Source organism: Lygodium microphyllum, chromosome 5 (assembly GCF_053477565.2).
Source record: "Lygodium microphyllum isolate KBCC chromosome 5, Lygodium_microphyllum_v1.1.10, whole genome shotgun sequence".
Taxonomy (NCBI): domain Eukaryota; kingdom Viridiplantae; phylum Streptophyta; class Polypodiopsida; order Schizaeales; family Lygodiaceae; genus Lygodium; species Lygodium microphyllum.
The window spans coordinates 94736362-94808450 of record NC_141139.1 but is presented as its reverse complement, the minus strand read 5'-3'; the positions used below and the strand labels follow the sequence as shown (position 1 = coordinate 94808450).

At 40.0% G+C, this 72089-nt stretch overlaps 1 protein-coding gene across 2 annotated transcripts; it reads left to right on the top strand.

The window, feature by feature from the left end:
- The first annotated feature begins 33511 nt into the window (after nucleotides 1-33511).
- LOC148036154 (uncharacterized) lies at nucleotides 33512-54180 on the top strand. 2 transcript variants are annotated; one of them, XM_087678163.1, is made up of 5 exons: nucleotides 33512-33710; nucleotides 33821-33900; nucleotides 34015-34427; nucleotides 34513-34710; nucleotides 53685-54180. In XM_087678163.1, exons 3-5 carry the CDS (start codon nucleotides 34045-34047, stop codon nucleotides 53971-53973), a joined length of 870 nt encoding a protein of 289 aa, XP_087534289.1. In that variant the 5' UTR covers nucleotides 33512-33710; nucleotides 33821-33900; nucleotides 34015-34044; the 3' UTR covers nucleotides 53974-54180. The 2 variants fall into 2 exon arrangements, with proteins under 2 accessions (XP_087534289.1, XP_087534288.1); XM_087678162.1 differs by having other exon boundaries at nucleotides 33512-33724.
- The last annotated feature ends 17909 nt before the right edge of the window (nucleotides 54181-72089 follow it).

Here is a 72089-nt window from a genome sequence, read left to right as displayed (position 1 = left end):
CATTGAAACTACTAAAGCTTTCTCTTCTCTTCTTTTATTCTATCACTCCATTGTTGAGAGAGAGAGAGTGTGTGTGTATGTATGTGAGGTGTGTTAAGGGACTAAGGAAAGGTGAACCTGCATATATTCTTCTTACTTTTCTTCTTCTTCTTCCCATTCATAGGAAGAGGGTTGAGTTTGGAGTTGTGTATGAGGTTATGAGATTGTGTATAAGGTTGTGAGATTGTGAGAGAGTGAGGTATTTGGTGAGATGATGCTTTTCTCCATCTTTTTTCTCTCATTTTTCTTCACCTTCTTCTCTCATCATTGGTGTGTTCGGTGGTGGTGGATGCAAATGAGAGACATCATCAAATCATGTTTTTAAGGTCGTGGAACCAGTTTTGAGCCTTCAAGATCAAGAGACAAGGTAAACAATTATTGCCAAAGTGAGTTGCAACTTTTGAAAAAATAGAAGTCCATTTAATGTTCTAAGTTGTTCTGCATTTAGCCCAACACTCCATAACAAGCTCTTGGCATAGCTTGAAAGGTCTATATAGAGGTCTCTACAAAAGGAAGAGTCTATTTTGCTCTTGAAGAATTCTTGTTTACATGTCTCCTTTGTTGGATTGCCGGTGCTTGCCTCTTCGCATGTTGCAACCTCTCCTCATCCTCCACTTCCTATAACACTGACCCCCCTATGTGTATACTCTCCACATCTATGCTATGCTAAGGACAATGTTTTTATCATACACTTGAGTCATCTAAGGTGTTACATGCACAACACACCACCAATGAGGCTATTGTGGATTAGGGTATAAGATCCCCTATTTGGAATCAATTAAGAACTCATTGCAAAATAAAAGGTATTTTTGGTCTTTATTTTATTGAATTAAAATTTAAAAAAGACCATGCACTTGCTCATAATGACTTGGCAAGATAAATGTATCTCACAAATTGTTCCACCTTTTCTCCGAATCTACCTCCAAGAACCTAGATGGCTCTCATTGAACCATTGCCCCTATAATATTAGTTTAAACCATTGCACATCAAATATGATCTAGAAAAGCTGATAATATTTTGAAATCACACTTTGCAAGTTATTCGACTCTGTGGCTTGAAAATATTGGCCACACGATCACATCACATTGTAGACTTTGTATAGTACATTCAAACTTTTGGGTTACTTGTCACTTACAGTTGCTAGATTTAACAATAACAACAACATTCTTGAAAATGTGTATGGGGTCCAAAAGATAATTGATTTGTAAATGAGTCCAATATGGCAACTCATACAAAATTGAGAACCGTCACATTCCACTTGGAAGCGGCTCTTTGCGAACCATCTTTCACTCATACTTTGGGTATTTATCCATGTAAAAGGTCATCCAATGAATCCTTCTCTCAAATTACAACTCTCCGGCAAGAATGTTGCATGCCCCTTATAAATTATCTTCTTCGTCATCCGTGATCTTTGGACTTTGGTCCATACAAGGGACATACATTGTAACTTGAGGTGACTAGGCTTGCCACAATATCTGTATCTAGTCAATACAAATATAAAAGTGTGATATTAAAGAAAGCAATGAGAATGGAGACTCATTTACTTAAGCCCTCCTTTAACCCCAAAAAGTCATGCATAGTCCACATATAAGAATGGCCCTTACATTAGTAGATTGCCTCCCAAGATGCTTACTCATGTATCCCACAATAATCCCCTCCTTCCACAATATCTTAAGCTCCTCAACCAATGGACATATATAGACAACAATGTTCTTGACTTTATAGTATCAAACCATGAGCAAGCTAAGGATCTGATGTCTTAATTTCTAGGTAGAAATCCATGGCAAAATATTGTACTTAACAAGGAAGGAACGGCCTCACATTATAAGAGGTTGTGAGTAGAGTTTGAATGGATTTATGTCATCCATAGCAAAACCAAGTGGAAGGTTCCTTGCCTCTCATGCAAAGCTAAGAAAGGTGGAATCAATGTGACTCCATGTCTACAAGTCTATTGGTATTTATTGGATACCATCGGTTGATCTATTTTTCATATGCCACTTTTGCCAAGTTCGATATGCCTAACATGTGAAATATGCGACAAACATGCAGTATGAGTTGAAAGTATATGAGAACCTTCTAAGGGACTGTTTAACCCTACCGTTCTTATATCTATAAGCACCACACTTCAAGCATATTTTCATGGACTCATATTCTCATGGAAAGAGCACATAGTCATTGACATATGCATATATGATTTTTATAATCCATGCTTAACTTTTGCAACACTTGCATGCATCAATACAAGACTCGAGCATCATGTTTTCGAATGGTAATATGTGATATTCTAGTTGTCTAAAAAATCCCAAAAACATTGAAAAAAGTAGAAAAAAATTACACAATTAAAAAGAGTGTAATATATACCTAAAAAACTCAATCACATTTACATTGCACCATTCATACTTTGTCTACATACTCAGGAGTGCAAGAAGCGGCTTTAAGCAGGATACCTAGCACCCATCATATAATGGTATGGACATCTCCTCTCTCAATTGATCACATGACTCGGTATCCATGGGTAGTAATGCTTCAATCATCACTTCTATCTTAGGCTCTAGTATTTACAAAAGGCCCAAAAGGTCCCTAATATTTTCCCTAATAGAGGATTCACTACAAGAAGCACCTTCTAGACGGTTTACCAGCTTAGGTACTCCTTATATTGTACACTTACAAATGCTTCTTATTGGGTACAAAGTATCTATTTCTTATTATGTATTGACATGTCCGTGTGAGAGTGCACTGCGGAAGAGGGAATACGAACACAGAGGGAGAGAGAGAGAGAGAAAGCAGAAAATAAGGAAGAGAAATCTACACTGACTGAAATGAATGCTGAATACAAACGGGAAGGCGGAAGGAGACTGATCAGTCCCTGCATGCAACCCACAACATCAGTGAGGGCACCAGATCAGGCTGATGATGATGGCAACACCACCACGGGGGAGAAGGAGTGTCGAAATCTGCAAGAAGACAAGTGATCAAGTGGGGAGGGGGCTGCCTATAAATAGGCAAAAGGACAAACCCTAACCCTAACCCTAAAATGGGTGCAAACCCTAAAAATGCCCTAAAATGGGCGCCCCACATCAATGACCAAAAAAGTGGCCGGCCAGCCCACTAAAAGAGGCCAAAAAGAAATGCACATCCTAAGACGGCCAGTCGAGAGTGACTAGCCTCCCCCATCATAACACATGACAGACATGTCAAAGCTCCTAATGTCCTCATCTGACTCAGACTGAGGCTCACAAGCAGGAGATGACAAGGCATGACAAACATGACTGCTAACACCCCCTCTCAGATCCTGGATGTGGCTGAAGGCCAAGGGAGAAACGGATCCTAGGGTGGCAAGAGGAATGCCAAGGTCGATGAAGTCCGTCGATGTAGACTGCCGCTGAAGGAGCTCCTCACGATCCTAGGAATCCCCCTTTAAAACACTAGGGGCCATAGAATCCACAGCCGCATCATCGAGATCGTCTCCCTCTGAAAGGGATGGGGGGTACGAGGGAACCATCGGAGGAGAAGGTGGGGGATGGGAAGGAACCTGTGGAATAGAAGGTGCACAAGCGGGAACGGGTGTAGTAATAGACTGCCACGGAGGACCCTGCATCAAAGAAGGGGAATGGAGCCTGTAAAGCCCGCTCTCCTGCCAATCTATAGATAAGACAGCTCTTGTAAAAGAAACCTCAATAACAATGGCATGCTCGATGAAGATCACTTGTGTGCCAAGCCTCGTAAGGCCATAAATTGAGAGGAGGGGAAGGCCCAAATCCCGAACATGTAGGGCCTGTGAAAAGGAGCTCGAAGGTCGGTCGGTACACAAAGGCAATGTGCCAACACCACTAATAGGCACAAATAAAATGTCACCAACAATGACTAAACCCTCTGATGGACGAAGATCCTGTAACAAATCACCTTGGGGAGTCATATGACTCGAAGCACCACTGTCCACTAACCAAGGCTGCGCAAAAGACACTGCAGCCACGGAAGAAGGATCCTCCTCCAAAGCATGGATATGAAGGAACATTGACTCACGGGTAACAGCTGCTGGTGTAGAGGTAGAAGAAGGCTCCGATGTAGATCCATGCTTCGCTCCCGGATGAAGGTGAGGGTACTTCTTCCAGCATTTCTCCTTAGGATGTGTCCCTTTCCCACAGTGTGGGCACCTCGGTCTCTCTGAATTTGAGTTAGAGCCTGAAGAACAGTCCTTCTTCTTAGCCTTTGACTTCTTCTTCTTCTTATGTCCTCCCGAACCCACAACAAAGGATCTAGTGGAGTCTGATCCACTAGCAATTACCTCTCTGAGTCACTCGTCATGCTCCAAGACAAGCGGGGATAGCTCCTCCCATAGAAGCTTCTCACGGGTCCTCGATGTAAGAAGGCTGGTGTAGAAGACATCAAACCGAGGCGATGGCAGCTAAGTCAAGAGAATCAAAGCCATGTCTTCAGAAGATATCCTTCGACTTTGATACCATGTGAGAGTGCGTTGCAGAAGAGGGAATACGAACACGGAGGGAGAGAGAGAGAGAAAGCAGAACATAAGGAAGAGAAATCTACATTGACTAAAATGAATGCTGAATACAAATGAGAAGGCGGAAGGAGACTGATCAAGTCCCTGCACGTAGCCCACAGCGTCAATGAGGGCACCAGATCAGGCTGATGATGATGGCATCACCACCACGAGGGAGAAGGAGTGTCAGAATCTGCAAGAAGACAAGTGATCAAGTGGGGAGGGGGGCTTCCTATAAATAGGCAAAAGGACAAACCCTAACCCTAACCCTAAAATGGACACAAACCCTAAAAATGCCCTAAAATGGGCGCCCCACATCAGTGACCAAAAAAGTACTTGGGCAGCCACCAGTGGGTGGCTGCCCACTAAAAGAGGCCAAAAAGAAATGCACATTCTAAGACGGCTAGTTGAGAGTGACTAGCCTCCCCCATCATAACACATGACAGACATGTCAGAGCTCCTAATGTCCTCGTCTGACTCAGACTGAGGCTCACAAACAGGAGATGACAAGGCATGACAAACATGACTGTCTAACAATCCGTACCATGGATATATTTTTTCATAGACAAATAATATTATTGAAAAGTTTGATTATAAAGCATGATTAGTGTACACTTTGCGCATTGCTAACTCAAAGTCCAAGATTTCTTGATCAATGATTTTTTGCCAAAACTTACTAGAGCATCACCCATGGTCTATAAACAAATGAAATTTTCGGTGAATTGCAAACTTGCATTGAGTGCAATGACATGGGACATGCTGATTGAGGTATGCCTCTCGATCTCTAGCATCACACCATCATCATTGGTTACTTTTGCTATAGTATAGGTAATACATTACATAAATGATCAGTTCACCTATCCTAAACCAAGTAGAAATCAATAAATCCAATATATTTTTAGCAAAAAATCCCAAAAGTTAATGATAAATAAGTAGGTATTTCTATTCATAGGCAAGCAAGTATTTCTATTTTTGATATTTCTATTTTTTGGGTTGTAAGAGTATCGAAATCTCTAATTTAAGTCCAACCATCGATCCCATTGGTTCCATTGGTTAATGTTGTCAATCTCGTTGATCAATCCTATTATTCTATTTCTTCTCTTATTCTCTTTCTTCTCTCTATTGATAAAAAATCAATAAATTTCTCCAACTCTCTTCTCTAATAGAAATTACATGGCACTACAAACAGAATTTGAGTAAGGAGTAGAGAACACACATCAAATATGAGAAGAATTGAGACTGCTTTAATTTCAAATGAATTGATATAAAGATGGTTCTATCCACCCATGCGCTTCCACTGTGAAGCTTAGATGATGGCAATTCCATTTACCATTGGGTTGAGGGCATTGCCCATAGACTCTCATCAACGGGGCTACTGGCCCCCTTGACCCCCAACTAGGGGTTGCTTCTATAGCCCGTGAACCCCAAAATAGGGGTCCTAATAACTCCCATACCTCACAACTCAATGCATTGTGCCTCGAGTTGCTACCAACATAACTACTAGACTATCTAATCTAAAGACTAGATCTACAAAGGCCACCCTTTTGCCATCCGATCACATAGACCTCATCTGACATACAAGTCAGGATCCACCAAATCTCCATGCTCACATATGGCTTCTCCTCATAATGGGACCCTTACAACTTAGAGCACTATGTGTTGGGGGTAAAGGCGCCTCCGCCGTGCCGCCCCGTGTATTACTACACTGACAGTACCCGCCACTGCACACTACAGGTGGCGGGCACCCGTCACGTCACTTTATTCTTTATTCTTTTAGTGACAGTTTGAATAAAGGAAGGCCCGGTCACACATTGTGACCGTTGGAGTTCCCATTTCTTGTCTCTCTCTTTCTTGCTCTTGCTCTCCCGCCATAGCTCGCGTGCAAGCTTCGATCCTTCTCACCTTTCAACTGGTATCAGATCTTGGCATTCTCTTGCTCGAGCTCGACTCGGTCCTTCCCGACCTTCGCATTGACTCGCTTCACGCATTGGGTCTCCATCCCGGCAGCCATAGCCGACCTCTTGAGCTCCCGACTCTCCCCGGCTTCCCGAGCTCCATCCTGGCCTTCTTAAGCTTCATCAGGGCCTTGCCCTTGAGGTATTGCTTCAGCATTTGCAGGCATTTGAGTGTATTCTCAGATTGAAACAGGGTAGGAACAAAGGGCAGCCACTCTTCTTGAGCTCCATAGCTCATATCTTCCCTCCCCTTTGCATTGGGCCTTCATGGCTTGGTATGTGCCTACCTTGGGCCATCATTGAGCCCCCCATTACCCCCTTTTCAGCCCATGTGGAGCAGCAGCAAGTTCAGCACCAACAGGGCAGATTGCATCATTTTTTCCAGGCTGTGAGCACTCATCTACTTCAGCTCCACACTTGGCCATTGCTTCTTGCTCTCTACCTTGATCAAGAGGGCTATAGACTTCATGTTTGATGTCATTAAAGCTTTGGGCATTGGTCTTGATCTTTCGGGGCTGATTTCTTCAGATTTGGGACTGTCATAAACTGTCATAACAGGCTGAAAACAGGGCAGCACCATTGGCACTAGCATTTGTTGCTTATACTCCATTCCGGTTGTGCTATTTGATGCCCGTATGCGGTCTACATGATACCTAGTGCCTTGGGAATGTATGCACATGATTATGCCATGATTTTGGCTTGAAATATTGGCTGATTTGGGACTATTATTTACTGTTATACAGTGCTGGAAACAGGGCAGCCACACTTGGCATTGGCATTTAATGCTTATACTCTACTCCGGTTACCTTGTTTGATGCCCGTATGCGGTCTACTTCCTACCCGGATGTATTGGGGATGTATGCATTTGGTTTGACCATGATTTTGGCTTGAATTTGGGGCTGAAATCTACTGTTTAGAACAGTAAATACATGCTGGAATAACAGTGGGCTGAAGGTACTTTACATGCTTTGGCACTTACCTACCGATACCGGATGTATGCTTTGAGCTTTGGCATGATATCTCTGACATTTGGGGACGACTTGGAGCATATGTATGAGATTATGGGATGCTTTTGAGCTTCGCATTAGCTCCGTCTTCACTGGCATTTGGACCGACTCGGCATGCTCGTGGACCGCCTATGCCTCATGTCTCTGCTTGACAGTTAGGCTTTTGCATTACATGCTTTGGTTCGTGACATATGCTATTTGGTTCGTGTATGCCATACCGACATTTGGAGCTTGGATTTGGATGTATTTGAGCATTCCCGGCTTACTTGATCACTCATCTTGGTTGCTATTTGGATGTCATTGAGTTGACCGAGAGCTTATTTGGGCTTATGTATTGCTTCATGGTTAATACGACCGGTGCTTCATGTATGTCATGCTCTCTCGGATGCGCTTGATGCATTGACAGGGTCACTTATCACTGGTGCTTTCTCTTGGGTTGTTTGAGCTTCTGAGCTCGCTTTGTACGCCTTTTGTGCCAGTGGGAGCATTTTACATGCTTTCTTGACCTTTGACAGTTGCATGCTATTGGAGCACTTACATGTATTTGAAGCAGTTTATGCCTTGAGCAGCTACATACACATTGAGACTTTGGGATCATACTCCGATCTTTATGGATATGCATTGATGTACTCTTGGTTCACAGGATGCTTATGAGCTGAGTCTCATATTTGGATCTTTCTCTTTGAGCAGATACCTATTTGTGTCAGGTTTTGGCAGTTACAGGAACACTTTGCCTAGAGTGTCTAGGGGTGTGCCTTTCACTGGCAGATGTTATTTTGACATGCTTGGTGTTGAGCTCATGTTCTTTTCACTGTCATTGGCCTTGCTTATGTCCGTTTCATGCCGGCTTTGGACCTAGCATTGTTTGCTTGACATTGGATCCTATTTTGGAACAGTTTGCTCTCTAGACTGCATACCTGCAATTTATTACAGCAAGCAGTTATTGGTGGACTGAGGTGTACTTTTCATGCTGAAATATCCTGATTTGGTGTACCGCACCTAGTACTAAGTGGGCAACCACTTTTAACACACTTTGCTCGCCCTTTGGACCCCGTTTTGGTCATTTTTGGGCAGTTTCTGCAGTAAAACAGCAAGCAGTTTTGGACTGTTTGGGCATTTCCAGCCTGCATAGTGGCGTCATCTTCGCATGATAGTGCCATCTTTAACATTACAAAGTTGGATGGTACCAACTACTCTTACTGGAAGAGTCAAATATGGCAGGTTTTGGTGCAGAAATCTCAGATTAAGCCACTTCGGTTGAGTGGGGAGCAGCCTGAAACTATGGACAATGACGACTGGCTTGAACTTGATGAGCTATGCAAGTCCACGATTGTATTGTCTCTCACTGAACAGATACATTATAATGTATTTGAGGAAGCACAGAGTGCATGGGATCTATGGAATAAGATCAAGAATCTTTATGATAAGAAAAGTCCGGCGAGTCAGATGTACTGGTTGAAGCAGCTTATGGATCTGCGCATGAAGGATAATGCGACTATGTCTGCTCACTTGAGCCAGTTTCATGCTATACTGAAGAACCTGACTTCGCAGGATATCACCTTTGGAGAGGAAGTAACTCCTCTTTTCTTGCTTGGAACTCTGAATGAGTCATGGGATGTATTCCGCACTGCTCTTTGTGCCTCTAGTGCTACTCTAAAATTGGCAGATGTTGAGAGTGCTCTTCTTCAGGAAGAGGTGAATCGCAAAAACTTGGATGCCTCTCGTGGTAGTCATGCTTTGACAGTTAGAGGCAGGAATGACAGGTATGACCGTGGTAATGGCCGAGGCCGTGACTCGCAGAAGGGTCGGTCTAAATCTCGTGGTGGCAAGTCGCGTAGTAAGTCGCGTGGACGCAATGCAAATGTCACTTGTCATCATTGTGGGAAAAAGGGCCATATTAGACCACAGTGTCATGAGTTGCGCAATGAGAAGCGCAAGGATAAGGGGAAAGATAAAGTGCAGGAGAAGTCCTCTGATCGCAGCATAGTACCTGCGAAGTCCAACGTCAAGATTGAGGAAATTAATGTCACGCAGACTGAAGAGTCCGATGGTGGTGATGAGTTTATACTTGCAGCTAGTTCTTTTGATGCTTCACACTTGACTGAGACACCTAGTATGTATGCACAGTGCTGGTTATTGGATTCAGGTGCGTCCTTCCATGTGACGCCTTACCGTGAGTGGTTTCACTCTTACCGTACTGTATCTGGATCAGTCAAACTTGGAGATGACAGGTCTCTTGATATTGTGGGCTGTGGAGATATTCAGTTGCCGTTTTCCACTGGCAGTTCCTTTTTGCTCAGGGATGTACGTCATGTACCTGCGCTTACGCGTAGTCTTATGTCTGCAGGACAGTTGGATGATGCAGGATTTCATGTTTGTTTTGGGGATTCTGCCTGGAAGATTACCAAAGGCAGACTTGTGCTTGCTAGAGGCGCCAAGGCTGGCAGCCTCTATCCTCTTGTTGTATCTGGGTCTTCTGTAGACCATGTTTTGGCAGTGGGCTCTATCCCACATGTATCACTTTGGCATGCCCGTTTGGGGCATATGTCTTTGAAAGGAATGAAAATGTTATCTGGTTTGCAGTATCTTCCGCCTTTGGATTATGCATGTTTTGACTTGTGTGATCATTGTCTTTATGGTAAGCAGAATAGGTCTACGCATAAGAAATCGGGTAGGCCACGCATGAGTGAGCCCTTGGCATTGGTGCATTCCGATGTTTGTGGGCCTATGCCTTGCATGTCTATGGGTGGCGCGAAGTACTTCGTTACCTTCATTGATGATTTTTCTAGGAAAGTGTGGGCTTATCCCATAAAGCAGAAGTCCGATGTCTTGGCAATTTTTCAGAGATGGCTTGCTCTTGTTGAGAACCAGACTGGGTATAGGCTGAAATGCCTTAGGACAGATAATGGGGGAGAATATGTCTCGCATGCTTTTGAGCAGTTTTGTGATGACAGGGGTATTAAGCGTCAGTTGACCGCCCCTTACACCCCACCCCAGAATGGTTTGGCTGAGCGCATGAACAGGACTATTCAGGAGCGTGTGCGCTCTATGCTTAGCCATGCAGGCCTACCCCCGAGTTTTTGGGCTGAGGCAGTTAGTACGTCAGTGCATGTCATAAACCGATCGCCTTCCAGTGGATTGGATTTCCAGGTTGCAGAGGAAGTTTGGGCTGGTAAGCCACCCTCTTATGCGCATCTCCGTGTCTTTGGATGTGAGGCATTCTGCCATGTGCCCAAGGACAAGAGGAGTAAATTGGATCCAAAGAGCATTAAATGCATATTCCTTGGCTATGGTGAGTCAGGAGAGATGGGCTATCGCCTATGGGATCCGCAGGCGCGGAAAATAGTACGCAGCCATGATGTCGTCTTCCATGAAGACAAGATGCACAGGCAGCCTGAGAAGGTGGTTGAGATCCGTAGAGTGATCTTTCAGGAGGAGGCTAAAGCTCCAGCACAGCCAGTAGTACAGCCTGCAGCAGTTCCTCCACAGGGCCAGGATGTTGGACAGGTAGTTAGACAGGCAGCAGAGCCTGCGGTGAGACGGTCTGCTAGACATAGACGTCCACCTGACAGATTTCAGCCCTCTATGCATTATGTTTTGGTTACAGATGCAGGAGAGCCTTTCACTTATGATGAGGCTATGCGCAGGGGTGACAGTCACTCCTGGGAGAGGGCTATGCAGTCTGAGATAGACTCCCTACATAAGAATGAGACTTGGGATTTGTTTGCCTTGCCTAAGGGCAAGAAGGCTTTGCCATGCAAGTGGGTGTACAAGCTGAAAAGTACCCCTGGACACCCCAAGCCGGCATACAAGGCTAGATTGGTAGCAAAGGGTTTTAAGCAGGAACATGGTGTGGACTTTGATGAGGTCTTCTCTCCTGTGGTTAAGATGACCACCCTGCGCTTAGTCTTGGCTTTGGTTGCACAGCTTGACTTAGATCTATATCAGATGGATGTCAAGACGGCTTTTCTACATGGGGACTTGCATGATGAGATCTATATGGATCAGCCTAAGGGCTTTGCAGAACCTGGCAGGGAGCACCTAGTGTGCAAGTTGAAGAAGAGCTTGTATGGCTTGAAGCAGGCACCTAGGGAATGGTATCATAAGTTTGATGCCTTTATGCAGTCACAGGGCTACAGCACGAGTGCTATGGATCCGTGTCTTTACATGAAGAAAGCCCGTGATGGCAGTTTGCTTATCTTGGTACTCTATGTTGATGATATGCTGATAGTAGGGAAAGCTCATGATGAGCTAGATGCTCTTAAATCTCAGCTGAAGAAGAGCTTTGAGATGAAGGATTTGGGACAGGCCTCACATATACTTGGGATGTGCATTAAGCGCGATAGGCATCAGGGACTTTTGTATCTCTCACAGCGGGAGTACATTCATAAAGTCCTTGAGCGCTTCCGCATGCAGGACGTAAAGCCTATTGGCTGTCCATTACCTTCTTATGTGAAGGTATCACAGGCCAATTGTCCGCAGACAGATGAGCAGAGGGCCGAGATGGCCAAGATCCCTTATGCATCAGCCGTGGGCAGTTTGATGTATGCCATGATAGCCACTCGTCCAGATATTGCACATGCAGTTGGTGTTGTGGCACGCTATATGGCTACACCTGGCAGCAGACATTGGGATGCCGTGAAGGGTATCATGAGGTACCTGAAGGGCACAGCAGATATGTGTATTTGCTATGGCAGCCAGGATACAGGGGTCGTGGGGTACACTGACTCCGATTATGCAGGACATGCAGATAGTAGGAAGTCCACTTCTGGCTATGTATTCACCTATGCTGGAGGGGCTATCTCTTGGATGTCCAGGGTTCAGAAGTGTACGGCTTTGTCTACCACTGAGGCCGAGTATGTTGCAGCCACTGAGGCTTGCAAGGAGGCCATATGGTTAGGCCGTCTAGTTGCTGACCTTGGGATTGATGCTACACCTACACTGCATTCGGATTCTATGAGTGCCATTCAGTTGGCTAAGAATCCGGTCTTCCATGCGAAGACGAAACACATTGAGGTGAGGTATCACTTCATACGTGGTGTCGTGGAGGACAGGTCTGTTGACCTTGTCAAGATCTCCACTGATGAGAATCCTGCAGATTTGCTCACGAAGAGCCTCACTACTGAGCGCTTTGCCTTCCTCAGGAGGTTGATGGGCGTTGGATGAGATGTCACCTTTCCTCATCCCTTGTACCTATGTACATTTGTACTGTCTTTTCTTTTTGTTTTCTCTCTCACTAGGGTAGATTCGCCTTTAAGTGGGAGGTTGTTGGGGGTAAAGGCGCCTCCGCCGTGCCGCCCCGTGTATTACTACACTGACAGTACCCGCCACTGCACACTGCAGGTGGCGGGCGCCCGTCACGTCACTTTATTCTTTATTCTTTTAGTGATAGTTTGAATAAAGGAAGGCCCGGTCACACATTGTGACCGTTGGAGTTCCCATTTCTTGTCTCTCTCTTTCTTGCTCTTGCTCTCCCGCCATAGCTCGTGTGCAAGCTTCGATCCTTCTCACCTTTCACTATGTATCATTGGTGGCACCTTACGAGGGTGGGGCATTGAGCATATCTAACACTCCCCCTCAATGTCCATCCACAAGAACTACATTCTTGGTCCAATGTCGAGACTCTAAAGATGAATTTTAAGGAGATCCTTCGTAATAGATTTGGTAACGATATATACTCCATTCTCCTATGTTGCGTAGTAGAATAGCTCTACTACCCCATCCTCAATCAAGTCACGTACATAGTGATACTAGATCTCAATGTATTTGGTGTGTGCATGAAAAAATAGATTTTTGGTAATGGCGATGTAACTCTGATTGTCACATCTTAGCATTGTTGGATCTTCTTCCTCTACTCCCATATGCCATAAGATCCTCCTTAACCATACTGCTTCACATGCAACAAAACAAGTTACCTTGTACTCTGCTTTGGTAGAAGACAATGCCACAGTTGATTGCTTCTTACTGATTCAATAGAAAATTCTTGAACCTAAAGAGAAACAATATCCAAAAATTGATTTCCTAGAATCATTGTCACTTGGCCAATCTAAATCACAGTTTTTTTTACAAGAGCACTTTCAAAACTATATGTGATACCCATAATCAAGAGTTCCCTTCAAGTATCTAAGCACCGCATCCCAACAGCTTTCCAATGTCTTTCTCATGGTTTGTTTGAGAATTACTCAAAACACCAATATCAAAATTGATATCAAGCATGGTGTTATACAAGTAGATGAGGCTGCCAACCAACCTCCTGTACCTCCCAATGTCTACTAGTGCTGATGTATCCTCAATGGATAACTTCACATTGACCTCCATAGGTATATCTATCTCCTTACATTCAGTCATACCAAATGCTTTTAAGATCTCCCATGCATACTTCTTTTGAGAGATGAAGATTTTGCCAAGAAAACTTCAATCCCCAAACAATAGTACTGCAATAAGCCCAAGGCTATCATTCCAAACTCATAGTTCAAAGACTTTTGAGTCTAATGGATCATATCTTCATAGTCACATGTAATAGGAAGGTTGTCCACATATAGGGCAATCACTGCAAACTTTTTACTATTCCTTTAAGCATATCTTCATAGTCACGTGTAATAGAAAGGTTATCCACATATAGGACAATCATTGCAAACTTTTTACTATTCCTTTAAGTATACAAGTTATCATCTCACACCTTTTGAAATTCAAACCTAGAAAGAATTTATATATTCATCAATAGCATGCTCTAGGGGCTTGTTTCAGTCCATACAATGCCTTATTCAACTTACAAACTTGGTTCTTAGAATGGGGGGCCTCAAACCCTAGTGGTGACTAATCCATATACACCTCCTCTTTGAGGTCATCATTCAAGAACGTTGATTTGGTATCCATTTGGTAAACTGGCCACTTCTTATGAGTAGCCACTACAAGTATTGTGCAAATAGTGGTCATTCTAGCAGTTGGAAAAAATGATTCTTAAAAATCAAATCCTTCAACGTGTGAAGATCCTTATGCAACTAATTTGACTTTGTACTTTTCTAAGTTGCCATCAGCCTTGTACTTTACCCTTCCAAACCCACTTCGTGCCAATAATCTTCCTCTTTTTTGGCCAATCCACTAGCTCCCAAGTGTCATTCTTCGTGATGGTATCATACTCAACTCGCATAGCTGATTTGTATCTTGGATCGACAAGTGCTTCTTCTAAGTTTGCTAGGTCCTTTACTTCTCTCATAATCTCAACCATTAAGGCCATATTGACTATGTGAGCAAAAGCCTTTCTTTGCTCGTCTATTCACAGTGACCTCCTTGGTCCATTTTCCTTTAGTTATGGTAGGCATAAGATTGCTACGATCATAGAGTTTCTTCACCCATCGCAGCAATGGCTTTTTCAGTGGCATGATTGTAGGTTGGCGAACATTTTTCCCATTATTCAAAGATGATGCTTCCTCCTTCCTGAGAGCATGGATAGCTCTTGGGATAGGTTCATAGTGGACTACTTCTTCACTTGATGATAAAGTGGAAGAACTTATATTCTCATCCTCCACTGTATATGACTGCTCCTTGAACACCACATCAGGCTCGCTATGATCTTCTTTGCCTCTTGGTCATATAATTTGTAAGCCTTTTTCTCATCACTATAAGCCAAGAAGATACATTTTGTGCTTTTTGGATTTAACTTATTTTATTTTGCAAAAATTTAATATTTCTCTTTGCCTACACACACACACACACATGTATTCTTTTTTTTCTCTTTCCCTGGCTCCCTCTCTCTCACAAGCACAATGCACAAAGAAAACAAAAATATAAGAAGATAAATGTTTTACCTCTTCATCTCTCATTTTATTTATTTTTATAACCCTCTTTCTCCCTCCATCTCTATCTCTTTTTCCTTCTCTCTCTCTCTCTCTCTCTCTCTCTCTCTCTCTCTCTCTCTCTCTCTCTCTCTCTCTCTCTCTCTCTCTCTCTCTCTCTCTCTCTCTCTCTCTCTCTCTCTCTCTCTCTCTCTCTCTCTCAAGTACAATGCATAAAGAAAAAAGAGAGGAAATTACTTACCTCAAAGCTCGAAGAAGCACTCCTTTGCAATTTTCCTATTATACATTGTCTTGACCTTCCTCCTCCTTTTCTCATTTTTCTCCTTCGTGTTCATTCCTTCTTCTTTGTAGATGGCTCACACACACACACACACACACACACACATACACACATGCACGCACACGCACACGCACACGCACACACACACACACACACTCTCTCTCTCTCTCTCTCTCTCTCTCTCTCTCTCTCTCTCTCTCTCTCTCTCTCTCTCTCTCTCTCTCTCTCTCCTCTTTCTTTCTTTCTTCACCCTCATTCATAATGTTATGGAATTATACTTATCACATGGACTTTGTTTATTTGCCACACGATCTGTGACTTATCTCACAAGTGCACACATGTGATACTAGTCACATTATGTTTAGTAGATAGATGGAAGGATATTAATGTATATTGTGTTGTGGTGAGTATATAATTAGATAAAGTTAAGCAAAATTATTATTTTGGAGTACATGTTTTAATGCTTGGAATTTGTACGCTCTACAACATGGAAAAATATTACCAGAAGCATTATATTTTGTATCCTCCTATTAGCGCAAGGACTTTGCATATGCACATGTATAATAGATTTATTTTGATGTATTTATAAGATAATACAAAATATTATTTTTATAAAGTTATTAGAATAGAGTGTATTTTGATTTATTTGCACAAAAGCAAGTAGTGCAATTAGGTAAGAAAAAGAAAGAACTCAAAAAGGATGCTTTTGTTATATTTTGAGCCCAAAAAGTTGGGACCATGTAATACTATATAAGAGAAGTTACAAATATACGTGAGGGACATGAATGACAAATAAGCCATTTCTTCTAATCCAAATAAGTCGAGGTTTGAATTCAACTTTAAGATATTGCTAGAACCTTCAATTTTACTAAACATTCCTAAGGGGATAATAGGGAAATTGTTAATTCAAAATGAAAAAACTGCAAGTCATTCTAAGACATTTTAGAGTTAGCATATTGCATGACATGGCAGACCATACAATTTTTGAAAATATACATAAATGTATGTCTACACATACATGTATATAAGCGTGTATATGTGTGCGTATTGGAGTCCTAGGATGACTTGAAGATCTAGTTTACTTAGACTGAAATTACTGACTTTATAAAATAGAATATTGAACATTCATTTCTGTGTAAATAAATTTAAGATTTAGAAATCATATTGTGATTAAGTGATCTTGTTCTCAATGATATTTGTTGTCTTATTTTCCTTTAATGTAGAAGTTAGGACATGCAGTCTATTAAACATAACATCAATTCCTATTTTTATAGTTTTTAATCCTATATTTACTTATATTTCTCTCAATACAATATGAAATTTATATATTTTTGTATTAGATTTTCATTTGTCTAACATCTTTGGACTTTACTATAGCTTCATAAGAAAGAATACCACTTAGTTATATTTAATTTCATGACCTTTATATATTTCCTTAAAAATTGGTTGCTACGAAAATTTGGTTTCTCACTCAACAAACTTGTTGTATTAGTCAATTTCACCCCAAGTTTACGAGATGGTTGCCACCAACTATTAAATGCACAAAAGAGATTGTTTGACTAAGAAGCTTAATCCATTAAACAAATATGGTAAAAATCATTAATACTTGAAAGTTGTGATTGGGATTTAGTGGTTATTTTATTTTTAAAGGGGGTCTTATGCTTGTTTTGCTCTCTTGCTTTCTTTGTTAGTATGCAAAAGTTGTGGTGTGCAGTTCATGATTATATTGATCTCTTTCTGTGTAACTGTGTTGCTTTGAGAAATTTAATCATTTATTTATTGGGATGCTTGCTAATAAATTATTGTTGTGATATAATATTGACACATTACTATAAAAATGTATAGTTTGAGAATGTATATGTTATCTATATTTGAGGGATTGGTGCACAGATCGGATGCTGCATACTCGCGTAGTGAACGCCGGAAGGTCCCCAAGAACAAAAGAACTCTACTTTTTGCACAAAACTCAAAGTAGAAAGCAAGCACAACATGAACAAGAGACCAATTGGGTGCAATCTCCCCCCATGCCTTGTGTGAGCGCTCCACAAAGCATGTATTTTTATGTATTAATAGCCCAAATTACAAAATAGTACGCTTTTGGCTTTTGAGTTTGCTTTAGTGCCAAATAGAAATAAAGCTAATAGACGGGTGTCCAAAGAATCAGGCATACCCAATACGATGTCCAAATACAAATATCATAATCGTGCGCCCATGCGTATACAAAATAATAAATAAATATCCAATGCCTTAATAAATAGGCACGACAAAATATAGGTGCCATGCCTAAGGTATGCGCCCATCAAAATATAAATGATAACTCGAATACACACTATCCTCCAATGCTTTCCTCCGCCACTGCTGCTATCTCTACACATCAATTAAAGCATTCACAATCGTTAGTAAAATAATACAATTAAACCGAAAAAAGTGAATACCTAGCAGTCTTCAGCTACATAAATAAATCAGCTGGTTAGAAATCAATCCTAACCTTAATTTATCACGAGTGCGCACTCTAAACTCATAAACGTTTATTAATTTAATATGTATTTTGCGGAATCACCCGCTATGGAATCACCCATGTACACACTAAATTAATGAAACGCCTGAAAAGGATAGGCATCCCCATCAACTTCTCGCACAAAGAATCCACTTTGTGTATGAGCCCCGATTAACAAAGTTTACGGAATCCACCGTAAAACCTCACGAAATCCACCGTGAAATATACCTCCTGGCATCATACCCCCGGGGAGGGATAGCAATTGTCCTCAATTGCTATTAGCTCAATGTGGAGCTAACAGAGTGGAGAAAGCATTTAAGTCTCTAGCGTGCATCCATTGGGCCTCTTCAACAGGATGGTTTTAAACTTGACCAAATATCTAGAATATCTACAGTCAGTTCTAGTGGTCATAAAGTCAGTATCTATGATAGCTTCAGGTTCAAGTATTTCAGTTTCTTTATCTAACAAAGGTGGGTTTTCATAAATAGGGTGTACAGGTAATTGGCCTCTAAAGGATCGTAATAAACTAATGTGAAAAGTGTTGTGAATTTTCCACTGAGGTGGTAGTTCTAACTTGAATGCATTGTCATTGATTTTGTGAATGATCTTAAATGGTCCATAGAATCTAGGTGCTAATTTCACAACTGGGTGTTTATCTACACTTTGTAATCTACGTTTTTCTATTCTCAACCAAACATAGTCATCAACTTTGAAATTCATGGCCTGTCTCTTCTTATTGGCTTGTTTTGTATATGATTACTGGGCTTTGGCAATCATGTCTTTAACCTCATCAAAAATAGTAGCGTGCATATTAGCAATATCATCAGCACTCTGAATTCTATTTGATAAAGATGCAACAGGTGTAGACAATCTATAACCATAAATCACTTCAAACGGTGCTTTCTTTGTAACTATGTGTGGTGTATTGTTATATGCAAATTGCAGTAAATGTAAATGTGTATCCCATGTCTATGGTTTAGAAATAGTGTAAGTATGTAAAAGATCTAAAATAGTACTGCTAGTGGCCTCTGTTTTTCCATTAGTTTCAGGATGAAATGCAGATGAGAAATCAATCTTTGTTCCTAGGTTAGCAAACAAAGTAATCCAAAAATTATTACAAAATCTAGGATCACGGTCAGAAATGATAACTTTTGGTAATCCATGATTAGTGAAAACAGTTTTCAAAAACAATTGTGTTGCCTGAGATGCTACTAAAGTTTTCTTACATGGAATGAAATATGCTTGTTTACTAAACATGTCTACAATAGTTCAAATCATATCATGGTTAGCTTTAGTATTAAGTAAACCAGTAATAAAATCCATAGAAATATGTTCCCATGGTCTTAATGGAATAGATAAAGGCATAAGTAACCCATACTATTTACCATGATGTCTCTTAACTTTTTGACAAACCAAACATTCAGAAACAAAGTTAGATACATCAGTGTCCATATGTGGCCAATAAAAATCTTCAGTCAATGTACATAAAGTAGATATAATACCTCTATGACCTTGATATGGAGGACAATGAATCTCATTCAAAACAAAAGATCTAAATGGAACTGTAACTCATAATCTCTTTTCATAAAACATGAATCCATCATTATAGGACAGTGAATCAATAGGAATCCAGTTATTTCCAACTAATTTATTCCAATCAGCATGAAAAGTAATGTCCTGATGATAAGTATCTTTCATAGGAGTTAGAGAATCAAATGATATGACAGAGATATTATGAATGGTCGATCTTCTACTTAATGCATCAGCCACTACATTTTCTTTACCTAGTTGATATTGGATAAGGGGATGAAAACTTTGAACAAAAGCTGCCCATTTGATATGTCGGTCAGATATTTGAGGTTGACTAAGTAGATGTCTAATACTTTGTTGGTCAGTCTTAATCATAAACTCAGAACCCATTAAGTAATGTTTCCATTGTCTTAAAGCTTGTACAACAACTAACAATTCTTTATTATAAGTGGAATATTTAAATTCGGATGGTTTCAGTTTATAACTAGAATAGGCTATGGGATGATTGTCTTGCATAAATACGGCTCCTATTCCAGATCCGCTAGCATCAGTAACTACTAAGAAGAATAGTCTATTAAAATCAGGTAGTTGTAATACAAGAGCATGGGTTAATGCATGTTTCAATAAATCAAAAGATTTCTGTCGATTATCAGACCAATGATAAATAATACCTTTCTTTAAAAGTTTAGTCAAAGGCAAAGCAAGTAATGAAAAATTTCGCACAAACTTTCTGTAAAAACTAGCAAGACCTAGAAAAGAACGTAGCTCATGCACATTTTTGGGTATAGGCCAGTTCAATATTGCTTCTATCTTCTTAGGGTCAATCTTAATACCTTCTGATGACACAATATGACCTAGATATTCAATTTCTGTTTGAAAGAACTCACTCTTTTCCAGATTAGCATACAATTGATTATATTTCAACAACTTGAAAACCAAAGACAGATGTTCATAATGCTCTTTCTCATTTTTATTGAATACCAAGATATCATCAAAAAATACTATAACACAATGCTGATATTTCAAAAATATGTGATTCATCATTCTACTAAATGTAGCAGGTGCATTAGTCAATCCAAAAGACATCACTAGAAATTCATAATGACCAAATTGTGTTCGAAATGCAGTCTTAAATATGTCAAATTTATCTAATCTCACCTGATGATAACCAGATTTAAGATCTATTTTACTAAATATGGCAGAACCTTGTAGTTTATCCATAAGATCATCTACCCTAGGAATTGGATATCTATTCTTTACAGTAATCTTATTTAGGGCACGATAATCAATGCACATACGATAAGTATTATTCTTCTTCTTTACCAACAAAACAGGTGCGCCAAATGGAGAACTACTAGGTCTAATTAATCCTCTGTTTAATAATTCATCAACTTGATTTTGAATTTCTTTCTGTTCTATCTGGTTATGCCTATATGGTTCTTTACAAGGTGGTTGTGTACCAGGAATTAAATCTATTTTGTGGTCTTCAGGACGTGAAGGAGGTAGTCCATGTGGTAGATTTTCAGCAAAACAATCTTTAAATTGTGCAAGGAAGTCTTTATACCTAGGGTGCATATGTTTTTCTTTAGCTTGAAGTTCATTTACCCAAATTAGATAAGATTTATTACTTTTGCGCAATGGACGTTTAGCTTGAGTATAAGTAAGCAGTGGGAAAGCATTAGATGCGTGCATACCATACAATGTAATGTGTTTTCCTTGAAAATGAATTTTAATTGAATATGTGGAATAATCTATGTCAGGATTATACTGATGACGCCAAGGCATACCTAGGATAATATCACTGGACTGTAATGGTACAACTAGAAAATTCCTTCTTTCAATGTATTCACCAATTTGAATTTCTAAATCATGCACCTCTTGTGTTCCATTATATCTTGTGCCTAAGAATGCTGCTTTAATGCGATAATGCATAGAAACAGTTTGTAATTTCAATTCTTTCACTAACTTTGCAGAAATAAAATCATGTGTACTACCATCATCATGCAAAATAATCTTTTCCTTTCCATGTACTAAACATTTCATTGTCAACAAAGAATGTGGAGTTGGCATACCTAGTAAAGTATTCGAAGGAGTAGTAATGTCGTCCTCATCTTCCATAAAGTCATGCATTTCTTCATGTTCTTCATCTTCCATTGCTCCAAGATAGTTGATATGGACAGGTGGCTTCTTCAATTGGCAATTGGCTGCTAGATATCCAGGTTGATGGCATTTGTAACACACTATAGGTTTGGCTTTAAATACATTGTTTGCAATGGTAGGAAGTCTAGGAATATTAGGATTTGGCTGTGAAGATGGCTTAGGGTTTTGATTGGTATTTGATGGCAAAGCAGGTGGTTTTGTCCAAGTCTTATGGAAAGATGATGAAGGAAATCGACTTTGGTTGAATCTTCTAAAATTTGAATTAAATTGCTTAGAACCATAGTTACTATTTTCTTAAAATTGTTGTGGACGCTTGTCTCTTCCTCGAAGCTTGTCTTCAGTGTCATGATCTAAAGAAATTGCATCTTTAAGCGTTGCAGGTTTGAACATATTGACTTCAGCGTAGTAATGCCCAAGTAATCCAAACATATACTTGCGCTTGTGAGTCGCTTCAGGTACGTCTTCAAGCATGCGTAGTTGGAGTAAGGGATTCCAAAAGCGTTCAGTGTACTGGGAAATAGGCTCACGATCTCTTTGCTGAAGAAGGTCCCATTGCTTTATGGCTTTTTTCATGGAATTGTCGAGGAAGGAAATTCTGCATAAACTTATTCTTGAAACTCTCCCAGGTAGTGGGACAATCTATGCTCTTACGAACCACGGTCCACCAAAGAGATGCTCTATCCACTAAATGATTAGTGTTACACACTTGATTTTATCTTTTTCAGCGTATGCCTCTTCAAGAAAGTAATCATCAAATTGGCTGATGAATACAAGAACAGTTTTTCCATCTCGAGTGCCATTGAAAGTACGGAATTTGAAATTTCTTTTACTTATCTTTGTTTCTTTGTGGATGGATTGAGGTTCGAGAGTCACATCAATAGTTCGTCGGATAAGATCTTTAGGTTGTGGTCCATCTTTGTCGGTAGTCGATCATTGTAAATTGGCCAATTGAATCAATTTTTGTTCCATCGTAGGTTCAGGAAGATCGCCTTCAGCCATTAAATCATCCATATTTTGTTCCGTCATGCTGTAAAAATTCAAAAGACCTCACACTCTCAAAATCCAATTAGCGGAATGAGCGTAGCTCAAAGTCGGGTATACAAGGCTTATAGAGTTTTTGTTTGGCTTTCACGGTCTTCGACTTTTGCGGTTGCGGGGTTTGAAATCTTTGTAAAATCTACATATGACCTTCTGCGTGTGCTGAAACTAGTTCAGCAAGTCTGCGTATGCGAACAGAGTCTTCCAGGGAACAACTTTGCAGTTCAGTGCTTCTGCGCAGGAACAGTCCTTATGGGAGTTTTTGGCATAAGTCAGTTCTGACTTCTGGTGACTTGACTGACTTGCAGGGTAAGTAAATTTAGACTTGCAGAATCTGAACTTGTAGACTTTGAAGATTTGTGTGATTGAAGACTTGAGTGACTTAGCTTATAGCTAGTCTGCCTACAAACGACAATTTTTAGGGGGGGGAGGGGGGTCGTTTTTTCAGCCGGCGAAAATCACGCTGAGGTCCTCTATTGCACCGATTTTAAAAAAATTGTTGAGCTAAGCTTTTTAAAAGCTTAGCCTTGAAGCTTTTAAGCTTAATAGAAGATATGAAACTTATCTCTTTTTCTGAGAAAAACGACTTGAGTAGGAAGATGTTGACATGGTCCTTCGCCTCCTCAGGCCGGTCCTTCACGATCAGAGGCTGTAGACAAAGGTTCTTGACCGCCAGGAATCCACCCGTGACCATTTGCGATGAGACTCACTGTAGAGCTCCATCGTTCCAGGAGCTCCGCCTTCGCACAAGATGGGTAGCGATTGGAAGCTCTTGATCTCAACTTTGCTCTGATACCATTGGTGCACAGATCAGATGCTATATGCTCGCGTAGTGAATGCCAGAAGGTCCCCAAGAACAAAAGAACTCTACTTTTTGCACAAAACTCAAAGTAGAAAGCAAGCATGACATGAACAAGAGACCAATTGGGTGCAATCTTCCCCCATGCCTTGTGTGAGCACTCCACAAAGCATGTATTTTTATATATTAATCATCTTCAAGCTCAAATAATAGCCCAAATTACAAAATAGCACACTTTTGGCTTTTGAGTTTGCTTTAGTGCCAAATAGAAATAAAGCTAATGGGCGGGCGCCCAAAGAATCAGGCATACCCAATATAATGTCCAAATACAAATATCATAATTGTGCGCCCATGCGCATACAAAATAATAAATAAATATCCAACGCCTTAATAAATAGGTGTGACAAAATATAGGCACCATGCCTAAGGTATGCACCCATCAAAATATAAATGATAACTTGAATACACGCTATCCTCCAATGCTTTCCTCTGCCACTATTGCTATCTCTACACATCAACTGAAGCATTCACAATCGTTAGTAAAATAATACAATTAAACCGACAAAAGTGAATACCTAGCAGTCTTCAGCTACATAAATAAATCAACTGGTTAGAAATCAATCCTAACCTTAATTTATCACAAGTGCGCACTCTAAACTCATAAACATTTATTAATTTAATATGTATTTTGCGAAATCACCCACTATGGAATCACCCATGTACACACTAAATTAATGAAACGTCCGAAAAGGATAGGCGTCCCCATCAACTTCTCGCACAAGGAATCCACTTTGTTTATGAGCCCCGGTCAACAAAGTTTATAGAATCCACCGTAAAACCTCACGGAATCCACTGTGAAATATGCCTCCTGGCATCAGGGATTGAGTATTTGTATCGTGATTGTTTACTATTAAGAGAATAGTCCAACAAGTTTAGATATTTAAGTGACTACAATGTCTACATGTCTAGGTATCTACCTATCACCATTTGTCCATCAAATATTGACAAAGCATTCGTTAAAAAAGAAATTTACGATCCCCATATTGTTATGCCCATTGGTATTCTAGCAACTAATGTTTTAGCCATCAAACATGTCAAATTCTAAAAGAGATCATTGGTAAAACTTAACCCTCTCTCCTCAACCTATGATATAAGAACACAAGAATTGAATCGAAACTATTGTGTGACTATAAAAATAATATGAACATACCTTGATAGATTCTATCCTTAGATTTTTTCTTTTTGAAGATAGACCTATTATGACTTCTAATTGAAAACAAGAGATTACAAAATATTGAAAGGTATCCACATCTCAATTTCACTCCAACATTTACTTTTAAATTAAGCATCCCTCCTCACTAGCAAATACATAATTCTTTTCATATTAGTTGAAACCATTCAAATGGAATACCTGTAGTTACTCCTGTAGTTGATGACCCACCTTTACTAGAGGAGGCTGAAACTAAAATTTTAGTTCTTGAAGTAATCCTTGACCATGAACACACTACTACCCAAACATGAAATCAATATCATATGTATTATTTAGTCAAGTACAAAAACCATTCTATGTAAGAATCACAATGGATTCAAAAAGTAGCGCTAACTCTATAATATGACAATCTAATTGATGCCTACCACTTACAACCACATTAAATATCCCATGGGCACAATTCATCACAATAGACAATGTTTCATGTAAAATGCATAGAACTTTATAGTGTAGATTTGCCATAGGAGTAGCAGTAGTTTATAGTGCAAATTCATCGTAGGAGACACTAGTGGCATGTGGTTGGCCACCCTTGTATATCTTTCTTTAAGTTATCAACTAGGGACATTTGTTTTTTTAATACCCAAGAAATGTTATGGAAGTATATTTATCACAATGTGGATTTTGTTTATGTCGCATGATTCGTGACTTATCTCACAAGTGCACACATGTGATACTAGTTGCTTTATGCCTAGTAGATAGATGAAAGGATGTTAATGTGTGCTATGTTGTAGTGAGTAGATAATTAGGCAAAGTTAAGGGGACTTATTATTTTGGAGTGCATATTTTTATACCTAGAATTTATGCGCTCTATAATGTGAAAAAATATTATAAGAAGTATTATGTTTTGTATGTGCCTATTAGTGCAAGGATTTTGCATGTGCACATGTGTAATAGATTTATTTTGATATATTTATTAGAGAATAGAAAATATCATTTTTGTAAAGCCATTAGAATAAAGTGTATTTTGATTTATTTGTACAGAAGTAAGTCTTGCAAGGTGAGGAAAAGCAAGAACTCAAAAAGAATGCTTTCAATGTATTTTGAGCACAAAAATTTATTCTAATATTATAAATACATACATGGGGGAGGTATTCACCTATGCATAGGAGAAGATTGTATCATTCTAGTGTCATGCATGCTTTCTTCAATTCTCTTCTTTTTTGCAATTTGTGTTTCTTTTAATTTGTGCTTAATAAATGGTTGTTGTATGGTGAAGATGCTCAACACACAATGACTAAAAATGATGTGATTTGCATTTGTGCCTTTTTTTCTCCACAATGAGGTGTTGCTTTTTCCATTGGTATCAACATTGGAATGTGCATCAAAATGTGCATTAGAAACACCATTGATATTAACATTAGTATTATAGCGATGGTAATACCAATGTCGATATCGATGGTGGCTAAAATGACGCAAAAAAAAACATCATTACCATCGATCGCTATGGCTTCATTCCCTTGTAGTGTTCTCAAAAGAATTAGCTAATGGAGGGATGTATAGGGTTTTTCCAAACCCTTGGCAATGTCATGAAGCATGTTCTAAAGATATGCCTGAATATCTAAGATCTCCACCCTTGGAAAATTCTTTCCTAATGCTATCTATGCCCATTCCAAAGATTACCATGGTATAATCTAGACTAGGTCAAGGCCGCAAAAGTAAAAGCATTGCCTCTTTGCTACTAAATACCATTTGTAATACCATTTGCCTTTACTATAATGACCAAAGCTGCTTTGATGTTGATACAACCTAGCCTGCATTCAAAAAGACCTTCTTGGATGTGCCACTACAAGGGAATGGGGCAATAGCGACGGCCATTTGCGACGCAAAAAAGCGGTGTCGCTAAAAGCGTCGCTATTTCCGTCGCTATTTGCGTCGCTAATATTAGCGACGCTATTTGCATCGCTAATAGCGACGCAAATAGAGACGCAAATAGCGACGCCGGTCTGGGGAAAAAGTTTTGAAAACCGAGCATAACATTCACCGAGAAAACATTTGCGAGAAAGAATGAAAGAGAGAGCGAGAGAGCTTAAAGCTGAGAGAGAGAGAGAGAGAGAGAGAGAGAGAGAGAGAGAGAGAGAGAGAGAGAGAGAGAGAGAGAGAGAGAGAGAGAGAGAGGGAGCTCATCACCATGCCGCCACCGCTATATATGAAGAAGAAAGAGAAGTGTGCAACGGAGAAGGGAGGGAAGGTGGAAAGAGAAGGTACAAAGGGTTTCATCTTCAGGCCTTTGAGGTAGGTAGATTGCCTCTTCTTGCTTTATTTTTGTGTTATCTTGTTTTCTTTTTTTGTTTTTCTTTGCAAAGAGATACATGGAAAGAGAGGGAGGGAGGAAAGAAGGGAGCAGAATGAAGGGAGAGAAAGAGAAAAAAAGGTAGAGAAAGGAAATAAAGAGAAAGAGGAAGAGAGAAATGAGAGATGAAGGGAGGGGGAGAGGATGAGTGAGAGAAACAATGAGAGAGAGAGAGTGATGGACCAAAAACTGGGCCGGCACTGGCTCATGCACTAGCCGCGGGCCTCGTCACTACGCACAAGACAACCCCTCTGCCTCGCGGCCAGGAGCGTCTATCTAAATCTCTGCCTTCCCAAACATTGCGTTTGTAATACGTTGTAGTCCAACTGATCCTAACCCAATATTACTCCTCAGAGGGAGTCCCTTTCACATAGCCAAAAGGCTCGAATCACATACACATGGGGTTTCTCCTACGGCTGAATGCCGTCAACCCTCTGCGACTCTCCTACACCTTGGGGATTGGCCCCTCGATGCGTCACTCAACATATAAACATTTCGCACAAAAGTCCACTCAAGGTACCATTTAATCGTATACAGGAATGTACCATTATCCTTACTTCTCTTTTCCCTAGACCCCACGACTAGCCTATGGCTTAGGGTGTCATGTCTCTCACTCAACGTGGGTCAATGTCCTAATGAAAATAATTGCTGTGCATCCAGGATTTCTGATACCTTTAAATATTTCCATGATTTATGCATTTGTGTGGATGCCTAGTGCTCAAACAGTTATGAAATCAATATTGTGCACATGTGGAAAACATCCTTTCAATGATTTTCAACTACCGTTCTTATGCGGCGTTGCACAAACCTAGCACCGAGGAAACCCTCGTGCTACTAGGCCCTTGTTTTATAATTATTCACCGACCTATATGGCATGCAAACAAAAACAACAATCTTTTCATCACTTTACTCCACCTTTAGACACACTTTAACCACTCTACCCTCCCATCGATCAAATGTTGTATTGTTGTATAGATTTATAGGGCATTTTACCATCATTTTATGTATAAAAAGCGGGAAAAACACACTAGAACAAGAAGGTGGGGTTGAACTGAGGCAAATCCTCATGCTTCAGTCCCCACAAATATTCACAAACGTTGCTCTTAATTTTCATTAATTTTCCGCACCCAAAATGCATTTTTCTCCTATTTTTAGTGATTTTTCTTCATTTTCCTTGTACTTTCCCTTATTTTCTGCATTATTTTATTACTGAAAATTCAAAATAGGTTATAGGCTGTGCCCTTACTTCCTTCTTGTAGCAAAAATGAAATTTTAGTTGGTGTTCCTATTCACTTTCCCATTTTTATGCCCAAAAACATCATTTTCCCTTGATTTTCCATATTTTACGTGTTTTAGTGTATTATTTTGAACCACAAGACGCATATTTTTCTAATTTTCTGATTATGATAAGCAAATACTCATGGAAAACAACAACATTAACAATTTTTAGCCCACATGAACAACATTTTATCAATCACAAGCCATAAAATCTCAAATTTCTTTTGAAAATTTTGAATTACCGCTTATTTGCGTGTTTCGGGTTTCGTGTCCATGGCTGCAAATCTGAAAATCAACAGGACTTCATGTCCAGCACAACCACAAATTACCATTTCCAGCCCGTGGAGCAATCCGATCCATGCCAGACAAGCCTCCATCATTCTTTCTTCTTCCTTCTTCTTCCCACATGAACTTGCCTTTAGAAGAGAGAGAGGGAGGAGAGAGAAAGACTGAAATCAGAGATCTTCAAAGAGAGCATCATTGCGCGAGCGAAGGGCGGCGAAGTGATTGGCATCCAGGGGAGAATGAGGGGCAATGATGATTGGCATGGGTTGTTTGCAGGCAGGAGGGAGCACCATCATCCATGAAGCGCAAAAATCGGCGCCATACTGTCGTGATGTCCTCCTCTCTCTCTCCACGATTTTACAACAACATTTCATGTGACATTTTCAAATTGGGCTCCCAAAGGTCACTTACTCATTTGGCCAAACTTTGGTCCACCTCTTCGTATCTTGACCGGTTTCTTGGCCATTTCCCCGTCCGGACTCGGAATCGAGCTCTGAAAAATCTTGGGCGTCCGGCTTGGCATCCCGCATTGGCCAGTAGCTCGTGTCAACCCGCACGACTGTCTGAAAAATCATGAAAAATCAACAAGTGTCGCTCGGGCGTCTTTAAAGCACCTTGACGCTTAAAATCGTCCTAGATTGAGCCGCCGCCTTTGACGGTGAATATTTTTCCCTTGATATTCATAATTTTTAGCTATTTTTAAGCACTTCCCATCATCTAAATTCCGCTCTCATAGAGAGAGAGAGAGAGAGAGAGAGAGAGAGAGAGGGGGGGGAAAAAACAAAGAGAGAGGAAACAAAGAAAGGGAAATAGAGAGATAAAGAGAGGGGGAGAGAAATAGAGAGAGTGAGACGGGAGGGGGAGAGAAATAGAGAGAGGGAGAGGAAAGAAAGAGAGGAGGAGGACGTAGAAAAGAAGGGTGAGGTAAAGAGAGGAAGGAGAGTGAAAAGAAGAGAGAGAGAGGGAGAAAGAGAGATAGAGAGAAAAAATAGAGAGTGTGAGAGAGGGAGAGAGAAATAGGAAAACAATGAGAGAATGAGAGAGAAGGTTAATAAAGAAAAGTAAAGGGAGAGGGAGGGAGAGAGAGATAAAGAGAGGTGGGGTGACATTTCTTTCAATATCTTTATTTCTTAAGCTTTTTATTTTCTATCTTTGATTGTCTTTGCAATGAGATGAGTTGAGTGAGAGTGGGGAGGGAAGGAGGGAGAGAAATAGAGAGAAGAAGGGGGAAGGAAGAGAGAGATGGAGAGAAATAAAAAATAGGAGAGAGAGGGGCTTCATAAAAATTTGTCAAAACCCGAGCATGGCATTTTATAGGTTTGTAAACAAGCAAGAGAGAGAGAGAGAGAGAGAGAGGCCGTTGCCACTGCCACCATCCATGAAGAGGGAGGAGACAAGTATAAAGGAGAATGAAGGAACTCCCGAATGAGAAAAAAATGAGAGAAGTACAAAGGGATTCTTCTTCAAGCTTTGAGGTAAGTGCATTATCTATTCTCTCTTTGTTTTTCTCTTTTCTTTACTTCTCTCTTTCTTTTTGTTGATGAAGAGTGTATTGAGAGAAGAAGTGAGAGAGATCAACATGTACAAGGGAGATTGAGAGAGAGAGAGAGAGAGAGAGAGGCCGCTGCCACCGCTAATCCACCACAAAAAGAGAGGGGACAACTGCAAAGAAGAAGGAGGGAGCCCGTGAAGGAGAAGAAGAAGAATGAGAGAAGCGCGAAGGGATTCTTATTCAAGCTTTGAGATAAGTATACTATCTATTCTCTATTTGTTTTTCTCTTTGAGGTAAGTGCATTATCTATTCTCTCTTTGTTTTTCTCTTTGTTCTTCAAGCTTTGAGGTAAGTGCATTATCTCTTCTCTCTTTGTTTTTCTCTTTTCTTTACTTCTCTCTTTCTTTTGTTGATGAAGAGTGTATAGAGAGAAAAAGTGAGAGAGATCAACGTGTGCAAGGGAGATTGAGAGAGAGAGAGAGAGAGGTCGTTGCCACTGCCAATCCACCACAAAAATAGAGGGGACAAATACAAAGAAGAATGAGGGAACCCGTGAAGGAGAAGAAAAAGAAGAAGAGAAGCACGAAAGGATTCTTCTTCAAGCTTTGAGGTAAATGTATTATATCTTCTCTCTTTGTTTTTCTCTTTTATTTACTTCTCTTTTTATTTTTGTTGATGAAGAGATGTATAGAGAGAAGAAGGGAGACAGATCAACACAAGGGAGATTGAGAGAGAGGGAGAGAGAGAGAGAGAGAGAAGCTGCCATTGCCACTATCATTGCCACCATATCCACTAAAAGAGAGGGGACAACTACAAAGGAGAAGCCAACCTCTGTTTCTTCTCCATCTTTGCCTCCTCGAGCTTGCATGACAGGCACCAAGCAAGCATCTCCTCGTTTCTCGGCCATGGAGAGGCCTCATGCCAAAGCCCGCCACCTGGAGTACAAGGTGGAGCCTCCTCTAGTGCAGCAACAGCTACTCCCCATAGAGCACAACAACCACTAGAGAAGAAGAGGAGATGGAAACTAGGCACGAGTGTGAGACAGCCCACCAGTAGGAAGGTAGACTGCTACAGCTATGACGATAGAAAGAAGAGCCTATATGATATACTACATGTACCTTCTATTACTAAAAATCTATTGTCGATTGGACAGATAGTAGAATGAAATTTGCAAGAATCTAATGTCAGTTGGATAGATGATTTCAACTGATACAAAGGGATATGCACATCAATACAGCCTAGATTATGAGGAGACTTTCAGCTCGGTTGCTAAGATGGAAATGGTGAGAATAGTCATTGCATTAGTGGCTTCTAAGGGCTGAAAATTATGAAAAGTGGATGTCAAAAATGCATTCATGAATGGTGACTTGCTTGAAGAGGTATATATGGAGTAGCATGAGGGTTATGTATACAACCTGAGGTGTATATGGATACTAGCTAGCAACCCCGTCTATCATGCTAAATCCAAACACATAGAGATTCATTACGATTTCATTAGAGAAATGGTACTTGTAGGACAGATTGATCTACTTCATGTGAAGACACAAGACCAGGTACCCGATATCTTTACCAAATCACTTGGTAAAGAGAAATTTGTTTGTTTTATGGATCTACTTGGAGTACAGTAACTAATCTGAGCTCAAAAAATGGAGTTTGAGAAGGGGGAAGATGAGCTTGATTCTTTTGATCTTAAAACACCTCCATCCATTGAGATTGAGGGTGAAGACAAGAAAGAAGAGATAGAAGATGACTTAGACGTAAGTAAAAACAAAAAGGAAGAAGTAGAGCTTAGAGACACTACCACTCCCTATATAAGGGTTTCTGGCTCCAACACCATGGTATAACTCTTACAGATGTCCAAATGCTCCCCCAAAAAGACTTGAACAATGTTGAAATAAGCTGGAGTAAGCAGAAGATCAATGGGACTTATTCAATGGGACTATAATGAAAGCTTGAAGTGAAGCTCTTCTTCTTGGGCCTAACAAGTGATAAAAAAGCTCCTTGATTAATACTTTTTTGAATTGATTATATCTAGCTTTTGTAATCACAATCTCTTTTTTTTTCAGGCCTAAGTAAGTGATGAAAAAGCTCCTTGTGAAATACCTTTTCGAATTAATTATATCTTGCTTTTGCAATCAAAGGATTCAGTTTTTTTTAAATAATCTGATACACAATTTTTAGACATTAGATGTAGCTGACATTGGCAAATGAATTATGCAAGAATATTTAGTGCATGTAGCTAGAAGGGTGGCAGCCCTGCCACCTATTTTTTTCCCCCTCTGTAACCGTCGCTATTTGTGTCGCAAATTTACTCTGCAACTGTCGCTATTAGCGCCGCTATTAGCATCGCTATATGAGTCGCTATTTGCGTCGCTAATTTGGGTTAGCGATGCATATAGCGACGAATCGATCGCGTCGCTAATAGCGACGCGAATAGAGATGACGGGGATAATTTTTTCCATGAATAATTCCGTCGCTTTAAACGTCGCTATTGGGTCTATATGTCGTAGTGTGCCATCTCCTTTCTCCTCCTTTCTCATACATGTTCTTCCTAAGCACAATTGCCAAGATCTCAAAGATAATCTGAGGATTGGCTTTGAGTTTGAGCTTAGTCTTCTTGTGTGCTAATAGAGATAGTTTTCTCAAAGAAAGCACTTCCTTCAACATCCCTATAGCCAATTGAACATCCACCTCAGCTTCCCTCCTTTTCCTTTTGTGCGATGTGGAGCACGCTTCACTTATTTTCCTCTTGTGTGTTGTGAAGCATGCTTTCCTTCTCATGTTGCATTTGTCATTCTCCTTTGAGTTGCCATCCTCCATGGCTACAACATGCAAGTCAGGCTTGCTCAAAATCTTTTGAGCTAAGCGACATGCATTCATTTGCAGATAGGGATTGAATACAACAAGGATATAGGTTCGGAATGCACTTAACAGTTGAGTTCTTATGCCATAAAAATATTAATACTTATAAATCCGCTTAGTGCTCCTAAGTTCTAACCCTTGCTTCTCTACACCATGTGAGCATGAAAAACATTTTTAAAAAAACTTTTCTCACCACTTTGGTCGGTAGTATACGATTGGTTCAAGCTCTGGGTAGGAGTTGGGCCTACATGTCATGTCAATAATGTCAAGGTACAATGTTTCAATAACTAGAGATTCGAGAAGAGAATAAGTAAGATTTTTGAAAGGGACTCAACATTATTTAAAAACTGGTGCATGTGCCTGACGTTGACTTCCGATCCAGGAGACTTATTAAAACTAGACTTGCTTGAATAATTTAGTCATATCAGCTGGACGAAATAAACGAGCAATTGACTGCGTTAAATGAAGGCGTGCAACTAACAACGCAGATCCATTTGCACTCACAAGTGATTCCTCGATTGATGGTAATACATAAATCGATCGGTGATCCGCCTGCATTTATCAGTCTCAGAGAGATTAATAAGCAGCTCCATCAGCTCCCGGCGGGATCTCGCCGAAGAATTCTAAGTCAAGGGTATGTATTGATCGGTATGCATCAGTTAAGATTGTGGGTTTAATGCATTCATAATGGATTATAACCGACATCTTTTTTGAAATGGTTATGAATGAATGATATAATCACAGCTAGCTGAAGGAGGGAGATCAATAAGTAACTCTAGCAGCTGCGCCGGGGCCGCCGGATCTCGTCGATTTCTCAGTCAAGAGTACTGATCGATACTCATCTGTAGGATTATGATCAGTTCAATTCATTCAATTTCAATTAGCATCAATGGATAACTGATATCTTGTTTGATGGGTTATGGATGATCGTATCACAGCTGCATTAAGCTGAGACTTACATTATAACGATGGCGCCGCCGACGAAAGCAGAGATGCTGGGTGCGTTCGGGGGGCTCGACTACAAGTTTGTGCGGGATAATGTGGACAAGTACTGGGACTATGTGGACGTCCAGTGCGCCGATAAGATGGCGGAGCAGGAGAGGCGCATCAGGGATCTGGAGAAGGAGCAAGGGGCGCTGCAACAGGAGAAGGAGCGGCTGGAGAAGAAGGTGGAGGAGCTGGAGAGGCGGAAGACGACGCTGTCGGGCCTGGAGGACTGCCCGGGGAAGCTGGCGCTGTGCGAGGAGGAGAAGAAGAAGGCGCAGGAGGAGAAGAAGAGGGCGCAGGAGGACCTGCGGATTTGCAAGGATGGGAAGAAGAGGGCCGAGGACGACCTCATCCGGTGCCGCAGGCCAGTACTGAACAATTGATTCTTATGATCATGATGTGATTGATTAATTCTTATGATCATGATGTGACTGATTGACATAATTCAGGGAGCTGGACAAGGAGCGAGGGGCGCTGAAGCAGGAGAAGGAGAGGCTGGAGAAGAAGGTCGAGACGCTGCAAAGGCGGGTAACAACCCTGTCGGCCCTGGAGGACTGCCCACGGAAGCTGGCGCAGTGCGAAGAGGAGAGGAAGAAGACGCAGGAGGAGAAGAGGAGGGTCGAGGAAGACCTCACGCGATGCCGCAGGTCAGTGATTAGTTAATTCTTATGATCATCAGTGATTAGTTAATTATTACGATCATGGCAATTGATCACTTATGATCATGATGATATAATGCTTCTTCCTTATCACAAGAAGCTTTTGACATTTACCCATGTGGCATACCTAGCTAGATCCATCTCTTGCGTTTCCCTAAAGGATTGATCAACATCGTGAGCTTTTGCTGAAGAGGGAAGCACCGCACACCTCACTAAGGGATGCATCATCCCTTGTTTTTCTCTGAAGTGTTCCATCATGAGCTTCACCACGAGAGGCACCACAAAGCTAGCTAGGTGTAGTTGGGCCATGGGACTCCCAACAATGGTGAGGCACCCCACCTAGCTAGGTGTGGTTGAGGCCCAACCTACCCGTAGAAGCTCAAGGTCTGTCAATTCACAATGTGGGAATTATAGTGGGCATTTATCTAAAACATGTGATCATTCTTGTTTCATATTTACCAAATTACATGTACATATAATTAATAAAATTTTATAAAAATAATGTAAGGCTATGTTATATAAAATATTTACATCAACCCACTAAAAAGTGGGGGCCACTTCATAGTCGAAGGCTATAGAACTGAAATAAAGTCATGCACTGAGAGATCCCTCTTGAGAGCCTTATGTGTAGCTTTTTACATAGAGATCTTTCTCCCAAGCCCTCTAGGATATCAAAATTTCCTTTTTACATTTATTGTCATTCAAGGAAAATCTAGCACTAAAAATAAAGCCAAACACTTAGAGACACTTCTTGAGAGCCTTATGTTTATGTTTATAGATAGAGCTAGCTCTTCCTCCCAAGTCCTCTAAGGGTTGTCCAAATTTCCTCTTTACATTTGTAGTCATTAAAGGAAGATCTAATAGAGATCCTATAAAAAATCTTGTTAATCTTGAAGCTCTAGATGAACCTTATAACTATTGCATAGAGAGCATTCCACAATTTCATTGATTTTTCTTTCACATCCCAATATCACCAAACAATATAATCTTCACACACTGATTTTTCCATGAAAACTAGAGAATCTCTATTTCTTTAAACAAGTTTATGGGTGTCTTTTCACTTCTTGTGAAATAAACTTAGTTTGTCTTGAATTAAAATACCATGAAAATAAAGAAAACACAATATGAATAAATTGGGCATAGCCATGCCATAGCTAAACACGTATTAACTATAGCATAAGGTAACCATAGTAGTAGCTGAATTGAATGAATGTACAATGAGAATCAAGATGAGAGGCTAAGAAATCCACCCCTTGTAATGGTGGGCATTAAGTATCCACCCTCAATGTTGGTGGGAAAGGCAAAAAAACTCTCAAGCTTTAAGAAATGGACAAGTTAACAAATGTACAAAAGATGTATTACATTATCACCCTCTTACCTTTTATACTCCATCCTAAAGTAAGCTAATTTCCTAAACTAAGGGTATGAATTTTTTTTAATTACAATCCATCCCTATCCAAAAGTTTTGTTTGTAAATTTTTGAAGAATGAATTGGTAAATGGATATTAAAATGAAGAAGTAAGAGGCCAATGCTAAAGTAGCCTTGTAGAAGCATCATCGAGGTTCAAACAATGGAAATCTTGTATGCTGTCCTAAACAGGGTAGTTGTAGAAAATGGCCCGTAACTTTGGATAGAAATGTCGGATTGGTGCGTATGAGGCAACAAGCTATCCATTGCTTAGGGAACTGAGTATCTTCTTGAAGAAGCCATGGATCAAATTATTCCAAAATTAATATGAAGCACATTATCAAGAAGACTCTTCCATGGGCAAACCCTTTCACTTAACAAGATATTCAATGACAATACAATTCCTTAAAACCTTCTCCCTCTTGCCAACAATCCTTTTGGGCTCATTATAAATGATCAACCCATCCTCATCAAGGGAGATAGTTCTTCAATAACTTAAATGTCAGAGCTAACACTTCTTGAGTTGAGAGACATGAAAAACATTGTGAATGCATGCGCTTGAACGAAAATCAAGTTGGTAAGCATTGCATCACATAATCTTTGACATATTTCCAAAGTCATTTCTAATAAAAGCATTTATGGATCTTATCAAAGGTCTTGAACAATTTAGTATACCCTCTCAAAGGAGAAGAATGCATCTCTTGTAAGATGCATTGCTTAAATGATGTCTAAGGAGTCAAGTACACTCTCCCTTTGAATCAAAGAAGTCCATTTTGCCACTTGAAATCGGAAAATTCAAATTCTTTGCCTTGTTGTAATTGCTTTAGTATATTAGCAGTCTGCTTATGCAATAAATATTCGTCTTGAATATCCTAGATTCAATCTTTATGAAAGACAGGAATAGTAAAAATTGAACATGCCCATATATTAGATAATGCATCTGCCCTACATTATATTTTCTTGCTATATAGGAAATCTCAAAGTCATAGCCCTATAGTATAGCTAATCTCCTTTGCTTAGGAGAAAGTTTAGGCTATGAAATAAAATACTTCAATACTTGGTGATCACTCTTGACTTTAAAATCACTATCATAAATGTAGTTATGTCACTTTTTAATGGTATGAAATATAGCTAACATTTCCTGCTCATGTAGGTGGAGTTTTCTTTCTTTATCATCCAACTTCCTACTTTCATAAGTAATAAGACCATGATCTTGGCATAAAAACAGCCCCAATAACGCCACCACCAGCATCATTAAATATGATAAACACTTTGAAAAAGCCAGGCACACTAACATAAGTATTGAAATAAGAATACTTTTCAGCTCATTGAAGCTCTTCGTGGCTATAGCATCCTAAAAGAAAGCTTCTTTCTTCAATCTATCAATGAGAGGAGAGCCACTGTATAGCATAATTCTTGATGAATCTCTAAGAGAAAGAGAATAGTCTTAGAAATCCTCGCACAATGGAGTAGAATTTTGTGGTATGGACCAATCCTTGATGCATTGTATCTTTCTTGGATCCACCACGATCCCTTTCTCACCAATTATGTGACCCAAATGTTCTATCTCATTGGCCATAAGAGTACTTTTTTTCCTTTACAAAGAGCTTATGTTTTCTCAAAGTGAGGAGAACTTTTTGGACATGTTATAAATGACCCTCTCTATTCCTACTCTATATAAGGATATCATGGAAGAATACTAGGATTGATCTATATAAGAATGGTTGTAAGATTTTGTTCATTAGAGCTTGGAAAGTAGCAGGTGCATTGGAAAGCCCAAATAGCATAACCAAGAGTGATAGAGATCCCTTTCTATCTTAGAACCCATTTTGTATTCATCACATTTTTTCATTATGATTTGGTGGTATCTTAATCTTGATTCAATATTGGTAAACACCTTTGCATACTTGATTTCATCCAACAAATCATCAATGTGGGGAATTGGGTATCTATTCTTTATAGTGCTCTTGTTAAAATATCTATAATCAATGCACATCTTGTAGGAGCCATCTTCCTTCTTAACAAGTAATATAGGAGAGGTAAAAGGTAACAGACTAGGCTAAATAAACCCCATTTTCAGCAAGTCTTTAACTTGTTTCTCCACTTCTTCTCTTTCATACTTTATAAGGGGATTTGTCAATAGGTTTAGCATTAAGTGCCAATTCAATGGGATAGTACACTTCTCTCTTAGGAGGTTGGAATATGTTCTTAAACTCTTGCAAAAGTTTACATAGACATGGATTACACTGCTTGGATAAAGAAGATTATTGATTTCATCCACCTTTAAAAGGAGGTGTGTAAAAATGCAAGACATAGCATTGATTTTTTAAAACTTCTTTTTGCTAATTATTTTCAATTGTTTGCTCTCTATGTCATTAAGCATTACTTACTACCATTCTAAGTAAACTCCGTAAACATACAATTGAGATCCAAAGAAAATTTTCCAAGATTTTTCAATCAATCACATTCAATAATGATGTTAATGTGATCCATATCTAGGACAATCAAGTCTGTTATAATAGTACAAGGCTGAGATAACTCAATGGGAGTTTGTAGACATATCTCCTTGCTCAAATCTTGAGATTCATTTGTAACTTGTACCTTTAGTGGAGAGTCTATTTCTTGAGGCAATAACTTCAGCTCCTATAATGATTTGGTAAGCTATGGGTGTTGCTTGTATCAATGAGAATATGAACAATCTTAAAATTGATAGTGCCTTTAAGTTGAAGTGTATTCTCTCCTTTGCAGCCCATCCAAGCATCTTAGGATATGGAACATAATATAAGTGAACATGCAATAGTCATATAATCATCCATTTATAATCCACTTGGATCAAATAAACCACTCGTATCAAGTGGAAATCTATTAAACAACTGTAAATCTTCCTAGTGTGTTGATCATCATGGTCATGTATCTCATCACAAGTAGAAACTACCTCTATCTATAATAGACTTTCCTCATGTGCCTCATCTTTATCAGAGCTCTCTATGATCACCATGCTAAACTTGGCATTATTGGCTTTGTATTTCTGTTTATGATCGGGTGACCATTTCTTACCACACTTGAAACATAATCCTTTTATCTTATCATTAGAAAATGGCTTACTACTAATGTTAATAGATGATTTTTTAGTTTCACCATGAGCTCTATGAAGTCCTCTTTTGGTTCAACATTATACCTAAATTTGTTGCCTTGTTTAGAGGTATATGTTGCAGGATAAGTGGGAATCTTGTTGAAAGTATTTGAAACCCTATTTACATGTCTATAGCCCTCTCATTGAACTACTATCCAATCCTCATTGGCTGATTTGAATGATAAATGACTCCTATTTTGGGCAAAAAAAAAACTCAATTCTCCTCTATATTTTAATTATAGCATTCAACATATTGTATGGCTTCATGTACGTCTATAGAATTTGCTACCCCAACCTCTACTGAAAGGTTTGGATCAATATAAATAATATACTTATTCAATTTTGTTGAATTAGATATACGCTCAATATTTATGGAAAGATTTAAGAATTGAGTAAAATACTCTCTAACTATAGAGCCTCTTTATCTAAGATCATATTGTTTCCTTTCTAATCTCTCTTTTCCCATCGGAAACAAGAATACTTGAGTCATGGCTAATTTAATGTCTTTCCATGTCTGGAAGATCTACCCAATTTTTCTCATGTATCTCCACCATATGTATGCATAACCCTCTAGCTGCAAGGCTATATAACATGTATTTGCTTCATCATTGCATAGGTAGAGGGTAAAGTACATTTCTAACTTGTTGATCCATTCTTCTAATTCTATTGGAGAGGGGTTATCTCTTTAAACTGAGGTATGCTAATCTTCTCGTCATATTCTTTGTTATAGTGATAATGTTGTCCATTGTTGTTGGGTAGATCAATAAACTATTGTTTATATGCAAGAAATCACCAAATGTTTGGTATCCATGATTATTTTTAAAAGAATACTATCCATTTTTTCTATTTCCAAATGAATGATGACTAAGTAAATTAGTGTCTTGTGCCTGGTGATTTTGGTTGGGTTGACTGTATGGCATCATGTCATCAAGGTCTTCATCATGTTGAAATCATGCCATCTCACCTTGAATCCTCATGAATGTGTTGATCATGTCCATTCATTGCATTAGGCACTTGAGTATTTTGCAGATAAAATTGTTTGTAGAAAGAATCATATCCGTGTTTGTCATTATCTCTATCAGCATGCTAAAAATTATCTTGCTATCCATGATACTTTGAGAAGCTAAAATTGGGTCTTTCTTTATTCCATGAATTAGAAGAGAGCTGAACAATTCCTTTGACTCTTGAAGGGCCACCATTTTCATAAGTTGAGTGTACAAATTAATTAGTTGCTTTAGACTTTACATTATTATTTGGGAGTGGCACATCATTGTCATTAGAAGGTTGATTACCTTGCCATCTGCCCAAGTTATTGTGTGTGGCAATGATTTGATCAAACTTTGTTGAATGTTCAATCATTTGATCAAACCTGTCATATATTGTACGATTTAAGTAAATGATGCCTTCATTCATGCTATCAATCCTTTGTGAGAGTTGTTAGCACTCATTTGAATCATGAGATACATTAGCTTTAGCCATAGGTTTTACAACATGAGTGTCTCTTGGCCACCAATGTGAGTTGGTATTTGTGTTGCTATTGCCCATAACATTTTTCCCTTAGTTTTTCACCCTCATGGATGAGTTAATATTTTCATGGTAATCAGCTAAATCTTCATCCATGTTCTCAAGCACTTGCTCCTTCTTCTTGTTTCTTACTATAGAAATATGTTCAATAGAAAACGATTATCTGTTAGTAAATGGGCGATATCTTGTGTTGTACTCCTCCAATCCTTTTGGTTATTAGCTCTAAATAAATATTATTATATGGAGATAAGATAGATTTATTGAAATGCCATGTTGGAAATCGGTTGGAATAGATCTAGGTCAAAACAATAAATCTTGTCTAATTGTCTAAAGACAAAAGTCTACAATGACCACCTGCTAGTAAAATGACCATAACTTTTGATCCACAGCTTCTTTTGCTAAAGTTTTAGCTACAATCAAAGATAAATTCATTCTCTTTGAAATTAAGTATAAGAAACCTTTGTTAAAATTAAGACATCTAATTCTGCAATCAATTCTTTATGATTGTTTAGAATGAGAAAATAACTTGTATACACATGTAATAACATTGTTTAGCCCCTATTTGGCCAAATATAATCATCGATCTTCATCATATACCCATGGTTACTAAAAATCATCATGTATATCTTGCAAGTACTATCCAACCACTTGTATATGACTTGTAAACCTATAAATCCTTACAATTCTTTATACCCACTGTCCTATTTTATATTGTTTTAGTGTCAATGATCCCCAATAATCCTTGAGTCTTCTCCACTATTTTCCAACTGATCTTCCATGGTCCACCACCTATGGTGAGGGATAAAATGGCAAACAGGGCACCTAAATGGGCTTTGAAACTCTGAAAGGTGTACAAAGTTTCTTCTAAGATAGGTTAGGCACCCCTACGAAGTCCTAAATAGTAAAGGAGGTTCACCTCTCTATTATCTTACCGTCCCGGGGGGTCCACTAGGGTTTTATCGTATGGTACCACGTGAGTGTAAGGGAGGGGGGTTATTTAAGGGAAGGAATGTACATTTTATAAGGTAAGGTCCCATAAATAGGGGGTAGATAAGGGGTATTTTCATATATTTCTTGCACGTAGGTGATGTCTCCTTATTACTACTAGTGAATCCCCTGTGCTTACCGTCTCACTAGGCTTTGACTGTTTTTCTCAGTCAGTATATGTATATATGGTAGTGCTAGTATTCTAGAAAACAAGGATGGTATGCATGGCTAAAATAAAGCTTTCAACATTCAATGATATACAAGAATTTGAAAGCTCAATGAAATCAAAGAGGACTGAGAAAGATTTTCCTGCACTAATCAATGACTTACTAAATTACTAAAATCACCTTTTAAAATTTCTTGGATTTTCAATATATAAGATTAGCAAGAGATCAAATTTCAGAGATTGGCCAATTACATGGGCAACAAATCATTGAAAAATTTAGATGTCAATATAATACTTGCATTTATGTATCAATCATGTGAAGTATTAATGGAAGAAAGAAAATTGATGGACTGAATCATCAAGCTCATAATGATGGGAATTTAATCTTCGATGGATGGAAATCAAAATTCTATCAATTATTGCTATAAATTTCAATCAAGCAATGAGGGTGTACTCAATCCAACCTCTCATTCAACAATTGGCTATGCTTTAATAGATGGAAATGGAGAGATTATAAGAGAGTAGATGATGATATACTTTTTTTTTCAATGCTTAATAAAGAAGAATGTTGAGATTGATCAAACTCCATCATAATAGTTGAAGAGAAATCCATATGAAGCCTCCATTGATAGGAGACTCAGTTGAAGTCTCCACATAGCTATGAGAGTGCCATTCTTGAATAAATGCCTTCAATAATGGCTAAAGAGAAGTTCATACTACTCCATAAAATTACTCCAATCCTTCATTGGAATCAAGAGCTTAAGAAGATTCAAGACATTCTTGATTGTCTAAGCATTAAAAAAGAGGAAAACGCTTCAATAATGGCTAAAGAGAAGTCTATGCTCCATGAAAATACTCCAATCCTTGATTAGAATCAAGAGCTTAAGAAGATTCAAGACATTCTTGACTATCCAAGCATCAAAGAAGAGGAAAATACCATGAATCTTAGTAGGTTGCTTCAATGTTTATCAATTCTTCATGGAGTGGTCTTGCTATTACTTCCCTATAGTAAAATACTTCATAATCCCCATGATTTGAACTTAGATTGGCAAAATATTTAAAGAAATTCATGGTTGTCCTATTTTTTTTCAAATTGAAAAGATAAAAATATACCAAATCTTGCCAAAATGCTTCATTCTTGCATCCTTAGTATATGCTAAAGGTTAACAATAATATTTAGGAAGAGATTGAATAGAAGCCCCATGAAATTTAAGGATTCAACTAAGAGATTACTTGCTATCCATTTACTCTATAGCTAGGGTTTGAATGAAGCTTCAAGAGTAAATAATGATTCAATGTCTAAAGATTGAAGTAAGAGAAAACTTCCTAGAGGTCAAAGGGACAAAAGCCCCATGAAAGCTTGAACAAATTTATAAAATTTCACCATTGTCTTGAGATTTAAATAAAAAAGAAAGAGAATCTACCATAGTTGATCTCAAGAAGCTTGTAGATGATCAAATCTTGTTGGACCTTCAATCTAGAGTGTATAATCCAACCTTTCAAGCCTTGTGATGGAGCAAAATCAACACAAAAGCCAAAGAGTGATCAACAAAATAGCAACCCAAAATTTGCAATATGATTTGCATTGAGTTTTGTGATTGTCCACATGGCCATAGTTGCTTCAAGAAAAATGGTGCTCTTCATTCTCCTAAGAATGAGAAGAATAAGATTGTGTAGCTTGAGAAGGAAGATCAAGTCATATAGAGAAAATCAAGTTTGAGAATCAACCAAAGAAGCTTGAAAAAAGTTGAGAGAAGAAAGAGAAACCCTGATTTAATACAAAGTAATCATGCTGAGGCTTTTCTAATCTCTATAAATCCTAATTAGACCCAGAGCCTAAAAAATGGACCTCATCTTGACCACGAGCTACTAAAGTGTGCAAGAGCCCACTATTTCTGCTTCAGATATTCTCCAAGAATCCCAAAAATAGTAAAGAATTATTGCGACTGAGAACCCCGATTAGTCACAATTTGAATTGTACTAAGTCTTGTGACCAAATCTTGCACTCTAGTTACCCTGTATGGTGTTAGTAATCAGATCAAAGCTTGAAAATGACCTTGCGAATGGATCAAAATTGAGGCTCTGATACTATTGAAAGAGAGTTAGTCTATCTTGAATTAAAATACCAAGAAAACATAGTCAACTAGCCATAGCCATGCCATAACTGAACATGTATTAACTATAACACACAAGGTAGCCATAGCTAAATCGAATCAATGTACAATGAGAATCAAGATGAGAGGTTGTTGCAAGAAATCCACCCCTTGCAATGGTGGGCATTCAATATCCACCCTCAATGTTGGTGGGAAAGGTAAGAAACCCTCAAACTAGAAGAAATGGAGAAGTTAACAAATGTGCAAAAGATGTGCTACATTAGCATCCCCTTGCCTTTTATACTCCAACCTAAAGTAAGCTAGTTCCCTAAACTAAGGATATGAAATTTGTTTTATTACATCTTGGCATTCCCCTTGCATTACCATAATAGTTGTTGAAGTGTCTCGTGTAGTCTCTTACACATAATATATACCATATACATTTACTTCATCTTACATAATCTCTCCCTTGTGGGAAAGTTGATTTTTCCAAAACTCTAAATTTAGTTTTTTTTTTTCCAAAACTTCTTGATTCTACTTTTCAAAGTTTCCAACTTAGTTTGGGGTATTATTTTCCTCTGATACTTAGTGAACTTGTGAAGTGGCACCCATGAAAAGCTTGCAAGTCACTTTTCTTGGCACAATGCAAAAGGGATTTACCATTGTCAAATATAAAGCCCTTGAGTCGGTGAATGATTTTCATACTATGTGACATTGACTAGGAAGTCTTCTTCTTTTGAAACATTTATTATATCTGTAAGTATCCTATGCTAGTTAGACTCCACTTTTGATCAAGTATCTCTTCAATAGTTAGCCACTAAAGCTAACTATAATGCCCTAAATGTATTCACATTTTTACACCCGTATCATGGAGCACCTTAGAGAGTTTAGGATAAATTAGGATAGAAAGAAATTTATATCGAAAGATATCATCAAATAGTCAAATGACCTATTGTAGAGTTGCATCACCTCTTCTAGCATCCTTACTACACTAAGTATAAGCTTCGTGGACCTTGACTCTTATTTTTCATACATTCACCATTCCTTCTGTAGCTATGAGGCATAAATCTTAATAGTAGAGGATTTGCTAATCAAGACATCCCACTAAGTTATATCATGAATCTAGCGACCAAGTTGCAATATTCTACAATTGGCTATCCAAATTTTGAGAATTTCTAATGATGGTGTGCTTTTGATCAATCCTCTTGACAAAAATTAAAAAATGTCTATTTGACTTTTCCTTAAGGGCTTCCACACCTAACCCTCCTTCTTATGTTTCAAAAGTTACCACATCTCAAGAAATTGTGTATTGTTTTGGTATACATCCCTATGGCACCAAACTAGAAATCCTCTAAATGATTTCTTTGAAGCGTTCCAAGATGTAGTGTGAAAATCAAATACTATACTAACAAAGACTATCACAATCGTGGCTACTACCAACCTAGACTATAGAATTCTAATTTCCACCAAAGTCTAAGGGCCACTTGCCTAATTTTAGATACATATAATGCTTTTTTCTTAGTCCATTTTTAATTTTGGGTAAGGTTTTAATCTTCCAAGCAAGCAACCCAAATATCAAAACCATAGCTATAAAACCATTCATTTGGTTCACCATGGCCCAAAACAAAACTATATTCTATTGTAGCTCATCATCAATGAGCTTAAGAGCTCAGAGAATGATTGAAATGTATCCATTAAGATGTTAAGATTTTGATGGTTAGCTTTCACCATGTTAGAGTTACTATAGGCAAAAAACTAGGAATAAAATTGTTCACACCCAAGAGGTCTAAGCATCTTAGAGTGCACTTCTAAATCAACAGGTCCATGACAATAGCAAAGAGTAATGGGGCTAATGGGAAGTCTTGCCTAGTTGACCCTTTAAGGGAACAATTTAGAGAGGATGCCATTGATGTATACATGGGGTTCAATATCAATAAAGAAGGTACTTAAACCTTGTTAGTAACTATATGTCAAGATTGTGGGAGAGAAGGAAGGAGTCTCGCTTGAAGCTTTCTTGCTTGCACAATGGGGGAAGACACACAAGGGTGGAGGCTGAAAACAGTTTTCCTCTTCTTAGTTGTGTAAGCCAAAAAGAACTCTCATACAAAGAAATAGAAGAACCCTCTATATGGGTCTCAAACCAAACTCAACTAACTAAGGTGGCATACTAACTGAGCCACGAACTAGAGTAGATAAGGATAGCTATCATGTAGCTATTATTCAGGGGCGGTGTACCAACCGCATCTGCAACTGACAAGTCGGTGACATAAATACACAACGGTCACCCTGGCGTATCACGAGTGGAGCTCGATATCTCAACACTCCCCCTCGAGCTCAATCCCAATTCCTGCACACCAAGCAGGTCTCTGAACTTGCGCAGCTTCTCTGCGCCCAATGCCTTCGTGAATATGTCAGCTACCTGATCCTCTGTGCTGACATAAACTAGATCAATAAGACCTAGTAAAACCCTCTCTCGCACATAGTGATAATGCACCTCAATGTGCTTTGTTCTAGCATGATAGACTGGGTTATTTGCCAAGTGTATACTACTCATGTTGTCACAATAAATGACAACTGGCCCATCTGTAGACTGATGCATATCATAAAGTAGCTTATGCAACCAAGCTACCTCACATGCAGCCATTGCTGCACCCCTGTACTCAGCCTCTGTGCTCGACAAGGCAACTGTAGGCTGTTTCTTGCTGCTCCAAGTGACTGCAGCACTCCCAAAAGAGAACACATATCCACTGGTAGATCGTCTATCAGAAATACTACCAGCCCAATCAGCATCAGTGTATCCATGCAACTGTATCTGAACCCCAGTCTCATAAAATAGTCCATACTGCAATGTGGACTTCACATACCTGAGTATGCGTCTAGCCGCATCCAAATGTGGTTTCCTTGGAGCCTGCATAAACTGACTTACCAATCCAACAGCATAGCTCAAATCTGGCCTGGTAATAGTCATATAAATCAAACTTCCTACTATGCGTCTATACATAGTAGGGTCTTCTAGAAGCTCACCTGCATCTGTGCTCAGCTTCACATTTTGCTCCAAAGGAACTGAAATAGGCTTACAGCCTGTCATCCCATATTTGGACAGCATGTCCAATCCATACTGCCTCTGCAAGAGCTGTATCCCACTTGGTGATCTAATCACCTCAATGCCCAAGAAATAACGCAGCTCTCCCAAATCCTTCATCTCAAACTTCTACTTCAATAGCATTTTCACATGAAGGATATCTTCATCACTGTCACCTGTCATAATCAAATCATCAACATAAATGACAAGTAGCATAATACCTTTCTCTGTTTTTCTCACATAAAGTGAGAAATCTGCCTTGGAAATCTGAAAGCCAATAGTGACAAGATACTGTCCTATCTTGTCAGACCATGCTCTAGGTGCTTGCTTCAAGCCATACAAAGCTTTCTTCAACCTGCAAACAAACTCAGGATGAACAGCATGCACATAACCTGGTGGCTGCTCCATATAGACCTCTTCTTGCAAATCACCATGCAAGAAGGCATTCTTTACATCCATCTGATGTAAAGACCATCCCTTTGATGCAGCCATAGCAATGACTGCTCTTACGGTTGCCATCCTTGCAACCGGACTGAATGTTTCTTCATAGTCAATGCCATATGTTTGTGCATACCCCTTGACTACTAATCTTGCCTTGTATCTGTTCACAGAACCATCAGCATTGTGCTTCACCTTATAAACCCACTTACAGCCAATTGCATTCTTACCTTTAGGCAAATGTACTAACTCCCATGTAGCATTTGCTTCCAAGGCATCCATTTCTTCATCCATGGCTTTCTCCCATTTTTCTTTTCCCATGGCTTCCTCAAAAGAAGTGGGTTCTGGTTCCTGTATCATTTTAACCATATATGCATAGTGAATGGCTGTAAATCCATCATATTTCAGCCTATCCACAGGATACCTAGCTCTCGTAGACCTGCGCAAAGTAGGTTCACTCCCAGGTGCTCTCAAAACATCCCTGGTCTTCCTTACTCCAGGTGTAACAATAGAAGGAATACCCAACTCATCATCAATGCTCTGTTCTGAGCCACTGGATTCACCATCCACATAAGAGTGACATGCATTCACATCAAACATGGGCTGATCAACCTTCTCTTTTCCTTTTCGTGATACCTGCATACCACTATCTGCATTGCTTTGAGAAGATTCTCCTGATCTCAATCTGCCTGTCCATGGCGAAGAATGTGAACCACTGCTAGAGGACGCTCCAGGTCCACTAATATTTTGTGACTGCTGCTGTGAATTTTGTGCAGCATTACCATTTTGTGCATCTACATCATCAATCACATTTACTGGTTTATACCAGCTACTCATCTCATCAAAAACAACATTTGTGCTCACTGTAAACTTACGAGTAGAAGGGTTATAGCATCTATACCCTTTTTGCTGCAGAGAGTAACCAATAAAGATGCACTTCTCAGCTTTTGGATCCAACTTGGATCTCAACTCATCTGGCACATGTACATAGGCAATGCAACCAAAAATTTTCAAATGAGAAATATCTGGTTTCCTACCAGTATACCTCTCCTCTGGAGTCATTCCATGTATTGCTGCAGTGGGAGTCCTGTTCATTATGTAGACTGCTGTAGCAACTGCTTCAGCCCAATAAAAATCTGGCAAGTCTTTTTCATTGAGCATGGCACGAGATACCTCTCCAATATGCCTGTTTTTTCTTTCTGCAATTCCATTTTGTTGTGGGGTATAACTGCATAAATATTGCTGCTTTATGCCATGCTCCTGCAAGAACTTTGCAAACTCATTTGAGAGGTGCTCTCCCCCTCCATCTGACCTTAGGCATTTTATCTGCAGACCTGTTTCTTTTTCAGCCATAGCTTTAAGGGTTTTGAAATGCCCAAAAACTTCACTTTTCTTTTTCATAAAATACACCCAAACTTTTCTGCTATAGTCATCAATAAAAGTGACAAAATAATGACAGCCTCCAAGAGATGCAGCTTTAGTAGTCCACACATCAGAGTGGATTAATTCCAATGGCTTCTCACTCTCTTGAACATGTCTAGGAAATGGTTTCCTTGCCTGTTTTCCAAACTGACAGGCTTCACATACCTTATGCATTTCTGCAACCTTGAATTTCGGCAAACCTGCAACAATATTTTGGGCCTGCATTGATTTAAGTCGCTGTACATTAACATGACAAATGCGTTTATGCCAGATATCAATATCTGCAACTACACCGGTCCCATGTGCAAACATTGCTGCACTCAATTCAGACATGTCTGCATCCAATGTAAACATTCTGCCCTTCTTCTTTCCTTTTGCTATCAAGCGACCTTTATTTTTCATATCCTCAACAAAGCATCCATGAGGATTAAATCTGACCTGCAAGCCCTGCTCAACCATTTGACCGACAGAAACCAGATTCTTGGTGATATTCGGAACATGAAATACATCGGACAGGTATTTCTTTTTCCCATCCTGCATAGACAAGGGAATTTTTCCAATCTGCACAATAGGATGTGTAGTATCATCACCAGTCTCCACAAATCCTGGTTTTTCCATTTTGCTTGCATCCTCCATCCATTCTGCATGACCTGTCATGTGGTTTGATGCACCTGAGTCAACATACCATACATCATTGCTTTCTTCTGCACTTGTCACAGAATTGTTCATGTGCTGCACCATGAACAAATGCTCATTTCTGTCATCACCCTGTCTGCTAGAAGATGCATAATTCCCTTGTTGCAGTTTTCCATTCATGATGTCATTCTGCTTTTTATAGCAGTCTTTAGCCATATGACCCATTTTACCACAATAGTAGCATTCAACATTACTGTTTGCATTTTGACCTCTTTGCCATCCACCACGACCTCTTTGGCTCCCCCTGCCTCTAGAGTTACCACGTTCCTCCTCCATAGGACTGGTTTTCTTGAGTTTGCTGCATATTCTGATTTCTACCACGGCCTCCAAATCGGCCTCCTCTACCTCTGCCTCTACCTCTTCCAGCATTTGAGTAGAAGACAGCTTCTTTTGAAGTTCCTCCTGAAGAAGATGCACCACCATTTCTTTGCTCCTCAGAAATCAGAAGAGCAATCAACTCCTCAAAATCAGGAAATCTTTCACGAACTGAAATGGATGTCCGAAACTGTGCATAATCCTTTCCTAGACCATTCAAGGTTACGGAAACTAAATCATCATCTTCCACTGGCGACCCAATGGAAGCAAGTGTATCTGCAATCTTCTTCACCTTCATGTGGTAGTCGTTGATGCTCATATTTTCTCTTTGCACATTGTGCAACTCTTGCTTGAGCTGTATTTTCCTGGCTTGCGTATTTGTGCTATACATTTTTGACAAAGTATCCCATGCCTCCTTTGGCGTACTTGCATCCTGAATATGCACAATCATAGAGTCTGAAATGCTGATAGACAGCCAATACATAACTTTCCTGGCTCTCTCATGCCATGTTTTAAATGCCTGCATTTGCTGTTGATTGGGAACATCAGGAAGAACTGGTTCTTCTTCATTTCCTGCAACAAATTCCCAATATCCTTTTCCCATAAGGAAATTCGTCATTCTAAACTTCCATGCTTGGAAGTTGTTCTTGTCAAGCTTTTCAGTGACAATCTGTGAGAGAGAATCAGATGCCATTACAGAATACTGCAAAAAATTCTGTCACTGCAAAAAACACAGCTTCACCCTCACAAGGGCAAATCTGCAAAACTGGCGAAAGTGGTATTTGACCACACAGTCACTTCCTAGTGACGATTTTGCATAAACAGGAACCAAGGATGATTCTGAAACTCCCAATGTCTGCGCACAAGCATACGATGCAATTTCTACAGTAACTTTTCACCGACCTGTAGAACAGTGGTCGCACAGCATAAAACTGAGCCTTTTCCTGAGTGCGTGCAGAAAACTTCCGTCTGCAAAACAGGCCCCGAAATGGCCTCAAATAAAAAAAACAAGGTCGCCAAGGGCTAAAGCCCTCTCCCACAGCATATACTGCCCTCTTGCTTCACCGCGAAGGGCGTCTCAACCTGAGACAATGCACTCCTGCAATTTCCGGCTATGCTACCTGCAGAGATCTGCTCCCAAAACAGAAAATGAAAGCAACACTGCTCCTCTTACCAGACCACCGCGAGCTTGGCTTGCTTTCTTGAGCTCCTTACCACGAACAAGGCTCTGATACCATGTCAAGATTGTGGGAGAGAAGGAAGGAGTCTCGCTTGAAGCTTTCTTGCTTGCACAATGGGGGAAGACACACAAGGGTGGAGGCTGAAAACAATTTTCCTCTTCTTAGTTGTGTAAGCCAAAAAGAACTCTCATACAAAGAAATAGAAGAACCCTCTATATGGGTCTCAAACCAAACTCAACTAACTAAGGTGGCATACTAACTGAGCCACGAACTAGAGTAGATAAGGATAGCTATCATGTAGCTATTATTCAGGGGCGGTGTACCAACCGCATCTGCAACTGACAAGTCGGTGACATAAATACACAACGGTCACCCTGGCGTATCACGAGTGGAGCTCGGTATCTCAACACTATAGATATCCTCAAGTAGTTCTTCATTCCCCTCAATGGCCGAGTAATAATTGTGATCAACCGATGGAAGCCGTGCAAGCAATAGATAGTATATGCTTGGGTTTCTCCAACTTGTTCCTTTGTTTATCCAACTAGGATCCTAATTTCCTTGCAACCCTGGCTTCTCTAGGTAGCACAAGTCAATCATTCCTAAGCAACTACAACCCTGAAGCTTCTTAAGTCTTTCTCTTCTTTGGCAATCATTCCTAACCAACTACTTTCTTCAAGCTTCCTAAGTCAATTTATTCTTTCAACATTGACTTTCACTGCCTTGATTTTTTCTCTCTTTGAATTAATACTCATCTTATTAGTTGCATAGAGCTTTTGTCTTTTCCTTACAAGCTTGCTTACCCTCGTTTAGGCTAATCTTTCAACCTCTTTGGATAGTCTCTAGCAAAATGGACACCTTAGCTTATAGATATAATAGGAATTGGGAAAGACACTAAACTTAACCTTAAACACAACTTCCAGCTATGTGGATCAAATAACTATATGCAGTCAAGGGAATAAGCTCCTCTATCCCATAATATGCATGCCTTCATTTTGGGCATAAGACCTAGGGGATACATCTTATAGAACCTTTAAGTTACCACGTGAGTTCAAAAGAAAGAGTATTTTATTTAGTAAAGTTTATAAGATTATATTTATAAAAGGGATTTTTTACTTACAATTTGGAAAAATCCGTAAGTTTAGTAAAGTAAAAGGGGCAATTTTATGGCCTTATAGCATGTAAAGAAATGGTATTTCTTAATACCCTTTTAATACACATTATATAGATGATTTCTTATAGGTGTATCCCTTGACACACAAGAACACCATAGAATGAAGCCACACCTAGAACATAGAGAAGTCCATCTAAAGCATCTACAAGAATTGACACTTCACTCTCATGCTAGATTGGGAGATCTAAAAAAGTAATCCACATGGACATTCATGTTGGACAATTGCCTTTAATGAGAATATTGAACTCCAAGGTAGTGAGAAGAAACAATTTTTGTTACAATATCCAATATCAGGTCCCAAAACCCAATCTCTCTACAGAGAAATGGACAAGTGCCAATTAAAAACCCTTCCCGACAAATCTGCACTACTATGGGAGTTCTTCACATTGAAACATAGCAAAGGACCATTGATTGAATTCCTCTTTGATTTGCATCTTTCCATAAATAGAAGACTATCCAAGTTAAGCAAAATCAATGTAGTGCTTCTTGATATGAGAAATTACAATGCAACATGGACTTTTAACACTTTCTTCCCTAATGTAATTGCAATGCTTGCTTTCATTTGTTGAAAATTTTTTGGTCCAATTGCATGTGATTCTCATCTCCACCGTATTCATCCAATGACTACATGTAACATTATTGTAGTCCAGAGCTTCTTCATTCTAGGGAGATTCTAGGTTACCTATCTCTTTTTAAGTCGTTCATCCACCACTATCTCACTTGTGTGTTGGCGATCCACCTCTACTCACTCATGAGAGTACTTAGGAGAAAGTGTCTTGTGCATGCATGTAGGAACATGTGAGGTGGATTGTATGTTGCCTTGAATGGCCTTAACTTCCACTATTCTATTACACTGTAGCATCCTCCCTTCTTTTGCCTATGTTGTCTTTTGAATATTAAGTTTTTTGGAAGAGTATATTCAAATTAGTAGGTGTTGAGAGAGAGAGAGAGAGAAAGAAGTGGTTTCAACTTTCAATTTTCCAAAGCTAGGTCTGGTGTACTTGAAACACTTGATTTTCTAAGTCGAACATGGACTCAGAGTAGATTTGTTTAATGAAGTGAGAGAAATTGAGAAGGGAAAAGAGGCGAAGGGGGAAGGTTGGTTGCATTTTGGGGGGGGGGGGGGATGTGAAAACTTGATAGTAATATAGTACATATGGTTTTTCAATGGGATTCAAGACATTAAACCTACATATAGTGCATTAATATAGGTTAGCTTTATTTTCAATGGGATTCAAGACATTAAACCTACAAATACATTAATATAGGTTTGCTTTATTTTTCAATCAATGATACGATGAGTCATCGGTACGATGACTGTCCCTTAATTGCATTGCCACTTGCAGGCGCGTCCGGGAGCTGGAGAAGAAGCCCCCGGTGGTGCAATACATCACAAAATGGGTAGAGAGGCCCGTCTATATCACACGTTGGGCTACCCAATACGTGACACGCTGGTCGACTCAATACGTCACCCGTTGGGTCGAACGGCCCGTCTATGTCACACGCTACGTTACTCAGTACGTCGGCAATTATTGCAACCAGTACGTCGCACGACCTGCTCAGTACGTCGGAAATTATTGCAACCAGTACGTCGCACGACCTGTATGTCGCTGGTTTGGATGGCGCCGCTGGTAACGTCGCTGCATCGATGTTGATAAACGATACAATGAGTAGCTAATCTCATCGATCTGACCACCCTCTCTTGTGTTATGGTTTACTTGTTTTATCAGCTTTGAAAACCTTTGTGTGTAAGATTTCCTTGTTTTTATCAGCTTTGGAAACCTTTATGTGGATATGTGCCTATTCCTTTCAAGATTCTCAATTTCTCCTACTTTCTAAATCTATGATGTTATAACTAGAATTTAGATGTCTCAATTGAGCCTAGGTTGCTAGGCCATATTAATGTTGGATACTGCATTTTGTTTGTTTGTTTTTTGTAAGTAAGTGTCATACTAAAAGGAGAGAGAGAGAGTGTGTGTGTGTGTGTGTGTTGGGTGTGGGGGGGGGGGGAAGAGAAGTGATGGATCACAAGAGAGCTTTTCTCCCTTTACTTTCTTTGTAAATAACCATACTTTTGGTTTTAGTATCAGAATCGCGATGGCTCTTTCTTGTAGTAGATGCCACACTAAAAAGTAACCATACACACCTCTCACTAGGAGCTTGTAAAAATTAATAGGTTTGGTTTATATTGTGGGTTCTAAAGGCCCTTTGAAGGTTTGGGTGTTCTCAAACTTGCAACTAAAATAATATATAGTGAGAGGCGTGTATGGTTACTCCCCTCCCCCCTTCTAAGTTCTCTCTTTCATGTGTGTGTATCTCTCTTTTATGCTCCAAACACACATTCAGACACACTCTCTCTCTTTTAGTTGTAGGTTTGAGAGGCCCCAAACCTTCAAAGGGCCTCCCAAACTTTGAATATAAACCAAACATATCGATTTTCAAAATTTGAAATGCTCCCTCTCTCTTTATCTATCTATCTTTGTGGTATGTCTGTCTCTGTCGCATGCTCTACGTTCTCTCTCTCATGCTGCAGACTCCAGAGTCCACATTCTCTCTCTCTCTCTCTCTCTCTCTCTCCCCATGAATGATGAGAGTGATGCCAGAGGGGGGCCGGTAGGGCATTGTCTACGTCCACAGGGACATCCTGTGTCAGAGAAGCAACATTGCACCATCTGAAGAAACGCCCTTAGGTCTAGTTGGGGCTTGAGCGCTATGTCCATGTCTCCGGCTTGAGTGCTATGTCCCAAATAGGAGTGCTGTCAGTTTTGTATGCTAAGGCATGCAGAATGCGAATGTTGACATGGAAGCCGACTGGGGCGTCGCAGGGCAGGCTGGGGGCTGGGGCAATGCACACCATGGCCTCATGACTCATCCAGCTGTTCGACGACAAGTGCGTGCGCGCTTCGAGACTATTTATGATCTGCGGCCGTATTCAAGCATGCACGGTTTGCACGGTTCGAGGGATATCGGACTTTTCTTCTTGTTGGGGGGAGGATAAGAGTGCAGACACCTCTCTCAAACGGGTACAGGACCCAGGTACCTCTCCCTCTCCCTCTCTCAGCCAGCATGCAAACAGGTGGAGAAGTGAACAGACAACTCTCTCTCTCTCTCTCTCTCTCTCTCTCTCTCTCTGTACAATAGGCGGAGAAGCGGAGCAGTAATGGTGCAGCGGGAGTCGTCGAGGAACACCAAGCAGCGGATCAGGAGCAACCGATTCGCAAACATGTAAGAGGAGCGGATCGGTAGGAGGGTTTACAAGCTTGCTGCCAGCAACAGCCTGGCAGGCGGTGGATCAGAAGGAGGGTTTGCAAGCTCGCTAAGGGCAGCAACCTGGGAGGCGGTGGAGTGATGGTGGGGAGGCGGTAAAAGGCGGAACATCAGCAGGTTGTCGTGCAGAGGCACAAGATGGGTGGGTGGCAGAAGGAGGGCATTGCAAAGCGAGGGCACGGCCACCAGGTAGCAGGCTGAGGTGGCGATGGAGACGGATGAGGTGGGCCACGAGCAATAGCAGTAGTCAGCAGAGCTAGAGTTGTGGTTGGCTTTTGGGGGGAGAGAGAGAGATACACACGCTATTATTGCCAATACATGCATAGAGAGTGTGTGCGCTTAAAAAAGAGGGCAAAAGGAGAGAGAGTGTGTGTGTGTGGGTCTGTGAGAAAATGAGAGGCAGGCTAAGCCTAATGTGGGAGCAAGGAGAGGAGAGAGAGAAAAGGAAATCGCGAAGAAAAGAGAGAGATTAATGGTAAATCAAAATTTAGAGAGAGAGAGTGTGTGTGTGTGTGTGTGAGTGAGTGAGTGAGTGAGTGAAGAAGGTTCTAAAATCCAATGCATTGAGGGGGAAGAAGGTTAGCAAAGGTAGCATGATAACTTCACTTCCATGAGGCTCTCAATGGATGTTGTGTCGAACTTGGGGGAGAGTTTTGGTGTTGAGGTTGGGTACCAAACCACATCGACAACAATCAATGCCTTCTTGCTCCACCATGTCGTGCCCTCATGTGATGGTCAAGTGGCTTTCCATTCCATATTGGCAATTGCAAGTGTTCATCTTTATCATTGAAGTCTTTGTGTAATGGGATGATTGGTTTTTGAGTGATCGTATTCTAGCCTTGGGGCATTGACGTTGCAAAGGTTATTGAAGAGAGGGTACTTGAGGCCACAAATTGCAAAATACTTCTTGGGCCATGCTAATTAGAATGGCATCAATTTATTTTTAGGTGTTGTTATGTTTAGACAATTTTCTTCTATCTTTGTTTGCAAATTTATGGCAATCAAGTTTTCTATTCCATGCTACTTGGGATCATCCTCAAAGCCAATTTAGTTATGTGAGAAGATGACATGTCTTTAGTACTCGAATATAACATTCATAATAATGTTTTCTTTCATGCATTGCAATGTTGAAAAGTAAACTTGCAATTGGTTGCTCTTTCCTCCCCTCTTGCAACATCTACTTTTCTTATGCTAGTTTTGCAAGATGTTAAAACCAAGCTCCTTTTACTAAAGCATGGAATGAATCTTTTGTTAACTTACTTCTTGGTAGCTAAGTACATGAGTTAACTTAAGGAGGAATTACATGAGGATACCACCTCGGCTAATGTAAAAGTGCAATTACATATCTTGATTGATACATGCTTAAGGCTTAGGATTGTAAACCAATGGTCCATGAGCATTTTAATTTATATAACTCTCGTAATTTTAATTTATATGATTGGGTCCAATGAGATGTTTAGATCCCAATATTTTCTCATTTTGATGGTCAATCAAGCATCATATGTTATGTGGACATTTTCTATGAATCCACTACCTTAATGGAAGGTAGTAGCTTTTGTATTTGATGTGGGTCTTCCTCCCACACATCCCATTCTTAAGTAGATCCATTGTTAAGTATATCCATCATGTTGGCATACACAAAACAACTTAATAAGGAATGCATCCCATAAGGGGTAATGGTTTTAAGAATAACATGATTTTACAAACAAGTTATCGATGTTTTTACAAACAAGTTCATAGTTACATGTGATAGATGTTGAAAAAGAAATCTTCATGCCAACATGATAGCACGAAGCAACTACGTCAAGGAAGCAATGTTTCAAGTTGTTGCTTCACAATGAATGCTAATTTACACGTGTTCAAACTATTATATTTATTTGCACTTTTAGAGACGCATATAGATGAATTTTATGATTTAATATTCAAAATCCAAGAACCAAGTGTTCTAATCTCATTTGGAAAAAGCAATTAATAATATGCACAATGAAGAGTAACAAAGAGACACATGCATCTACAAACAAAGCAATGTCCATGCTTGTAGAGGATTGAAAGAGAGCCCCTCTTCGAATCATACTAGCCAAAGTGTGTTTTCCTCTCTTCTTTGTAGTTTAGTTTTGTAGAGGTTATATTTTGCCATATTAATATTGTTTTCAAAGAGCTACAACTTTGTGGGGTTTGCATGCCTCTTCTCTTAGGGTTGTTGACTGTGTTTTGAAAATATTTTCTATAGACACATCTACAAATACATCTAGTAGCTTGTATAATTGTGGATATTGTTGCATTGATAGACATGCTTTTACAAAGTAGAAAAACATTAACAAGCTATGAAGCATAGTGACAAAAACTCTGTGTGCATGTATGCATATGTGCATGTGAGTGTGCCTTTGTGCTTTTGTGCATGTACAAATGTGCTTTCTTAAAAATTGAAAATTTTTGGCTTTGCATGATACTATCATCTTGAAATGTTCGAGTTTTTCACACTCATGATCCATGTTTGGATTACGTCCACGTTGAGCTAATGGTAGTGGGTGAATTTCAACTATAGGAGAGTGATAAATGTTATTGGGTGATTTTCTTTTGTTTTACGATTGTATATACTCTTTTGTGGGTTCTCACAACCATATATAGGCATGGATTCTATTGTGGTGGGTAGTTTTCTCTGTGTTTTATAGATTTGTGTTTAATCCTTTGCATTCAAAAAAGGACCTTTATTTATGATATTGGCATAAGCATAGGCAAGGTAGGTTAGGCTATACTAAGCACGCATAACTGTGGGGTTCAATGAAAGTTAGGTGGAGGCTAGCCTAGATATAAATGTAGGCTAGACTAGGCATATGTGCAAGCATAGATGTATGTGTAGATATAGATGTAGGCATAGGATAGGCTAGAATAATTAGACACTAGAGCATGAGTATAGGCTAAGCTAGGCTAGCCATTGGCTTCAACATAGGCTAGGCTTAAGGAGGGCTTATGTTTAGATGTAGGCTATAGGCCTAGGTGTGGGTGTAAGCTAAGCTAGGGTGGGATAGGCTAGGCATAGGTTATGCTTGGGCATAGATGTGGGCTTGAGCTTAGGCATAAATGTAGGCTAGGATAGGCTAGGCATAAGGTATGCTTAAGTATAGATGTGGACCAACTGAAGACCTTGCGTTCAGACAAGGGGAGTGAATTTATGTCTAATGAGTTTGCTCGTTTTTGTGCAGATAGGGGCATTCACCAGGAGTTTGCTAACACTAACATTCCTAAAGAGAATGGCATTTTGGAGTGGAAGAACAAAAGTGTGATCAAGATGGCACGCACCATGATGGAGCACCAACAAACATCTTAGTTTCTGTGGGCCGAGGCCGTGGCTACCGCAGTTCACATCCTCAATCGATCTCCCTCTTCAGTCATTGACAGGATGGCACCTTTTGAGGCTTACTTTGGGGCGAAGCCTGATGTCTCTTATTTTAGGATCTTTGGGTGTCACGCCTATGTGCACATCCTGAAGACACAGTGTGACAAGTTCAAGGTTGCTTCTCGACGATAGGTTTTTGTTAGCTATAGCTCCTAGTCCCAAGGTTATCGTTTGTTTAATCTTGTCAAGCAGGATGTCTACACGCGCCAAGATGTGCGGTTCAGGCCATTGCGGGGGGTGAGGAGCACTCCGTCCTTGGAGATCCAGAGGAGAGTTGGGCTCCTGAGACAGTTTCTTTGGAGCTAGAGCCTCTTGATGGAGATTCTTCTTCTGATTCAGAGTCTTCTCTTCCACCGGCCACCCACGAGGAGCTTCCACCAGTGGATGTACCTGAGTCTTCAGCAGATGGAGAGTGACGGGGAGAGGTTTGTCCTCCTTGTTGGGCCCGTGACACACTCCGAGATTCAGGGATTGAGGGGGTCCTTGAGGAGTGGGAACCACGAGATGGACTGCAGAGGTCATGGAGGAACCATACACATTATACGGAGCTTGTTTGATCCAACTATTGTTTGATGACCCATGTTATGCAAGATCGTAAGTCCACTTCAGTGAAGGAGGCTTTGCAGTCAGATCATTGGCAGAAGGCTATAGAAGCCGAGTTGGAGGCTATTGAGAGAAATGGCACTTGGTCTCTTGTGCCTCGTCCCTCTCACAAGAAGGTGATTGGTGTTAAGTGGGTCTTCAAGACCAAGTACCGTAGCGATGGTTCTTTGGACAAGCACAAGGATCGCCTTGTTGCTAAAGGTTTTACTCAGCGCCTAGGCATTGACTTCCATGATACTTTTGCCCCCAATGTTTGTATGGCAACTACTTGAGCTGTTCTTGTCTTGGCTTGCCATAGAAGATGGCGTGTCTATCAGTTGGATGTGAAGTCGGCCTTTCTCAACGGTGACTTGTAGGAGGAGATCTATGTTGAGCAGCCTGTTGGCTTTGGATCCTCGGATGGGAAAATTTACAGGTTAAAGAAGGCCTTGTATAGCCTTAAGTAGGCTCCGCGTGCATGGAACGAGAAGATAAATCTGTTTCTTCAGTCGAAGTTGGGATATGGGCGCTCCAAGGCCGATTCGCGAAATTGAGATCTAAGAGAGTGACAAGAAGAAGAAGTGTAGACTAGCCTAAACCTGCAAATTAGCCACCTTCCAAGCATGTTATGGATGAGCTTGAGCAGGAGCAGAAATAGGATAACAAGCAAGAGAGCAAACAATTGGGATATAAGCTGTAGTTTGATATTGAGTCAGCAAGGGATGCCTTGGAAGATCCTGAATGGAAGAGTCAGCCATTGCATGTGTAGATTTTCTTAATGCATTCGAAGAGGTTTATGAAGCTCATGTTTTACTTGATGCACAGACTTAGAGGGAGATTGGTGACTTGTTGGATATACATGAGTTATAAGACATAGTTGTTGTCTTTTGAGATATTTCATGAGCTAGAGGCTATGTAAATAGAGGATCTTGTGTATGGTGCTTCACAGCTAGAAAATATTTCATATATAGTTTAGGCTAGTTAGGCTTAGGGCTAGGCTAGACATATGCGTATATAAGGCTAATCGGGCTTAGGACTAGCTAGATGTATGTGTATAGGCTAGGCTAGGCTTAGGCTTAGGTATGGAAAATATAGATAATGAAATTTAATGAAGGAGCTTGATATTATAATTGGGTCCAAGTTTTTGTTGTGGCTATTAGGTGCAAGTAGATTCCACCAACTCTATGGAACAATAGAGTCTTAATATGCTCAGATCTAACACATGGGGTATGCTGGCATTAAAGGCATGACAATCACAACATAACCAAACTAAGACCATCAAATGTATCACCAAGGCAATATTCAATGAAAGAAAATGATGCCCATTAATTTTAGTAATGTATTACAATGGCTGACAATAGGCTTAGAGCATGGGCTACATTCCAAATGGTAACCTCTCAAAGAGAATACATGACAATGGACTAGACAATCATGGCTACTATCGTGGCAATACAATGAATGAAAGAATGTGAAGTTATCTTAGAGCATGGTAAAGCTTGAAAACCAAATAGAGAGATGAGGGAAGGGGAGGAAAAAGAGGGAAAAGTAAAGGGAATACAACACTTCTTCGCTGCTCCTTCTATAGCTTCTGTTCCCCATGATGTCATGAAGTGCATATGTCATAATTTGTGGCTAATCTATCACCTTCCACTACTGCACCATTGTTGTTAGCATTGATTGCCTCTTTTAGCTACTAATCTACGAATACTACTTTTGGGCAGCCAATCAAGGCCATCCTGCACCTATGTGTGACACATGGCATGTACAAAGAACTCAAACCCATAGGAGTTGCTCTTCAATGGCACTATTGCCTTCGAGGGTGGGTGCATCTTGCGCAGCTTTTGGTGGTATGGAGGCAAGGTTGGGACCAAGATTGAGGGGAGCCAATAGTGGCAAATTAGAAGGAATGGGTAGAATTGGAGGGGACATGGGCTAGGGTTGGGCGCAGTGTGGTCGGGAGATGATAGTGATGGGTAGAATCAGAGGGGACATGGGCTAGGGTTGGGTGGGATGTGGAAGCAAATTATAGAGCAGATGGTGGTGCTAGAGTTAGAGATCCATGTGATTACAGTGCAGAGGTTAGGGAACCTGGTGAGCATAGAGTTCTATTGCCAAGAAATCCAAGTAATAGGCATCTATTTGTACTACTGCTTGTAGATGATCTCGCTTTACTCTTACCATTGCGAGTTGCTACTCCAAATGCTTAATCTACTCATCTTGTTGTCTAGAGGCATCTTAGAGAGAGTAGATGCACATAATGTGCTTGATAGCTAGGGCCACCACTTACATTAGTTTCCCTTTGAGCAACTCCATTTTGGCATGTAGTTTGATGTCAGGCTCATACTCTTTTGCCAATGTACACCAATCCTTGGCCTCCTCCTTAGACTTCTTTTTTATAGCCCATCTGACTTGCATCTTCAGGGAGGTTAGTCATCATAAGTATATGTATGTATCACGTGGGTTGAATATAAGGGATTTTTAAAATACCATTTTTACATATTTTTTACATACAAAAGGGTGCATATAAAGGGGTTACTTATAGATTGAATAGAAAAGGGTTATGTTTTATAAAGAGAAAGTCATAGATAAGGACCATGAAACTTACTGCGAGACTATCTATGTGTCCTTGATTGAGACCTGTTAGAGTCTCTACCATGGCCATCTCCATCTTGCCGGCCTCTCATAGTCAATGTATATGATGTACAGGAAGTATTCACATTCTTTTCATTCACCTCTTCTATCAACAAGAGGCACTCTCAACATCTTGCAATTTCAACCCATCCTTAGCATAAAGAGCCATATGAAAAGTGCCTCATGACTCAAGTAAAATGTCAAACAAAAATAAAGGATGCAAAGTATTCTTGAACTCAATCTCCTACGAAGCTAAATGGTTGATGATGGAGTGAAACTCATTGAAGTGTGCAGACATAGAAGTCCCTTTCTTCATGTGAAGGTCCATCAACTATTTCAGCCAATACATCTGAGATGTAGGACTCTGCTTATCATAAAGATTATTAATCTATGTCAAAGCTCATATGTAGTTTGATTTCCAGTTACAACATTGTAGTGAATTTTCTTAGAGAGTGATAAAATGATTGTGGACTTGCATAGCTCATCCTAATTCTCAGTCACAATGTTTTCAGGTTTGGCACTCCCATTATCGAGTGGTCTAATCTACAATTTTTGCACTAAAACCTACAATATATGGGTCTTTCAATAGCTATAATTAGTTCCATCTAGTTTCTCAATATTGAAGATAGCATTGTCACAAGAATCACTAAGCCATAATGATACTAAGGAAGTACACAGAAGGACAAGATGGATTGTTATAATTTTCTACAAATTAGCCCAAAACCATTGCTAAATCAAGTGAAAAAAAGAGATACTACCAAAATAATGAGTTGTCTACAAACTGTATGCAAAATATTATCAAGTCTAGGTGGCTTCCCTCAAATATAGAATGCATAAAGCTAAAATGATAGGAGGGTGATGTAATGAATTGCAACAATATGCCAACAAGTGATTGTGAGCAACCAAGAAGGAAGAAGTTAGGAACAACTAGCATTGAAGACTATCACAATTGTAGTGTGTCAAAAATCATATATGCAATAGGCATATATATTATGCATAGGGTAGGTCTTAAGGGTAAATATAGAGAATTGCCAAATTTATAAAGCACTGAGCAAATACTCAATACATAACCCAAACACACAAGAATACCGTCGATAACACCTTGACAGATATAAGTACTAAGTCCAAGCTATGAGATTAAATCATCCCATGATAGGGTAACTGCATCCAATAAATAACAAGAGAGCATATATATGTTGCAATGAGGCCCAGTATCTCACTATAATAAGCTCAAGCTCAACTGCATAAACCAAATGCTCTATAGTAGTACATCCAAGTGCCAATGTGGCTCAGTACATAATTCGAGTAGCTTCTATTGAACAAAATTTGAATGCCAAACGAGCAAACAAAGCTTAAAACATCATATGAAGGACATTCAAGTATCCAAGGTATATGAAGCATAAGTTGTGAGCATAAAATCCAATTTATTCTTCAAGCCTGTAACTATATAAACCATTGAAACAACCAAGGCATGTAATCATAACCAATATCAATATAGCAAAGCTCAAATCTCATCTTAAAAGAATGCTATAGCATATTGGGAAGTACACATAACAATTAAAGTAGTGGTACATTCACTAAATATCTTGCAAAGCATCAATGAGCATTAGGCATAAGCCTTTCGATGATAAATACTTGTTACCCTATTAGTATAGCACTAAAATAACAGTGAAATATGAGCTATTTCAAGCTCAAATCAGTCCAAAAGCATAACCATACTATTTGGGCACCAAAATAGTATCCTCAAAGCATCAACCATGCATTTTGGAATTTACTATTTATTGTCAAAACTAGAAAGTTCTATTTTGTGTAAAACAAAGAACAAAAAACTATACAAAATCAACTCTATCATGCCCAAATTTGTAGCTCTCATCACACTCTTTATTTCTAGCTATAGAATGCCTAAATCCAATACCGTATGCAAAAGTTATGGCTAAAATATGACACTACTATCAAACTACCATAGCCATCCATGACTTTTATAGCATGCTCTCTATTCACTAAAAAATGGATAAAATGGTTGCTCCTTAGCTCAATAAACACTCAATAAGGCTCAGTTAAGCCTTGGGAAGCTCCTCAACAAGCAGGGAGCAAGTTGGAACAAGCCGGAAGAAGGAAAAACTCAAGGCATACCTCGAGAGAAAGAAAGAATGGCTGCCGTGAAACCTTGAGTTGAAGCTTTGAATCCGAGCTGAAGCAAAGGATGAAGAAGCTCCTTGAATGGTTGGCTTTGGTACCGGTTGAAGGGATTGAGCCCGGAGTGAAAGAGCATGAGCAAAAGCAAGAGCTATGGTGGAGGGAGCAAGAGCAAGAGAGAGAGAGACACAAGGTGTGGGAACTCCAATAGTCACAATGTGATTGGCCTTCCCTTTATTCAAATGTCATTGAAAAAATAAAGAATGAAGTGAAAGTGATGGGTGCTCACCATCAGCACTATACAGGTGTGTAAGTACTGTTAGTGTAGTAATACACAGGTGGCTAGGCACAGAGGCACCTTTATCCCCAATATGCATGAGTTGACATAGATGGTACACCCATGAGCTAACAACCTCCTCATGGTCTTGGAGCACATGGGTGACTCTATTGAGGTGAGGATAGAGGCAAGTATGGTTATCCTTGGTAAGAGATAAGTAATTGTAGAGAGAACACAAGAGTGACTGTGTGAAAATAGCACAAAGGGGCGAGAATAAGAATCACAATGATGAGAAAGACAATGAAAATTTTGCTTTTGAGGGGGTTGGATGCTTGGAGGATAAGGGATTTGAATGTGTCCAATGCATGTTTGCAATGTCAATACATGTAGCCATAAGGAATAATGAGTGTCATATACTTCTCAATGCATTATACCACTACCTATAATAAAAATTGTGCAACGATATGGTGAAAGAAAATTAATAAGGGCCATGTCATTGATAAACGGTGGAATCAGAATCAATTTCAATCAAGATTCTAACAATCAGTGGTGATTCAGAACTAGGTTTGAAGATATTTGAGGAAAGTGCAAAAAGTGTTGCAATTGGGTCAAGATTGCACTCTAGAGTGACCGAAAAAGGGTACACCAATCTCTATTCGCATAGTAATAGTGTAGTCGAAATCCATTAACAAGTGGAGGAAGGAGTTTTCCTTGTAAATGAGTAAGGTAAAAAGAATTAGATGCCGTTGTAAGAAAAACCCAAAACGGGTTGCTCCATCTCATTATCAATTTCCCTGGAAGCCCATCCGAGTTTTAAAGACCAAAATTGCTTGTCCTCACTCAAAGAGCCACTTCTTAGAGAGGTAAGCCACTTGGTGTCTTTGCTAGAACTGGACTTCAAACAAGAGGTAAGAACTCGAAATCCATTCCTTGTCCAACTCTACAAGATTCTCTAATTAAAAGGGAAGGAATTCCTGAGAAAGAATGCAAGCTTGAAAGGAGTAAGACCTATGGCCACTTGAAGGATGTGCAATAAGCCCATAATGCTACTGGGACCTTGGTATCCAAATCTTTCATGTGATGCTCAACCAGCCTTGTAAGAATTTTACAGAGAGACTTGTTTGTGGATTTGGATAGGCCATTAGCTTGTGGATAGTAAGGAGAGGATTCCTTATGAATCACCATGAAGAAAGAAGTCACATGCTTGATGACCTTATCTAAAAGTGATTTCCTCGATCACTCACCAATTATATCAGACAACCATATTAGGTGAAGATATCTTGGAAGAGACACTTCGCCACATCCTATGCTCAATTATTCGAAAGTTCCCATGCTTTGATGCACTTGGTACAGTAATCCATTATCCCATCAAAATATACTTGTTCTTTGTGTAGAACGCCTCAAGTTTGATAGGACTGACAAAGTCTAATTTCCATTTCTGGAAGGGCTTTAGTGGCAAGATCAAGTGAAGGGATAATTGATCTCGGGATAGAGGTTGACCAAGTGGCGAGATTGGGTGAAAGGGTCACCAATCCAAAGATAGGGATTTGATGGAAAACATCACACATTCTGACAAATCTATGGAAATATCCATGCATGGTAGGCCACCATAGTCCTACTTGTTACATTTTCCTAATTGTAACATCTATTGCAAAGTGGTCTCCATCAATACAATGATGAGCTTCTTCCATTACTACATCTTTCTACATAGGAAGAAGGACATGTTGCAGCACTTTGGACAGTGTTCCATGGTAGAGCTAGAATTTAAAACACCAACGTTAGAGAGCCAGTCATTTACACTAGTCCACTGTGGTCCTATGGTCCCCGTGACTTATCCTAAGTCAAGAACACCAATAGCTCCTCATACCATGTCCAGGGAGGACTGGGTGGGTTAAGTTCAAGATTATCAACTGCTGCAATTTGGAAAGTCATCATCTACTCTGAGCAAAGCTTCTCCAAAATCAAGCCAAGAAAGAAAGTTAGTAATTACATGTTGTGCTTCGAGTCTATGCATCAATTGAAATTCTTGGAGCAAGAGGATCCATCGAGCTAGTCTTCATGTGACATTATATTGCATGACCAAGTAAACCAAAGTAGAATGATCCACATGAAAGACAAAGGAATGACCAAGTAGATAATGTCAAAATTTCTTTACGGAATAGCCAATTTCAAGGTATTCCCTTTCTATTACAAAATAATTTTCTTAGCCAAGCAGAGAGTCGTCTATAAGCATAGAAAATAGACTAGAACTAACCATTGGTATCTTGTTGCATAATTACACTACCTATTGCAATATCTAGGCCATCCATAAAGATATAGAAAGGTTTTGTCCAATCCACCAAGACCAGGATTAGGACCTTGGATAGTAGTAGCTGGAGACGTTGAAATGCTAAGTCCGTTGCCTCATGCCACATGAAGGCTACTTTCGAGATGTGGGCTAGCTGATTGAGAGGGATAGCCACATGGGCTAGGAGACATAAATAATGACCATGCCAACGAACTTGCCCACAATAGATGGAGAGTTGTTAGGATAACCCCGATTAGCAACCAAAAATATCATTTATAGAATCAGAGCTAAAAGAGACCATCAATGCTAATAGTAGTGGTTTAATGATAGAAGGTGACAGATTAGCCATGGATTATGGTAGATGGGCTTTAAGACACCGCAAGCACTAGAAGCTATAAAAGGATCACAAAAAAAGTGTTGTGTTCTTAGACATTGTAATGCTACGATGGCAACCATGATTGTCTAGTTCATTGTCATGTATTTTTCTTGAGTGATCACCCCTTTTGGGATATACTCCATGCTCTGAGTTTGCTATCTGTAAGTATCTTCTTTCAATATGTTGTACTATTGAATACATAGTACTAGAATACCCTTGTGTTGGGTCTAGGTATGTTAAGGCTCTATTGTTCCATAGAGTTGGTGCAACCAATTTGCACATGGCGACCACAACCGATGGAACTTGGATCCAATTACACATGGCAACCACATTGATCTTTCCCACACACATAAGTTTACATGTGCACGCACTCTCATGGTTTGCCAGAGGATGTGTAGCCTATGTTCTCATGGTGTTTTGGGCGTGAGCAATGGTGTCAGATTCTATCTCTTGAGAGGACTTCATTCCTTAGTGATGACAATTTCTATGCGAAACGGTCCTATCCATAGCCCCACAAATAGTGCTTGCACTCTGTTCTTAAACCTCAAGATGTGCACTCTGGTCCACAAATCACTCTTATGATGTCAATAAAGTCAACAGTGTTAACCTCAACATAAGAAAAAGTGGAAAAAGTGGAAAAAATGAAAAAGTGCAAGTCAGGAGAACTGAAAGTGGTGGTCCAGAGGGAAGTATGACCTGGAGGAGCCCAAAAAGTGCTAAAAAAGAGAGTGTTGGTCCAGAGGAAAATATGACTTGGAGGAGCCCAAAAAGTGCTAAAAAAGAGAGTGGTGGTCTAGAGGGAAATATGACCTGGAGGAGCCCAAAAAGTACTAAAAAAGAGAAGATGCACCTTTGAATGTAAAGGCACAGCAAAAATCCTTGTAATAGGGCACCAGGCTCCCTCCTTTGCAAATTGTAAAAATAGATGGGATGTAGTAAGGAAGCTAGGAAGATAGGAGGACGATGGAAAAATGGCATTTTTTACATGGCCATGGCTGACCATGTAAAAAAAGGGATAAGGGGATGACTGCCCAAAAGGGATTTACGATTTTGTATATAAAGCTGAAAAGTGAATGAGGAGCTCATTCTTTAGTGTGTGGCAAAGTGGACTCATCTCTTTCTCTTCTTCTCTCCTTCTTGCTTGCTTGTGTGTGCTTGAGAGAGTGTGTGTGAGAGTGTGAGGGAGTGAGTGAGTCTGTGAGGGTGAGGGATCAAGGGGAAGAAGCTATCCATCATCTCCTCTCTTCTTTTCTTTTCTTCTCTTCTCTTCTCTTCTCTTCTCTTCTCTTCGCATGCGGCTATGGAGGATGGAGCCCAAAAGTGGAGGCTTGAGATTGCATTAAGAATCGTGGAGCTATCCCGGTGTGTGTGAGGGAGGAGGGTACTCAATGTGGCATCGATGTAAGCTCACTACACATGTAGAGAGAGATAGCACGTCGACTATGTGAGAGGTAGCCATTAGTGTTCGACTTTAAACGCTTGAACCAATAAGCGATCCATGGGTCTTGGCAGTTGAGCATGAGCCACCTCTACATTTTGGTTCCATTGCCAGGACCAATGGATTTGAGCCTTGAGTACTTGTGTGCTTTGAATCGAGCGTTGAAGTAGGGTTTCACCCTCGAACCGGTGCTTGGTATAGGTAGGAGATTTAGGCGCTTTGATCTTCAAAACAAGTAAGTGTTTGGTTTTTTTTATGAGTAGACAAGTAGGTTACTTCAACCTAGGGATTACTTTGTGATTTTTGGTTGCATTTAGGTAGATTAGGACCAAGAACTTGCAGGGAAACAATAGGGTTTTGCTGCTATGAAACAAGCAGAATAGGAAAGGGAAAAGGGGAAAAAATGAGTTTTGGGGATTAATGAGTGCAAGACATGGAGTTGGAAGATTAAGGATGGCTAGATAGGACCCTAAAAGCCCAAAACCAATAGGGGAGAGCTCATTTCTACACTTCAGTGAGAGAGAGAGAGAGCTTGAGAGAGAGAGACAAGTACAGAACGAATCGAGCATGTTGATTTTGAGTCTAACTTTCATTCTAGGTACCTCCAGGCCTTCCTTATGCTCTATTTGCTTATTCTGGAAGGTTACAGGTTATGTTGTAAACCCTAAGGATCCCTGGCATCAATTGAGCCATCATCTATGCTTGCGCTTGCTACAATCAAGACCACTTGTTGGTGTCCAACTCCCAGAATCAAACCAATCGGACTATCTAACTAGTTAGTCAGGTCAGTGGGTGGTCCGATCAGACCACAATGCCAGTTGATAGACCACCTTGTGTCCAGTCGAAAAAACCCCAATCGGACCACCTCGGTCCAATTGGACATATCCAATTATACTTAGACCGTACCACCCAAACTCAGACCGCCGTCCAACTCCCAGACTCGGACCACCTTGGACTGTCCAACTCCCAGAGTCGAACCATCGAGAATCGGACCATTCGATTCTGGGAATCAGACCAATACGGCAGAATAAAAGCATGGACCAATCACCTAGCCTCTGACCACAAAACCAGCTAAACTAGACCCCAAAACCTCATGAGATAAATGATAGAAGCCGAGAACACAAGAAATTGTGACCTATGGCCTATAGGCAACCTCTAGTAGCCTAGTCAAGAGTCCAACCCCACTTAGAGCTAAAACCAACTCATAGACCCCAATTCCACCTTGATTGAGTAGAGAGGAGCAGTAAAGACCCTACACAATTCTTAGGAGTAGCCAAAGAACACACTTAGAGCCACATTAGGTTGTGAACGAAAAGGAGAATAGTGTGAGTTGCATTCTGCATTCACACCCCACATTGAAGTGTACTAAAAAGCCAAAAGTATTATTTCTCATAGTGCATGAAAAAGTGCACCACACACACTGAGTGAGAACTTAAATTGAGGATTACCTATAAATAACAAGGAACTCACTCAGACTCAGGAAACTAAATGAACCCACCAGTAGGAGAAGACCCTGAAACTTGGAAGGGAAATCGAGAATCCCAAGTGGTAGGACTAAGAGGAAGATGCAACACAAGAGCTAGATGAATTAGAGGCCCGACATCATTGCATGTGTGAATCTATCTGATTTAATCAACCTCATCAACATCCTAGTGGAACAAGAGAATGCAGATATGGTAGAGACTAGCACAAACCATAGACACAATGAAGAGCTCGATCTGGAGGATTTCCCAAATGAAATCCAACATATGGTGAGGAAGTATGACTTGTAAACCCGAATGGACCACCATGGTAGGCCTTTTGAGGATATCATAGCGGACATCAAATAGGAGAGAAAACTAGCATGGGAAGCTTTGCAAGGCATAGTAGCATAAAATTAGGAACATCAAGCCAAAAGCATGTGACAGAATATAGAAATGTGCGAGATTCTAGTGAGTGCTAGCCCTAGCAAGCAAAAATAGAATAGGACCTAGTGCAAAAAGGAAAAGAGCGCTGAAAGGCATTGAGCGAGCTTCTTATGAAGCGATTGCTAGACAACATGTTTGTTGAGTAGAGCGTTGCTGCAATGGCAACCTTGTTGCTTGTAGGATTAGGGGTTAACTAGGGCTCTAAGAGCCAATCAAGAATACCTATTGTGGCTAAGCAGCTAGACAAGTACCAGCCAATGACTTAATGAGGAGCTAGCAAAGTTGTATGAAGATCTGCAAGGAAATATCAAAAACATCATCGATGCCACGGAGGGGCTAGAGGCAGCAAGAGAAGAGAGGGCACATAGATATAAAAAAGAAATAGAAAACTTGAAGAAAAGGACTGCCCTACAGTTGGAGGAACAAGAGACACTAGAAAGGGAGATCAAATGCTTGGAGAAAGAGAAAGAAGAAGCCATCAAAGAAGCAACCCAAGGGTTGCAGGAAGAGCTAGAAAACCTAGAACAGGAGATGGAGGAATTAAAATCCATGGCTGAAACCCCAATAGTTTCCTGGAGGGCCCGTGCCACAATGCAAGGATTGCTATCCCATCAACTAGCCCCAGGAACTAAGTGTTTGGGAGCAAGGAGAACTCCAAACTGACCCTTCGAGTTATCATTCCTCTACCCATGGGCCTTGGACCGGGTCCTACTAGTGGAAGTAGTGGACAACATCATTCAAATGGCCAACAACTTGACGAATTGATGGATCAAGGAGCGGAGCATAGTTATTACTCGTTGGAGGTGGGAGGTCCCAAACTACTGGTAGGACAAGGTGTACTAGATGCCCAAGATGGTCCAAGACTATAAAGCATAGCCCAAGTGGCAGAGAAGGATCTTGGATACAAATCTTGATGCATGGATGGCATTCTTCTGTAGCACACTCCCTAAAGAAAGGAATGGTCCTATCTACATGCCCTACCCTCATAGGCACCGAGTGGATTACAATAGGAAGGAGCATGGTAGGTATGAATTTTCAAAGATCTACAGTGCCAATGCAACAAATCTCGAGGAGTGCCTAGCCTTCAAGGAAGGAGACGTCCGTCCTTCAATCACATGCTTCCTTGAGGATTTCTCATCGTGTCCAAACCCACTTTCATCACATGTTGTAATTATCTTAGAACCAATAAGTGGTCTGTGGGTCTTGGGTGGTTGAGCATGAGCTCGCCTCTATAGCAAGGTAGTTTTTTGTGTTAGCTAAACCAATTGTGGTTTTATGCATTTTGCCTTGTGGTACTCCAATCCACACTTGGATTGCTACCTAGGCAGCAATGTTCTATTTTGGAGGTTTTCTTAGCTAATTGGCTAAGGACTCAAATGCCTTTCCTAGGCAAGTCAAGGTGGCATATACAGCCAATTTCCTTACCCAACTAGAACTTGCCTATAAGGTAGGT

Coding starts and splice junctions, on each gene's coding strand:
- LOC148036154 (XM_087678163.1), top strand. CDS start 34,045: ATGGCGCCGCCGACGAAAGCAGAGATGCTGGGTGCGTTCGGGGGGCTC. Junction 34,428..34,512: donor GACCTCATCCGGTGCCGCAG/GCCAGTACTGAA, acceptor GACATAATTCAG/GGAGCTGGACAAGGAGCGAG. Junction 34,711..53,684: donor GACCTCACGCGATGCCGCAG/GTCAGTGATTAG, acceptor TGCCACTTGCAG/GCGCGTCCGGGAGCTGGAGA.